Source organism: Acomys russatus, chromosome 22 (genome assembly GCF_903995435.1).
Source record: "Acomys russatus chromosome 22, mAcoRus1.1, whole genome shotgun sequence".
Lineage (NCBI taxonomy): Eukaryota > Metazoa > Chordata > Mammalia > Rodentia > Muridae > Acomys > Acomys russatus.
Genome location: NC_067158.1, coordinates 43,079,315 through 43,151,242, shown reverse-complemented (window position 1 = coordinate 43,151,242; position 71,928 = coordinate 43,079,315). Strand labels below are relative to the sequence as shown.

Sequence of the window (71,928 nt, the reverse complement as noted above, 5' to 3'; positions counted from 1 at the left end):
TGATGGTCTGGGATACTTCAACCCACTGTGAGTGGTCCATGCCTGGGCAGGTGGTCCTACATTGCAAAAGAAAGGTAGTTGAGCAAGCCAGGGAAAGTAAGCCAATAAGGAGATTTTTCTCAACAGATTGTAAACTGTTATCGTGTTTATCACAGCAATAGAAAGCAAACTAGGGACAGGTGTGGTGGTGGTGCTTGCCTGTACTCCCAGCACTCTGAGAGCAGAGGCAGGCACATCTCTGTGAGTTCGAGGCCAGCCTAGTGTACAAACCTACAAAGCGAGTACAGGACAGTCAAGGCTACACAGAGAAATCCTGTATCAAAAAACCAAAAAAGAAAAGAAGGAAGGAAAAGAAAGAAAGTAAACTAGGGCAGGCCCCAGAATGGACTTTTCCAGTTGCCATATTAAGCTTGTCTCTGAGAGTCTAACACCTTGGAACTTCAAGACCACCTTGACACATGACTTCCTGGTGATCTCAGACCAGGAGCATCATGGCCTAGGTGAAAAGTAGCTTTCCAGAGCAGCCCTAAGAATGTGCTGAGAGGGTGTAACCTGCCTAACCAATTAGCCCTTAATCCTCTCTTGGTCCAGTGGAGTGCATGTATTGGCAGGGGAGGGGTAAGGAAGAGGGGAAGCTGTGGCAGCCAGCAGCTCACATCTGGGATTAACTGTGGAGTCCAAGGGGCACCAAACCACAGCCCTTCTGATAGGAATTCACTTACTCCTTCCTGGCTCAACCTTCCTGGCTTAGTCACAAGGTTCAGAATACAACATTGTTCAACAAAGGAGACACGGGATAGTAAACACAGTGTTCAGAGCCCAAACTGTACCTCTGTCCCTGAAAGGGTCATCAAGAAGGTTCACGTCACCAAACTTCTGCATCTGCAGTATTAAGGAGCGAGCTGGTCTCTTGAGCTCTGTCCTTCTCGGCCTCTCCTCCCATAGATCCCAAGGACACAGGTCACATTGAACTAGCAAGTCACTTCCTCCTGGTGCCAGGAATTCCTTCTCTGCATCTTAAGGGCACCAATTCTGCACAGGCTGGTCCTCCTCCCTGCCTTCCTCCACTGTTTACAGGGGTTGCCTGGATGGGTGAAGCTTGCTTCTTACCTCAGGTGCTGCATGTCCTGTTGCCATCTCTGGGGTCTCTGAAGCCCAGATACTTGGTATGTCCCCAGGTTAGACCTTTGCGTTTAGCTTGGAGATCTCAGTGTCTTGATGCACTGAGGACAAACCATTCAGGCAGGTAGGGACTTGAGCCACTCAGCCTGGGGCTCGAATGCTTCAGGAAGTCCTCAGCGTTCATTTGCCTGACCATTCTGATGGAAGGCGTAGACTGTGTTCTCCCCACCCCCACCCCAACTGGTTGGACCAGGAGACATCAGACCTGAGCTGGACTAATTAGCCCTTTGCCTAGAACTTTGAAACAGTGTTGAAATGTCAGTCTCTCTGTACCTGGACAAGTGAAGAAATCCTCTAGTCTCTTGACATCCTTTTTCTACCCTGTGATGAAGCCAGGCACATGGTGACATATGCCTACAATCTCATCACTTGAGGGTAGAGACAGAATAAACAAGCAAGCCTCGGCTACATATTGAGTTCCAGGCTAGCCTAGCCTACACATCTTATTAGAGTGTGGTGATACATACATGTACTTTTATCACTTGGGAGGAAGAGGCAAGGGGATGGTGAATTGAACATGTTCTAAGGTTACCTATTAATATAGGCCAGCGTGTACTATTTGACAACTTGAGACACTGGCTCAAAAAACAACCCCTCAACACACACACACACACACACACACACACACACACACACACACACAGAGAGAGAGAGAGAGAGACATGGGGGGGTGTCACAGGGTGGGGAGAGGGGGCAGGGAGAAAAAAGAAGCATAAATTCTTATGATGCTCCCTCAGTAAACTCTTACAAGTCTGTTAAATAAGTGACTATTGGCTCACTTAAAGGTTAGTAGGAGGCAGCCAGGCGGTGGTGGCATACACCTTTAATCTCAGCACTCGGAAGGCAGAGGGAGGTAGATCACTGTGAGTTCGAGGCCAGCCTGGTTTACAAAGTGAGTCCAGGACATCCAAGGCTACACAGAGAACCCCTGTCTTGAAAAAAAAAAAAAAAAGACAGTTGGAAATAGAATCAGAGAGGATGAGGCTAAGGCAATAGAGTCTGGGGAGAATTTTCTAGAAAAGGCAAGGCTTACCAGAAGAGTTATCTCAGGAAATGTCTTGGCCAGATCAGTTTCTCTTAACATGTAAATAACTGCCATGCTGTCTGACCTCATCAGGTGAAGCCAAGGAAAAGAAGACAGGGAAAGCAGCCCAGATCTTAGAGAATGAGTGAATAAGTGAGTGAATGAATGAATGAATGAATTAATTAATTCATAATGGTGGTAACAGGGTTTCATACTTCTGTGAACTTAGTAGACTAGCTTTCTTTGTGGAAAAGCTAGTAACTTAGTTCGTTGCGAGAGTCTCACTATATAGTCTTAGCTGTCCTGGGACTATCTGTGTAGATCAGGCCAGACTTGAACTCACAAATATCTGCTTGCCTTAGCCAAGAGTTGGTATGAGACACCATACCTGGCAAATTTTCTCCACAGTGTAGTTACGTGTGTGTGCCTTCACACACTGCTAGATTACTGTCTATATAGAAGAGACTACAAAATGGCACAAAAGCAAGCAATTCATTTTAGTAATTTCTCTTTCCTTTGTTTTAAGACAGGGTTTTAGTTATTCTAGTCTGGCCTTAAACTCATTGTGTAGCCTACATAGCCAAAGAAGACCTTGAAATTCTGACCCACTTTCCTAGTCCTGGGGTTACTGGTTTGTACTCAATAGGGTGCTTAAATACTTGGTGCCTATTTGGTGGAACTGTTTGGGAAGGATTAGGAAGCATGGTCTTGTTGGAGGAGGTATTATCACTGGAGGCAGGTCTTAAGGTTTCAAAAGATGCTCTCTGGTCCCAGTGTTCTCTTTTTGCCTCTTGCTTGTGGATCATGAAATAAGTAAACTCTGAGCCAGGCATGGTGGTGCCCACCTTTAATCCCAGCACCTGCGAGGCACAAACAGGAGGATCTCTGTGAGTTTAAGAATAGCCAGGTCAAGCCGGGCGTGGTGGCGCACGCCTTTAATCCCAGCACTAGGGAGGCAGAGGCAGGTGGATCGCTGTGAGTTCGAGGCCAGCCTGGTCTACAAAGTGAGTCCAGGATGGCCAAGGCTACACAGAGAAACCCTGTCTCGAAAAACCAAAAAAAAAAAAAAAAAAAAAAAAAAAGAATAGCCAGGTCAACATAGCAAGTTCCAGGATAGCCAAGTCTAAATGGAAGACCGTCTGCCTCTAAATCCAAATAAACAAAAAGATGTCAACTCTCAGCTGTTCCTGCCACAATGCCTTTGATCTGCCATCAGGACTCTAACCCTCTGAAACAGTAATCCCAATTAAAAAAAAATTTTTTTTTTTTGAGACAAGGTTTCTTTGTGTAGCCCTGGCTGTCCTAGACTTGCTTTGTAGACCTGGCTGGCCTGGAACTTACAACAATCCACCTGCCTCTGCCTCCCAAGTGCTAGGCTTAAAGGTGTGTGCCACCACACCTGGCTAAATACTTTCTTTCCTAAATTGTCATGCTGTTTTCATAGCAACAGAAAAGTAACTAAGACACCAAGCTTTATTTGGTGCTAGGAACTGAACTCAGAGCTTCATACATGCTACCCAGACACACACTGCACCAACTAAACCACATCTCCAGCCCTCGTTTAAATAAATGTCTTTGTTATTGCTGTTGTTTGTTTATTTCTTTTTTAAAAAGATTTACAAGTTGAATGTGGTGGCCCATCCTTGTGAGTTTGAGGCCAGCCTGATCTACAAAGTGAGTCCAGGGTACCCATATACATATGGGTGTTTTGTCAGCATGTATTATAATGCCCAAGTCATGAAACCCCCAAAGACCACCAGGAATCAGCCAGATGCAAATCATACAGGGTCTCATTTATTAGTCAAGTGCAAAGCCTGGACTGTCAGCCCCCTCGTGAGGAGGGAAGATTGCGGGTGACCCATACCTCTAATTGGTTGGCCCTGGGTGTTTGTGGCTCTCCTTGGAAACTCGGGGGGCAGGGGAAGGTCAGGTGCTCAGGCTCTGAACACAAAATGGCGTTGGTTTGGTGTCTATAGTATACTTGCATACCAGAAAGGGGCATTGAATTCCATGGGACTGCAGTTAGAGTCTGTTCTGAGGCACTGTGTGGGTGGAAATTGGAATCAGAACCTCTGGAAGAACAGCTAGTATTCCTAACTGGTGAGTCATCTCTCCAGCCCCTGGTTGTTGTTGTTGTTGCTGTTGTTTCCTTTTGTTTTGTTGTTTGAGACAGGGTTTCTCTGTGTAGCCTTGGCTGTCCTAGACTCGCTTTGTAGACTAGGCTGGCCTCAAACTCACTGTCTATGCCTCCTTATGTGCTAGGATTACCGGCGTGCTCCACCACACCCGGCTCAGCCTGCGTGTTGAAACAAGGCCGCCCTAGAACTCCCTATGTAGATGAGGCTGGCCTCAAACTCATAGAGATCTACCTGCCTTTGCCTCTGGAGTGCTAGAATTAAAGGTGTTCATCTCCACACCCAGATCCATATTAATAAACTTCTAACTCTATGGTCTAGTTCTTTAAAAAAAAAAGCATGTGACTCGCTGGCTGTGGTAGTGCAGACCTTTAATCCCAGCCCTTGTGAGGCAGAGACAGGTGGTTCTCTGTGAGTTTGAGGCCAGTCTAGTCTACAAAGTGAGTCCAGAACAGCCAGGACTACAAGAGAAACCCTGTCTCAGGAAAAAAAAAAAGTTTAAGACATAATGGAAGATTCATACACAGTTCATTTTTATGTTCACTCACTTTGTTTGTTTTTCTTTTTTGGTTTTTCAAGAAAAGTTTTCTCTGTGTAGCATTGGCTGTCCTGGATTTGCTTTGTAGACCAGGCTGGCCTCAAACCCATAGAGATCTTCCTGCCTCTGCCTCCCCAAGTGCTGGGATTACAGAAATGCACCACCAAGCCTGGCCTGCCCTTAATTCTCACCCCTTGCTCTGTAAGCAAGCCTAACAACTCATTGGCTGACCTAGAATGAACTTTGGTGGAATCACCTTGTCACTGGGACCTTGGGGTGGTGGTGGGGAGGGGGCACAGCTAGACATTGTCTGTGTCTCCTCCAGGGAAGGAATTTTAGTAACAGAGGTGCTTGAGTAAATATGACTTACACTAATCCTCTTTTTAAAACAATATATTTTATTAATTTATTCATATTACATCTCAATTATTATCCCATCCCTTGTATCCTCCCATTCCTCCCTCCCTCCCATTTCCCCCTTACTCCTATCCCCTAAGACTGTGACTGAGGGGGACCTCCTCCCCTGTATATGCTTATAGGATATCAAGTCTCTTCTTCCTCTGAGTGCCACCAGGCCTCCCCATCCAGGGACGTGGTAAAATATGACTAACCCTCTTTTTTTCTGCCTTTTTTTTTTTTTTTTTTTTTTTTTTTTGCTTTTCGAGAAAGGGTTTCTCTGTGTAGTCCTGGCCATCCTGGACTCACTTTGTAGACCAGGCTGGCCTCGAACTCACATCAATCTGCCTGCCTCTGCCTCCCGAGTGCTGGGATTAAAGGCGTGCGCCACCACGCCTGGCCTTTTTCTGCCTTTTCTGTGTATGCTTGTTTGTGTGTGTATAAGTACACTTTGCTCACTTTTTCTTTCAACAAAGGTATACAATGCCATAAGTCAGGCATGGATGCTGAGAACCTAAGGAAATAAGAGAGATGGCATTTAACATCCTGGATGAGGAAGAGACCACAGGCAAGGAAATATTTAAACAAGCAATATAATTCTAAGCCCTAGTAAATGTTGTTATATGTACGAACATACATCAGAATGCTGGGCTAAGCAGTGTGTGGGCTGGGGATGGATGACAGCAGGTGCTCATGGGAAGAAGATGCAAATAAAGTCAGTCCCCACCCCATTTCCCGCATTTCTGTCCCACCTTCCCAGACCTCAGAGCCTTCCCAGATGAAGAGTTCTTGCCTCAGAGGTCATTGGCAACTTTTCCCTAAACTGGGGAGAAAGAAACCGAACAAACACATTCTCCTGTTAGGGGCTATTGGAGAGGACTCCCAGTTTTTAGGAGTTATAGTGATGCCTAGTAGCTAGTCAGAAAGCTGATCTATAGGACCGGAAGACTGTCAGCTGTGGAGTTAAGACTCCCGGTGGATAAAATGGCTTCCTTCTCTTTGCTTAGCAATCAAGGGCTCTGCCCTGAAGATTAGAACACTGATTATCACTAACTCGCTGGAAGATTTGGAGCTGTTTCAGTCCCAACGGGCACAACTCTCTGTCATCCTAAAGTGACTTTCATTGGAGACTTTCCGTGGTCTGACTCAGACATGAAGCTATGTGACAAGAAGCTTCTTGCTGTTGCTCTAGTGACAGCAACTGCCCTACTGTGACACTGCTTATACCGTCTGAACTGCTGATGTCCTTGCAGGGTTAATTTCTGTGCATTTAGCACCTGCCATCTTTGCCTAAAGGTTGCTTATAAAACTTTTGCCTAGCCTTTCATAGTGGGCGGTGGCGCATACCTGTAATCCCAGCACTCTGGCAGGTGGATCTCTATGAGTTGGAGGCCAGCCTGGTCTACAAAGGGTACCCAAGGCTACACAGAGAACCCTGTCTCAAACAAACAAAAAACAAAAAGAAAAAACAAAACAAAAAACAGCTTTCACATACTTCCAGCAAGTAATCTTGGGGCAGAATCCCATTTAAAATGATATTTAGCTGGGAATGTTGATGCACGCCTGGAATCCCAACACTCGGGAGGTAGAGGCAGCGGATTTCTGTGAGTTAGAGACCAGCCTGGTCTACAGAGAGAGTCTAAGGACAGCCAGGGTACACAGCAAAACACTGTCTCAAACCCCATCCCACCCCAAAACCAGGCGGTGGTGGCGCACGCCTTTAATCCCAGCACTCAGGAGGCAGAGGCAGACAGATCTCTGTGAGTTCGAGGCCAGCCTGGTCTACAAAGTTAGTCCAGGACAGTCAAGTCTACACAGAAGAAACCTTGTCTCAGAAAATAAAAGAACAACCCCCCCCCCAAAAACACCGAAAAACCCAGCCCCTCCCCCAAAAAGGATGATGCTTGGTTGAGGTTTTAGAGTCCATGTCATTCCATCATTCTTCCTCCAAGGACAAGACCCACCGTAAAATGGAAATGTTTCTGTGGATGTGTCTGAGTGTGCACACACGCACATGTAAGAACTCCAGGTCAACATTAGTGTCTCTCTCAGCAACTCTTCATCTTTTTTTGGTTTTTTGTTTTTGTTTTCTTTGAGACAGGGTCTCTCTGTTTAACCTTGGCTCTCCTGGACTCTCTTTGTAGACCAGGCAGGCCTCGAACTCACAACAATCCACCTGCCTCTGCCTCCAGAGTGCTGGGATTAAAGGTGTGAGCCACCACTGCCCAGCAACCCTTCTCCCTTTTGAGACAGGGTCCCTTACTGAACATGGAGAATGTTGAGCCTTGAAATCACACACACACACAATATGGACTGGTGTGTGTGTGTGTGTGTGTGTGTACATATATGGGTAACAACAATGAAAGCAAAAAAGCTAAGACTCTGAGAGCTAGGGGGATACATGGGAGGGGTTAGAAGGAGGAAATGAAAGAGGAAAATTACATGGATTTATATATTATATATAAGTATATAATATATATTGTTTGGTTTTTTGTTTTTGTTTTTGTTTTTTTGAGAAAGGACTTCTCTGTGTAGCCTGGCTATCTTGGAATTCACTCTGTAGACCAGGCTGGCCTCGATCTCAGATCCACCTGCCTCTGCCTCCCAATTTCTAGCATTAAGGTTTGTGCCACTACCACCTGGATGCCTCATATTTTAATTTCAAAATGGAAAGAAAGAAAAGAGTAATAGCAGCAGCTGAGGATATAGCAGAACGTTTGCCTAATGGGCACACGTCCCTAGCTTCATTCCTAATACTGGGGAGAGAGAAGGGAAGGAGAGAGAGAGGGGGCAGGGGGAGGGAAGGAGAGGGGAGGGAGAGAGATTTTCTCATACAAGACACTCCTTAGGCCAGCTCAGGTCTCTCAAACTTCTGAGGACATACGTTCCAGGAGATAGGTGGCCTGTGACAAGAGCAATGTCCAAAAAACAAAAAAGAGAGAGAGGAGCAGTGACATTCAGGGCTTGTTGTATAATTTATCATTCAGTGTTCTACCTTGCACCTAGCAGGGCTCAAAACCCGAATTCACTAAGCAATTAACCTGTATGACAAGTGTGTCACTATAGCATTTAACAGATCACTAGAATCTGTGTGATTGGGGGCTGGGGCTAAGGGTCAGGGTCTATGGGAGATCTCTTGTCTAGAATGGGTTCCATGCCCAGAAATGTAAGAGAGAGAAAGAAAAAGAAAATAAACTTCTCTGTCTCTCTGTCTCTCTGTCTCTCTCTCTCTCTCTCTGATTTTTCTTTTTTTTTTTTTTTTTAACAATTTTTTTAAGATTTATTTATTTATTATGTATCGAGCATTCTGCCTGCAGGCCGAAAGAGATGGTTGTGAGCCACCATATGGTTGCTGGGAATTGAACTCATGACCTTTGGAAGAGCAGTCAGTGCTCTTAACCTCTGAGCCATCTCTCCAGCCCCCTCTCTCTGATTTTTCGAGACAGGGTTTCACATTTCTCTGTGTAGCCTTGGCTGTTCTGGACTCGTTTTATAGACCAGGCTGGCCTCAAACTCACAGCGATCCGCCTGCCTCTGCCTCCTGAGTGCTGGGATTAAAGGCATGCGCCACCATACCCAGCTGTTTCTTTTTGTTGTTGTTGTTTTGTTTTTGAGACAGGGTTTCTCTGTGTAGCCTTGGCTGTCCTGGACTCAATTTATAGACCAGGCTGGCCTTGAACTCAGAGACCCACCTGGGATAAGAGGCTTGCACCACCACACCTAGTTAAGGAAAGTTTCTTTTGATGCTCCTGTGCCAACTGCTACAGCAGCAGCTCACATTGAGCCCAACACGGAGGGGGAGAAAAAGGACTTTGCTGTGAGGCTGGTGCTGGACAACTGGAAAACCGGTGTGTATTTCACCAAAGAATTCCCCCTGCTAAATTCTATCCCAGCTATTGCCCCCGGAGAGCCCCCTGTGTGGTTTGGCATATATAAATATTTAAATGGGTTCACGACATTACTGCTGGGGTGGAACTAAAGGGTCTATAAAGTGTGAAATGAGAACGGGACATGGGTCAGCTTCATGATAATGACTGCCCAGGTGAGTGGCTGGGCTTCCAGACTTCCAGCTCCCAGATCGGCATGTGACCAGTGACTATTTTAAGGCCACATTATGAAGCCTGTCTCTAATGCTTCCTAAATAAAGAAAATGTTACAGGCTATACAAAGCTTCCCACTTGCTAATCATTTCAAGGGCTTTGTGTGTACAAGGTGACTTTGAAGCAATTAAGCCAACAAATTCTTAAACCTTTTTGGGGGGGGGCGGCGAGGGGTCTGGCTATGTAGCTCTGGCTGACCTTGGACTCTACATAGACCAGGCTGGTCTTCAACTCACAAAGATATGTCTGCCTTTGTCTCCTGAGTCCTGTGTGCTACCATGCCAGACTAGAGAGAACTTTAAACCACTATCTCCCTATCCCACATTGTGCAGTCTCTCTTGTCTCAGAGGCAGAAAGCCCAGTCTATTCACTTTACCTGTAAGTTTTCAGCTTCTGCTGAAAATGGTGGTTCTTTTTGTGCTTTGTCCTAGAGTCTGATGATGGGGTGGAGCTGGGCTGGGGCCAGGAACTGTGAGTGTCTCTGTTGATTTACAAAATTAACAGTAACATACATAATGTTTCCTTTAACCTGGCCTTCAGAGGGTTGGGGTGTGGCTCAGTTGGTAGAGTACTGGCCTAGTGTAGAGAAAGCCCGGCAGTCAGTCCCTAGCCATGCATAAAGCCCCATGTTCTTGTATGTGTCTGTAATCTCACCACTAAAGGTAGGAAGAACAGGAGTTCAATGTCATCCTCGGCTGTATAGCATGTTCAAGGCCACCCTTAACTACATGAGACCCAGTCTCAAAAAAACAAGAATACACAAGCTTGCCAGATGGCTCGGAGGGTAATTGTTCCTGCCATACAAACCTAATAAACAGTTCGATTCCAAGAATTGATTAGTTTGTTTTTCGAGACAGGGTTTCTCTGTGTAGCCTTGGCTGTCCTAGACTCACTCTGTAGGCCAGGCTGGCCTTGAACTCACAGAGATCTGCCTGCCTCTGCCTCCCAAGTGCCTGGATTACAGGTGTGTGCCACCAGGCCCAGCTGATAAGAACTGATTTATAAAAACCAAAAACAAAAAAGAAAAAATAGCCAGCCAGGCATGGTGATGCAAAAACAAACAAACAAAAATGGAAGGTAGAGACAGGAGAATCATCTAGAATCTGAGCCAAGGCTGAAACAAGAAAGACTGTGCCTCCCTAAGGTAGAAGAAGAGAATCAACAACTGACAGATGCCCTCATCCTCTGGCCCTAAGAAGGTCATCACAGCCTCGCATACTTCCCCCACCCTAAGCTGCAATGTGAGTTCTAGGGTAGTCTAGGCTATAGTGTGATGCTGACCTCATTTATATGAGCCCTGGCTTTGGTCCCCAGTATCAGCTGGGTGTGGTGGTACATGCCTGGGGAGGTGAATTTTGGACAGTCACAGTCACGATCACTTTGTAGTGAGTTTGATGTCAGAACTTTCTCAAAGGCCAAACAAAGCCTGGTGGTGGTGGAGCACGCCTTTAATCCCAGCACTCCGGTGGCAGAAGCTGGTGGAGCGCTGTGAGTTCAAGGCCAGCCTGGTGTACAAAGTGAGTCCGGGACAGCTAAGACTACACAGAGAAACCCTGTCTGGGGGGGGGGGGCGGAAGCCAGACAAAAGCAACAATAATGAGAGGGCAGGGTAAAGGAAGGAAGAAGAGAAGGAGAAAGAGGAGCGGGAGGAGGAAGAAGATAAACAGGAGGAGGAGGAAAAGGAGGAGGAGGGAAAGTAAGAGGAGAAAAGTGGCCCCAAGCACTCCTACTCAGGGAAAGGGAACTGTGGAAAGGCACAATGGCTCCGGGGTAAAGGCACTTGCCACCAGGTCTAGTGACGTGAGTTCGGTCCCTGGGCAGAGCACAGGTGGTAGTAAGAGAGAACCAACTTCTGTGGATTGTTCTCTGACCTCTGGAAGCTGGAAGCTGAGCACACCATGCTGTGAGCTGAGCCAGAGAAGCAAAGGACAGGGCATTCTCCCCAAGGCTTTGTCTGCAAGGACCCTCCTCTGTGCCCACCTGTTTTCCCAGCCTGAATGGCTAGACAGCCAACAATGAATTCCCTTTCTACCTATTAATCTGAACCAATTGCACAATGGCAACATGCCTGTGGTCTTGGGTAGAGGCAGAAGGAACAGGAGTTCAAGGTTATCCCCGGACTGCTGATCAAGTTCAAACCTGGCCTGCAGTACCTGAGACCTTATCTCAACCAAACCAATGCAAAACTGATTTCCGAGCTAAGGGTTAGCCCAGCCCTCGGGCAGCTAAGACAGGAGGGCCATGACTATCAGCAGTAAAATAAAGCCAGAAATAAATAAATAAATCTCATTTGTGGCAGACTCTTCCTTTCTTGCCCCTGCATGGACCAAGTGTGACTGAGCCATAGATAGCATCAGTGGCTTCCAGATCCAACCAGTGACACCCTAGGCCCACCTGTAATGCATGATTGTCCTCTGACCTGCTAGGACATCGCTATTGGTTCTCCACCCTTCTTTCCTTCTGCCTTTCAACCTGGAAGTAAGACTTTAAAACTCACACCCTGTGTGTCTTTCCAGTGTGTAATCAGTGCCGAAGCCCTTTGCCTCTTCTGAGACTGGGCACGGGGTCTACAGCCAGACAGCTGGGTGTTGGTTAGAGGCTTTGTTTCATTTCTTCCTCCTTCCTGTCTGTCTTCCTTTCTGGTTTTTTGTTTGTTTGTTGTTGTTTGAGAGAGAGAGAGAGAGAGAGAGAGAGAGAGAGAGAGAGAGTTTTCTGTGTAGCCCTGGTTGTCCTGGAGTTTATTCTGTAGACCAGGCTGGCCTTAAATCAGAGATCTGCTTGCCTCTGTCTCTCCACTGTCTCTCCAGCACTGGGATTAAAAGCATGCACCACTACTCATCTCTCTCTCTCACTCCTTACCTCTTCCCTCCCTCATCCTCTCTCTTCCGCTCCTCCTCTGTCTCCGTCTCTGTCTCTGTCTCTCTGGAGTACCCTTCCCTCTTTCCCTTTTCTTCCCATGCTCATTTAATAAATTTCTCCATATAATAATAATAATAATAATAATAATAATAATAATAATAATAATAATAATAATAATAATAAGCGTGCACTACCATCAGCCAGCTTTTGTTTGTTTTCATATTGATTTAGAGACAGCGTGTCACTGTGTAGCCAAGGCTGGTCTCCGTCATCCTGTCTTTGCATCCAGAGTGTCAGAGTTACAGGCCTGAGCCACATGTCTAGATAGACAGCTGAGTGGCGCACGCCTTTAATCCCAACCCTCGGGAGGCAGAGGCAGGTGGATCACTGTGAGTTCAAGGCCAACGTGGTCTACAAAGGGAGTCCAGGACAGTCAAGGCTACACAGAGAAACCCTGTCTCAATAAAAAAAAGAAAGAAAGAAAGAAAGAAAAATGGTTTCCTGAGCTGAGTGTGGTGGCTCCTGCCTGTAGCTCCCCTGCATTTTTGGGAGGGATACTGAGAGTTCCAAGTTACCCTGAGCTGCTCTGACCCCATTTCAATCTACTGAGCACACTGAGCACCCTTCTAGGCCCCACTCTGATGAAGGGCCTGAGAAACAAAAGCACAGTTGTGTTTGCTCTTCTCTTCTAGGTTATTTCTGTGTTGTTTTAGTTTTCATAAGAGCCCGGTTAGGAAGGTTTATTCTTGCCACCATCTCAGGACAGAGCGGTAAAAGGCACCTGTCACACTGCAGTAAGCGGTGAAGCCATAGAAAGTGTCCTGAGAGAGCCAGAGTCTTTCATCACCATGGTACTGCCTTCCCTGAGTGTAGTCAGTCCACTGTGACCCTGGCTGTCTTCCTAAGCCATCTGTCCCAATCCTGTGCTGTCTTGGAGAACAGCCAACTAAATTCCATCATATTTTTCATCAGGAGACACTCCAGCCAACCCCGCCCTGCAACAGAAACCGGGACTGTGGTGAGTTCGAGTCAGCCTGGGCTAGACAGGTCTTCAAAGGACCATAAACAAGACAAAAAGTAGGAGAGGAGAAACACGTGGTGTCACTGGGTAGCACCAAACTGTTGCCTGTTTCCTTGTTAGAAGTCCTGAGATGTGCCAGGTGTGGTGGCGCACGCCTTTAATCCCAGCACTCGGGAGGCAGAGGCAGGCGGATCGCTGTGAGTTCGAGGCCAGCCTGGTCTACAAAAGCAAGTCCAGGACAGCCAAGGAAGGCTACACAGAGAAACCCTGTCTTGAAAAAACAAAGCAAAGCAAAACAAACAAACAAACAAACAAAAGAGGTCCCAGACAAGAGGTACAGCTGACATACTTGTGTTTCCCATTTACCACTGGGATGCCCTCCCTCCCTCCCAAAGACTTGTTATCTTTTATGTTAATGTTGTTTCCTCAGTCCTATTGTGTAGAACCACGTCTGTCTGCACTCTAATTTTCATGCCTTATGAAGCCTGGCACAGACCATGCCATGATTTTCCACATACCCTTCCACTGTTTGTTTCAACATTTTTGTCACTTTCATTTATTTATTTTGAAGATTAGCTTGGGTTTGTTTTTGAGATGGAATCTCTTGTAGCCTCAAATTCACTATATATAGTTGTCACTGAACTTCAGATATCCCTGCCTCTAACTCCAAGGGCTGGGATTACAAACAGGCACTGATACACCCAGTCTGCGTGGTGCTGAGATTTGAATCCAGGCTTCTGAGCATGCCATGTGAGCTACACAGCCAGGCCCTCTGTGTTTGTTTGTACAGGATCTCAGTCTTGGCAAAGAACTTTCTGCCTCTGTTTCCAAAGTGAAAGGACTGTACCTGGCCCAACACTTCCTCTTTTATATTTGTTAATAGTGATAGTGGCCACCTCGGTTTATTCTTTGGTGGGGGAGGGGATTTCAAGACAGGGTTTCTCTGTGTAGCCCTGGCTGTCCTAGACTTGCTTTGTAGACCAGGCTGGCCTCAAACTCAGAGATCCACCTACCTCTCCAGTGCTAGGATTAAAGGCGTTCGCCATCCACACCCGGCCAGACAGGGTTTTTTGTTTGTTGTTTGGTGTGTGTGTGTGTGTGTGTGTGTGTGTGTGTGTGTGTGTGTGTGTGTGTGTGTGTGTGTGTGTTTAGCTTTTGCTGTCCTGGAATGCCCTCTGTAGTCCAGGCGGCCCTGAAATTCAGAGGTCCACCTGCTTCTGCCTCCTGAGGGCTGGGATTAAAGACACATACCACCACCACCTGGCTTCAATTTATTCTTTTAAACTGGTATTTCATGTATGAACATATGTGTAGGTAAATCATAATTTACTCTCCTGTTAATGTAATGGCTTTTATAAAAAAAATAGGATCTCTTCTTCTTCTTCTTCTTCTTCTTCTTCTTCTTCTTCTTCTTCTTCATTTATTTATTTATTCTGGATACAGTATTCTTCCACCAGTTCTCATTATAGATGAGCCACCATTTGGTTTCTGGGAATTGAATTCAGGACCTTTAGAACAACAGCCAGTGCTCTTAACCTCTGAGCCATCTCTCCAGCCACTGGATCTTTTCTTTTAATTTAATGTAGTGTGTGTGTGTGTGTGTGTGTGTGTGTGTGTGTGTGTGTGTGTGTGTGTGTGTGTTTTGAGACAAGGTTTCTCTATGTAGTCTTGGCTGTCCTGGAACTCACTCTGTAGACCAGGCTGGCCTCGAACTCAAAGATTGCCCTGCCTTTGCCTCCGGAGTGCTGGGATTAAAGGTGTGAGCCACCACCCACCAAGTCTGAATCTGAGTTTAGTAATACAGCTAGACTGGTTGGCCGGCAGCTTCTGGAGTCCTCCTGTGTGTACCTCCTTGGCACTGGGACGACATGCAGTTACAGGTGCACTGAGCCTGGTTTTGTGTGTGTCCGTCAAGGATTTAAGTCATATCTTCCTGCTTTCACCACAAGCAGCTTACCTTCTGTTTTGGTTTGGTTTGGTTTGGTTTTAGTTTTTTCGAAACAGGGTTTCTCTATGTAGCCTTGGCTGTCCTGGACTCATTTTGTAGACCAGGCTGGGCTCGAACTCACAGCAGTCTGCCTGCTTCTGCCTCCTGAGTGCTGGGATTAAAGGCATGCACCACCACTGCCAGGCTGGGGGTGACATTTCATCTGTTCTCAGGTCAGGCAAGTAAAATGTGTAGCCATGTGCAGTGCAGAGCTACAACAGGGTTCATGCCTTAGGTGCCTAGGCATTCCCACCTCTGTCTTTTTTTTTTTTTTTTTTTAAGTAGAAACTTTTATTAAGAAGAATAGGGCAGCAGCTGTCCATGCAAGCCTATTTTGGTGACAGAACACAACAAAGCCAACTGAGGCTTTAGCAACCAAGTGGTCTGCCGACTGGTCCGATGGAAATGTCAAGCACACACTGTTATAATGGAGCTATGTCACAGGCAGCAAATAAAGCCAATGGGGCCACGTCAGGCTCCGGCAAGGGAATCATTGCTTCAGTTATTGCAATTCTCACTTCTGAGGCATGAGACAAATGACTTGGCACGGGGAGAAGCAACACTGCAAGCACTCAGCCAGTAGAATGGGACTGTGCATTTGAATAGACACCCACCTCTGTCTTAAAGCAGTGCCCCGTGACTCGCGCGCGTCACAGCAGCATTGAGTGGCCACTGCAGAGTCCTCAAGCTGGATACCTACCACTGAGGCTGTTTCCAGCAATGCCCCATGCCGGCATCATCAGGTTCTCTACCAGGAAGTGAAAATCCCCTTGAAAGGGTGACTGGTTTCCTGTTACAGCCACACCTGTCCCGGTGCTGGGAAAATCCTGGTGGGCCCCGGGCCCTTGTGGAAATGGTCTGTTAACCTCTGCCAGGAATTCCAGATAAAATATGTAGCTTACATGAGACAATTTGGGGGAATTTATCAACCACTAAGGCTTAGCGCTAGTTACTCTGTCACTCGCAGTTACTGAATCACTGAAAGTAGAGATGCTTCTGTTACGGTTCAGTTCCAGTCCGCAGAGCTTCCCCCCAGATGCTCTGGATGTGGCTCTGCAGTGAAGGACGCACACACTGTAGCTCTGCCACCTTCTAAATGTGTGGCTTGCACAAAGCCTCTCTGGCTGCACTTTGAATCTAAATGAGGACTTAAAAGACAACTGGGAGAGGGGCTGGAGAGATGGCTCAGAGATTAAGGACACTGACTGCTCTTCCAGAGGTTCTGAGTTCAATTCCCAGCAACCACATGGGGCCTCACAACCATCTATAATGACATCTGGTGCCCTCTTCTGGCCTGCAGGTGTACATGCAGGCAGAACACTGTAAACGTTATAAATAAATAAATCTTAAAAAAAAAAAAAAAAAAAAAAAGACAACTAGGAGGCGGATCTCTGTGGGTTCGAGGCCAGCCTGGCCTATAGAGAGTGTTCCAGCATAGAGAAATGTTGTCTTGAAAAAAAAAAAAAAAACAAAGCAGACGAGTGGGAGGGCTCCAGCAGGTAGGAAGCCCATGCTTCAGTCTCCAGGACCACATAAACTGTGATCCCAGCGCTCAGGAGATGGAAACAGGAGGATCAGAATTCATCCTCAGCTCCAGAGTGAGCTCTAAGCTAACATAAGCTACCTACGATCTTATCTTAGGGGGAAGGGAAAAAAAAAAAAAATTGGCTGAGACATTGTGGTGAAAGCCTTTAATCCAAGTACTTGGGAAGCAGAAGCAGGAGGATCTTTGAGAGTTCTAGATACATACTGACTGAACACCGGAAGACAGACAGACAGACACACACACACACACACACAGAGGGGGGGAGGGAGACCTTGTCTCAATAAACAGACAAACAAACAAACAAATATGATGAACAAGTAAGGGCTTGGAGCCACACTAGAATGTAGAAATAGGCTGTGCCACTGGGCAGGGCAGCACTTGGGAGGCAGAGGCAGGTGGATCTCTATGAGTTTGAGGCCAGCCTGGTCTACAAAGTGAGTCCAGGACAGGCAAGGCTACACAGAGAAACCCTGTCAGGAAAAACCAAAAAGAAAAAAGAAAGAAAGAAATAAGTTGTCCCAATTTGTCTGGAGAGGTTTTTGTTTGTTTGTTTTTTTGTTTTATTTGTGTGTGTGTGTGTGTGTTTGTTTTCAGTTGGTTAGTTGGTTTGTTCATAGGCATGTACCACTATTCCCAGGGAACACATAGGCTTTCTGAAAAAGTTAATTATTGAAAAATATTTTTGGTACTAGTGATTGAAGCAGGAGCCTAAAGCAGGCCAGGCAAGTACGTGCTCTCCCACTGAGGTCGGCTGAGCTACACCCGGAGCCGCGTGCCATATCACAATGGTATAATCCTGAACAACTTAATTAACTTTGCTTGCTTCAAGTCCTTCAATATAAAATGGAAGTAATTATAGCACACCCTTCTCCAGGAGTTATATAGACAGTAAATTAACTGGGCAAAAATGGAGAAAAACCACTCGTGGTGTACTATAGGCCCTCAATGGATGTTAGCGATTCAGCTCACTTCCTGATTACATGAATGCTAGTGCATGGTCAACAGTGATTAATGATTATCTACTATGTTGTTACAGCTAGACATCCGGAGACCAGTGTACACCAGTGCACAGGGCTGACCCGAGCTAGGCAGCATGCTCATCTCCTCAAAACCATGGTGCACTGTGGACCTTTATTGTTCCTGTTTTAGTCACAGGGAACTGAGACTTAGAAAGCAGGTGTTGCCTTAGCTAGATTTACAAGCTGGCATCAGGAAAGCAGGGATAAAAATCTGTACTTAGAACTCTGCTTCCATGAACCCATTCTCCCTCTTCAAAGCCTTGCCTCTACCCTGTGTGGCGGCACAATGCCAGCACTCAGGAGAATCAGCCAGAGATGCACAGCAAGACCCTCTGTTTTTTTGTTTTGTTTTTGTTTTTTGAGACAGGGTTTGTCTGTGTAGCCTTGACTGTCCTGGACTTACTTTGTAGACCAGGCTGGCCTCGAACTCACAGCGATCCAACTGCCTCTGCTGGGATTAAAGGCATGTACCACCATCACCCAGCGTAAGACCCTCTTTTTAAAATAAAATGGGACTAGTAGCTATTTGGGAGGCTGAGGCAGGAGTCTCACAGGTTCAAAGCCTGCCTGGACTGCAGTGTGAGTTCAAGGTCAGCCTGGAGAAGTTAGTAAGGCCCTGGGGCAGGCTAGAGCAACAGTGCAATGGCTAAGAGCTCTCACTGCTCTTGTAGAGGACCTGAATTAGGTTCTGAGCATCCACCTGGCAGCTCCATCATCCCTCACTCTAGTCCCAGGGCATCTGACCTCCATAGGCACGAAGCATTCATGTAGTACATATACATTTATGCAAGGGAAGCACTCATACACACAAAATAAAACTAAATAAATCTTTAAAGGAAGGGGAATCTGGGATATAGTTTAGGGGTAGCTCACCTAGTGTGTGCAAGCCTCTGGGTTCACTTCTCAGTGCTGAATAAAACAAAATAAAAGCAGGGCATTCAGTTTCCTTTGTCACCATATCCGCCCCATACCTTCTCAGAAGAAATGGACAACTTGTCACAGTGGTTGCACAGGTCCGAGTCTGTACAAACGAACCCTACTGGAATAAGCTCTCTTCGTCGCTTAGGTTTGTGTCCATCAGCCCTTCCAGAACCTGCCTCTTCTAGAGAAAATCACAAACCCCTCTGTTGATCTTGTCACCGCTCCACAAGCTTATCATTTCTAGATAGAACCTCTGTAGTCTCAAGACTGAGCACTTGGGATGGGCTTTTGTTTCCTTTTCTGTGAGATTCCCATTTATACATAAAAGTTAAAATATATAGGGTGAGCTAGCCGGGCATGGTGGCGCATGCCTTTAATCCCAGCACTCGGGAGGCAGAGGCAGGCGTGTCTCTGTGAGTTCAAGGCCAGCCTGGTCTACAAAGTGAGTCCAGGACAGCCAAGGCTACACAGAGAAACCTTGTCTGGATAAAACAAAACAAAAATCCAGTGTATTCAAGAGCTTGAGATAGGAAGATTTCTTGAATTCCACTTCAGGAGTTCAAGACCAATCTGAGCAACATCAGACTCCATCTTAACAACAAGTTAAAATGTCAATTTTAAAAAGTTGTTACTATTCGGGATGTACCTATATTATACACCTGTAATGCCAGCCCTTGGAAGGCAGAGGCAGGCAGATCTCTGTTAGTTCAAGGCCAGCATGGTCTACAAAATGAGTCCAGGACAGCCAAGGCTACACAGAGAAACCCCGTCTTGAAAAAACAAACAAGCAAGCAAACAAGCAAACAAATAAAGTTGCTATTACATTTTACAGATTTGTATGATTTGGGGCGCAGGTCACATGTATGTCATAGCTGGCATGTAGAGGTCTTAGGATGACTTGTGAGAGTCATTTCTCTCCTATCATTTGGGTCTTGGGGATCACACCGAGGTTATCAGGCTTGTAAGCAGGCACCTGGGCCCACTGGGCCATCTTACCAGCCTGAGCCGTCTCAGTCTCCAAGCCCCACAGACCCTGCCTGAATAAAGCTTTATCGAGATACCCGCTTCTTCTACTTAGGGGAGAGAAGCTTTGAGATGACTCTCACTCCGTTGCCCAGATTGGCCTGGAATTTACAATGTAGCCTAGGTCGACCTGGAACTCACAGCAATCCTCCTGCCTCAGCCTCCCCAGTGCTGGGATGACAGGCACGAGCCAGCACATAACTCAACTTTGCCTTTTAACCCAGCTTCCACACACGATGGCCAAGACAAATGGGCCATCTTCTGCTCACAAGACCAGGCCTATGATGGCCCCGTTGAGGCCAGCCCTGCTGCCTACTTGCAGAGCCTGCAGATCAACCAGCAACCATCAGGGTCCCAGGGATGCCTGTTGTTGTTGTTGTTTTCAGACAGTGTTTCTCTGTGTAGCCCTGGCTGTCCTGGAACTCACTCTAAAGATCTGGCTAACCTTGAACTCAGAGATCCACCAGCCTTCCAAGTACTGGGGATTAAAAACACGGCGCACCAGCACCCAGCACAAGAAATGTCGTTTTTTTTTTCCATCCTCTCCTCAAAGTTCACAAGTGCTGTGGCACTCTGTCTCTCTCACCTTCTGCCCACCCTCCCCCATAAGATGCCATTTGCTTCAAGTCTTCCTCAGAGGCCCTCTTCCTATCCTCTTCTGCCTCGCCTATGCTCTGCTGCCCCTCATACTCACCCTAACTGAATACAAACTGCACTGCACTCCCTTACCCCCAGTCTCCCGTCCCTGAATGGAGAATTGGAGCAACCTGAATTCCAAGGGGGTGCCTTTGCACACTCACTGCCTGGCACACAACAGTGGAGTTGAATCATTTCTGTGACAAAGGCATGGATGAACAGGCAGCTGACACTAATTTATACCCTGGTGTTCCAGGTTGCCATCACCTGCCTCCTCTCAGCAAATTGCTATTTTTATCAGATCACGTGAGCTAGGTGCCTAGAGCCTGGGCACTGGCTCGGTTTCTAAGTCAAGACCATGTACCCTCACATTTCTCAGAAGGTGCTCTCTTTATTTATGCCAGATCTTATATATAGCTGTTTGGCTTATGTGATTGAGTTCCAGGAAAAAAAAAAATCTTTCCATGTTCGAGTTCTGCGTTCCCAGTTTCCAGCTGGGGTGTGCGTCATCCATGTACACTGGTGCAAGGAAGAGGAGAAACCAGTTCGCTCACTCACATGAGGTGTGTTCATGAGAAACTGATTCCGCAGGCAGAAAGAAACAGGCTCTGCCTGTTCTTCCAGGTCCTGAAACTCTCTTGTAAGCTGCTCATGCAAAGCCTCCTACCAGCTGAGCTACCCAGCCCTGTTTTTTTGTTTTTTTGAGACAGTATCTTACGTAGCTGAGGCTAGCCTTAAACTCATTAAATAGTTAAGGCTGGCCTTGAGTGTCTGATAATTGCACCTCCACCTCCATGTGCTGGGATTTCAGGAGTGCATCTCCATGTGCAGTTTAACTTCTAGCTTGAGATACAGAACTGCTCTGACTGGGACAAGGCTCCCTGGTATGTGCCCACCTCACAGGCACATTGAGTTAAAAGTTAAAAGGCAAAGTACAAATAAGGGCGCCTTAATTGTCTAGAAAGCTCTGTGTGCGTCACTATGGAAATGACACCAACAGCCTCGGAGGACCAGGCAATTTTAGATTCAGGATTCAGGCAAGCCAAAATCTTAAGCAGAAATCTAGGTGGCATGTAGGTGCATTGTAGTCTGAGACCATACTAAGATGCAAATTAGGACTCGATGAGCCTCAAAGGGGACCCAAGAATCAACATTTTCACCAATACTTTGGGGTCAAGATGTGCCTGAATCCGCCCCCCCCCCCTACACACAGGTTTTTCTCTGTGTAGCCTTGACTGACCTGGACTCATTTTGTAGACCAGGCTGGCCTTGAATGTACAAAGATCTGCCTGCTTCTGCCTCCCAAGTGCTGGGATTAGAGGCATGCGCCACCACCGCCCAGTTATTCCTGAATCTTAACAGCAACTCCTTGGAGGCTGCTAAGAGTATTCATTACTCTTCCAGGGGACCCGGTTTCATTCTCAACACCAACATGGTGGCTCACAAGTGTCTGTAACTCTAGTTCCAGGGGATCCAATGCCCTCTGTGGGTACGAGACATGCATGTGACTGCATGCAGACACACATGCAGGCAAAATAATTGTACATATAAAATAAAAATAAGTAAATCTAGAAGAGTAACTCTTAGTAGCAGCATTGCACGCTGGGAGCACAGGAGAGGATGCACAATCCCATGCCAGGATGATGGAATCATATCAGCAGAGTCCAGGCAAGGGAGGTTAAAGAGGATCCCAGTGGCTGGAGGAACGGCCCAGTGGTTAAGAGAACCGGCTGCTCTTCCAGAGGACCCGTACACTAATACCCAGAATCTACATGGAACTTCACAACTCTCTGTAAACCCAGTCCCAGGTGATCTGATGGCCGTTTCCAAACTCCACTGGAACTTCACACACACGGTAAATAGACATATATGCAAGCAAAACATCCATACACATTTTTTTTTTAAAGAAAAAGCTGGGCATGGTGGTGCATGCCTTTAATCCTAGTACTCAAGAGGTGGAGAGGCTAGCAGATCTCTGAGTTTGAGACCAGCCTGGTCTGCAGAGTGAGTTCTAGGACAGTCAAGAATATTCCAAGCTCATCAAGTATTCAGGAAATGGGGATATGTCTGGGAGCACTCATGATCATTACTATTGTAAATGTATTTATTTCTTATTTTGTTTTGGTTCATGTGTGCGTGGTATTTGCACGTGTGTGGGGCACAGATGTGTGAGGGTGCAAGGGTGTGCAAGAGCACATGAATGCATGTGTGCAAGTATATGTGAGGGTTAGACGCTGATGTAACCTGTCCAACTCAATGGCTCTCCACTATTTTTTTTTTTTTAACTGAAGTGGAGTCTCTTATTGCTTCAGCTCACTGGTCCTGCAATTCTAGCCAGCCAGTATGCTCAGGGATCCCCAGTCCCTCCAAGCACTAAGATTACAAATGGGCTACCAAGCCCACCTGGCTGTTAGGTCCATTTGAGGTAATCCAAACTCCAGCTAGCACACAGCTGACTCCCTAGCTCCTATTTATTTTTGCTTACTTGGTTTTTTGTACAAGGTCTCACTTGGTAGCCCAGGCTGGCCTGGAACTTACTATATAACCCAGGCCAGCCTGAAATTTGTTGCAATTGTGTCACCTCTGCATCCCCAGTGCTGACATTACAGGCATGAGCCAGGTGCCTGATTATTTATTTACTTATTTGTTGGTTTGTATTTGTGTTTGGAGAGAGGGTCATGCTATGTAACCCAGCTAGCTTCTAACTCTTAATCCTCCTGCTTCTGCTGTTGAGTGCTGGCAACACTGCCAAATGACACCACACCCACCAAGGCCCGCACCTTTTTACAACCCTAATCTTGACTCTGCCCCTCAGGACTGCACCAGTGGCATGTGCCGAGTGACTCTTCCTCTGGACCTTCTAATTAGTGTGTAAGAACAGTTCTTTGTAGGCCCAGCTAAAAGGCCACTTGCTGTCACCGTGATGATGATTAGAGTTATCCCATCTGTAAAATGGACGGAAATGAGGCAGTTTGTTTACAGAGCTGCGGAAATGAAAAGCTTGCTGTGGGCCAGGCCCAGGAGAGCCTTAGGGAACAGCCCAGCTAAATGGCCTCTGCCCTGGTACTGAGATAAACCAACTGCTCTCTGCTCACCTGAGGGCAGGTGCTTGTACCCGGATGGACCAACGAAGAAGAGAAAGGAGAGTGAGCTGGGCAGAGCTGAGGTGGGCTGTCTGTCAGGAAGAGAAAGAAAGGGGGAGCCGGGCAGTGGTGGCGCACGCCTTTAATCCCAGCACTTGGGAGGCAGAGGTAGGTGGATTGTTGTGAGTTCAAGGCCAGCCTGGTCTACAAAGAGAGTCCAGGACAGCCAAGGCTACACAGAGAAACCCTGTCTCAAAAAACAAAACAAAAAGAAAGAAAGAAAAGAGAGAGAGAGAGAGAAAGAAAGGGGGTGGGCCCGGAATAACACCAGAGGGGGAAGGGAGTAGAGAACCCTGTGCGTGCGTGCGTGCGTGCGTGCGTGTGTGTGTGTGTGTGTGTGTGTGTGTGTGTGTGTGTGTGTGTGTGTGTTAGAGGGAGAAGGAGAGAGGAGAAGCAGGAGACAGAGAGAGATCAAATTCTCCAAAGTCTCAGCCTTAAAAGGTCAGGAAGAAACCAGGAGCTCCCCTCCCAAGTTCTTCAAGCCCCCTTAATCCCAAAATGGAATCAGCTGTCACTCAGGTCACATGATCTTTGGCCAGCACCACGCTAGGACCCCTCCAGGTTCCAGATGCCAGAACTAAAAAGGGAGGAAGGAGAGGATCGGGCCAGTGGCGACAGGACCTTGAAGGACTCTTGGGCACAGTTTCTTACCAGCTGTCACTTGGAGGAAAGGAAGCATGCGAATGCAGCTTGCAAATGTTCCCTAGCCACGTTGAAGAAGTTGGGGAGAGGAGGTGTCCCTAAGTGTCAGCACAGCATACTCACAACATGAGCCTGAAGGAAGACATAATGGCTTTATAGCTTTGGCAGGTGCCTTCTGGATGAACAGTAAAGTGGGTTCAGTGACCAGTAGCTGCCTGATGGGGATGCTGTGAGGACCCCAGAGTTCCTGTGAGTACAGTGTTTGGGGCTCTGACACATGGCCAGAGCACAGAAGCCCTGCCTATAAAAAGCTGATGTCCCCTAGGCAAACGTGCTGGGGCAAGGCCTGGTATTTCCACATGTTTCTTCATGGAACCTTCTTCTAGTTCTTTTTTCTTGCTTGCTTGTTTGTTTGCTTGTTTGAGAAAGGGTCTCACTATGTACTCCCTGCTACATAGAGTGGGCCAGCCAAACCTTGACTTTAAGCAACCTTCCTGATTCTACCTTCTGAGTACTGGGATTGTTTGTTTGTCTTTTGTTTTATTGAGACAGGATCTCTGTGTTGCCCTGGCTGACCTGAAACTTACTCTGCAGGCTAGGCTGACCTTGAACTCACAGAGATCCACCTGCCTTTGCCTCCTGAGTGCTGGGATTAAAGGCATGAGCCACCACTCCTGGGCCTCTGTGAGTTTGAGACAGGACAGCCAAGGCTACACAGAGAAACCTTGTCTCAAAAAAGAAAAAGAAGAAGAAGGAAAAAGGAAAAAAAAGGAAGTGGGGGCCATCAATAGAGGATTCTGTTCTCCAGGTATGAAAGAGATATGTGATACATAAAGCATGCTCCCTACACGCTTCCAATAAGCAGCAAGATGTTGTTTATTTTTGCTGTTTTAAGACAGGGTCTAACTGTAGCCCTAGCTGGCCTAGACTCACTGTGTCAATCACACTGACCTCCATCTCACAGAGATCTACCTGCCTCTGTCTCCCAGGCCAGGCAGGCAGCCTCTGTTCAAATGTTCCAGCCTCTTTCCTCAGAAAACCCCTCTGTGGATGGCATCTTTCTGTGTCTCTTCGTTTCTCGCAGACAACTTGACAATTTCAATTAATACCCATGATAGCCAGGACCTGTGCCGTGTGCAGACTGATGGTGTGCCATGTGCAGACTGATAGTCTCAATCTTCATGATCCTTTGGACTCCCCGCCCTCCTCTCTGATGCTCAGAGAGCTCCCTGCCCAGCACACAACACAGTCAGAACCCAAACCCAAGCCTGACGGAGAGCCAGCCTCAGACTGCCCGGTCACACAGCAACCAATAGGAGTGGCAGATGCTCCATGGAGCATCGTGTCCATGGAAAGAGAATCAGAAAAAGAAAGAGAAAGGAGGAAAGGCTATGGCTGCACAGTAAAGAGCTACTTCGAAATGGTAGCTTGGTCTCAGAAATTAAACATAGGAACAAGTTGGATTAGAATGACCAGAGACCGTGGCCAGGCAGGCTCAGAGCCAGGGTGCAAAGTGTCCGTTAATCTCTCTGGTGTCTTGCTCTTCTTCATGAACCTTGGGATTTCTGTAGCTTTCCAAAGAAGTCAAACATACTGCAAGAAGATTAAAAGCTAAACCAAACTGCTACGCCTGGAGACAGAGGCGCTGCCAAAGCCAAGGGATTAAATGAAGCCTCCTGGAGCAAAGTTTGATTATGACAGCCTGTTTGCACGGGGCTGGCATGCAGGCAGCCTGGAGTCCAAGGGCTGTAAGGCCTTGTACCTCTGTGGACTGGTGGTCATGAGTTGATCTTGTTGCCAAGAGCCTTCTAATCGTGACAGAGGAGTGTCACCAGAACAGAAAGGGTAGCAGCAGCGACCGGCATGTGAACCCTGACTCGGGGGGTCCAGAGGAAAAAGGATTTTCTGGGATTAAAAGTCCTGTCTTGCTGTGACAGAGGCAACAGGATCCAATGTGGGCCTGGGACCAAGGATATACTCTTCTGGTCACCATGACCCAAATGCAGGCAGTCCCTCCTTCTGCCACCTCTCCGGTCAGGGAAGAGTGGCCTTGGAGTCTGCAAACCAAAGGAAGGCAAGAAGACTACAAGGCATTCCATTTAGAAACGAAGTCATCAGGTCTGGTGGCACACACCTGTAATCCTAGCTCTTGGGAAGCAGAATCAGGTGGATCTCTGTGAGTTTGAGGCCAGCCTGGTCTACAAAGTGAGTCCAGGACAGCCAGGGCTACACAGAGAAACCCTGTCTTGGGAGGGGGGGCGATGAGAGGGGTGGGAGGGGTGGGGGGGAAGTATCCTACCAACTAAGCTATATCCCTAACAAGATTTTGCGGGGTGTGTGTGTGTGTGTGTGTGTGTGTGTGTGTGTGTGTGTGTGTGTGTGTGTATGTGTGTGTTACTGTGGGTCAAGCCCAGGAACTCTTGTATGTTAGGTAAGTGCCCTACCACCAAGCTACATCCTCAACCACCTACAGCTCTTTAACTAGAAATAACTGCTCCTCCACACCCTTTATCAGAGCCTCTTGATTATACTGCTGAGGAAACTAAGGCTACAGACACCTGCTTACAGGGGACTGCTAAATCTCAAGCCAGGACAGAGATGGTGCCAAGTACTGGGGAGGGAACAGTTAATGTTGCCCCACATCAGTGAGGACTGGGTTATGAGACAAATCAAAGAATCCCTCCACTGAATACACCCGAGAGCAACACAGAGAACGACAGACACATCAGAGGCCACAGGGTACAGTGAATCAATGTAATAACAGGAAGGGCTTGGTGGGATTCAACCTTAGAGCACTTGCCAAGCATACAAAACACTCTAGGGGCGCTGGAGAGGTGGCTCAGAGGTTAAGAGCACTGGCTGCTCTTCCAGAGGTCCTGAGTTCAATTCCCAACCACCACATGGTGGCTCACAACCATCTATAATGTGATCTGATTCCCCCTTCATGCAGGCAAAGCACTGTGTACATAATAACAAATAGATCTTTTTTGTTTAATTTTTTTTTTTGAGACAGGGTCTCTCTGTGCTAGCCTTGTCTGTCCTGGACACGCATTGTAGACCAGGCTGGCCTCGAACTCACAGAGTTCCACCTGCCTCTGCCTCCTGAATGCTGGGATTAAAGGCGTGCGCCACTACACTCTGCCATTAATTAAAAAAAAAAAAAAAAAGCACTCAATCTCTCATTCCACGTTTAATTTATTACACTTAGGTTTTTTGTACGTGGGGGATGGGTACATGGGTGTGTGGGTATATGTGTAGTTTGGTCTGAGGGTAACCTGCGGGAGTTGATTTTCTTCTTCTGCCTGGTCTGGTCATTAGGCTTGGTGGCAAGCTTCTTTACCCACTGAGCCACCTCACCACTCCTTTCCTAAAAAACTTTTATAGCAGGAAAACATAAAAACATAGAGTTAGCCACAAAGAACAAGGCGGCCTGGGCAGCTGGGACCACATGAGACAGGTGGGGTGGAGGAGGCAGTGAGACCATGGAGGTATTTCAGTAGGAGGAGGCGTGAACTGTCTGATTTTACCTGGAGTGAGCTAGATAAAGTGAGAAACTGTAAAACCTAAACTTCTGACCCCAGAGGCTTCTCCCAGTTCTTGGAACTGCTAACCTCAAGAGTTCCACCTAATTCCCAGAAGTTCCCCCAGGCCAGATGTCCTAATGTCCATATGGATTCCAGTGATAAGCAACCCCACCTGCTTTTTTGCCTTTAAAACTAGCCTGTAACAGCTACTCGGGGTCCTTCGCCTCCCGAGTGCTTAGGGACCCTGACACATCAACAATTGGGACTTCTGGTGTGTCAGTAATAAATTTTACCTATACCTCTCAGCTGGTGTGACTTGAGTGGTTTCTCGCGGCGACCCCCTTCCCGAATTGGACTCCCAGGATCCAACATTTTGGGCCAGGGTCCAACAAAAGCAATAAAGAGATACGGTTGACTTATATTGTGAAAGCGTTGTCTGCGAGAACAGGTTAGTTCTTCCAACTTGTCAGGCCACCTTCCAGGGTGAGACTGGAGCCCAATGCTAGGTCAGTGGTGAGCATACATAGGAGGCTCTCTGTAAGTTTGAAGCCAGCCTAGTGAACATGGTGAGACCCTGTCTCATAAACCAACAAACAAACAAAAGATAAAGGCTATCTATCACAAAGTAGGCTTTATCTTTGAAGAGCTGCTGAGCGAGCAGATTTGAAGACCCATCAGGATTTCAAGCCCTGTGGAAGCACAAGGGAAGACTTTGCTGTTAGGATCCTGTGTCATTGCCTGACACTGGGGGCGGGCAGAGGAAAGGGGGAGGAGGCATGGCCCTGCCCAAGGCTATATAAGAGTCCTAGAAACCTACAAAAAGAACACTATAATGGGCAGATCTGGGCCCAGAGGTCCTGTTCAAACTATGGCACCAGCCAAGGACAATACATGCAGTAAACTTCAAACCCCTACCCAGATCTAGCCAATGGACAGGACATTCTCCACAGTTGAGTGGAGAGTGGGGTCTGACTTTCACAGGAACTCTGGTGCCCCATATTGACCACATCCCCCGAATGGGGAGGCCTGGTGGCACTCAGAGGAAGGATAGCAGGCTACCAAGAAGAGACTTGATACCCTGTGAACATATATAAGGGGAGGAGGTCCCCCTCTGTCACAGTCATAGGGGAGGGGAGTAAGGGGAAATGGGAGGGAGGGAGGAATGGGAGGATACAAGGGATGGGATGACAATTGAGATGTAATATGAATAAATTAATAAAAAATATTTTTAAAAAACAAAAAGGATAGACCCTCCTCATGGCTCTCTCTTTCTTTCTTCTTACCGCTTTCTCTGTCTCTGTCTCTTGCCTGGTATCTTTTTTTTGGGGGGGGGGGTTTCAAGACAAGGTTTCTCTGTGTAGTCCTGGCTGGCTTTGTAGACCAGTCTGGCCTCAAAATCACAATGATCCATCAGCCTCTGCCTCCTTAATGCTGGGATTAAAGGCATGCACCACCACGCCTGGATTTATCTTATCATCTTATATCTTTAAAAAAAAGATTTATGTATTTATTATGTATACAATGTTCTTTCTGTACTTCAGAAAAGAGCACCAGATCTCAGTACAAATGATTGGGAGCCACCATGTGGTTGCTGGGAATTGAACTCAGGACTTTTGGCAGAGCAGCCAGTGCTCTTAACCTCTGAGCCATCTCTCCAGCCCTCTTATTTTTACTTATAAAACTTACCATTTAGCGAGGAGCTGTGAACCTGAACCCATGGTGATGAAAGCATATGTAAGCACAGGTTTGTTTGTTCCCAAATGTGATCCCACTGTTTGGGATATAGAGGCAGGAGGCTCCGGAGTTCAAGGCCATCCTTAGCTAGGTGAGACCCTTTCAGAAAGAGTGATGATTGGAGGGGGACGGTCCGGGTTGCACTCAGCCAAAGATCACTTATAGAAGGAGAGTCAGGGCAGAGAATTAGTGATCAGAAAAATTAAGAGAAGCAAAGGAGACCAGGAGTGGCCAGTGAGGCAGAAGGCAAAGCCAGCCCCAGACACTCTACGCCGTTGTTCTGCACACGTTTTCACTGAGGACCACACAGTGAACATTTTCACCTTCACGGGCCACAAGCCCCTTGCTGCCATCGCTTCATTCCTCCATTACTGACCCAAAGCAGCCACAGACGCGTGTGAGCAAGCAGATGTAGCAGTGTTCCAGTAAAGTCCAGGAGAACCTGTGTAGGCTGATGACTGACCTGTGGCTGTAACGTGCCAAACCCTGCTAGAAACAAATGTGGCCCCAGGAGTTGCGCAACGCCGACAGAGAGCTGGGAGAGCTGGGGTTCTGGCAGCCAAGTTGGCAGAGCGTTGTAAGGAAAAGCGATAAGTGGACTCAGACACTGCTGACAGCAAGAGCGGGTGAAAGAGAATCAGCCAGTGACAATGGGAACACAGAGGACACCAGTGGCCCCGGCTGGCACATCTTGCTACAATGACTGGGCAGGGCTGATCAGGAGGAGTGGCAAAGAGTGCAGATTCTTTTAAAGAATTCTGGTTCCTGGGAAAGGAGGAGGTGGGTGAAGCAAGGGGAGAAGTTCAGAGAATAGCTATTCTTTTTGGCCAACGAACCAGGGACACGATTGCTATTCACACAGAACCCAATTGCTATCAAAGCAGGGGAGTGGCTGAGGTTCTTTTAGGCAGCCAGGCATTGCTGTGTTGGTTCAAGGAGCACACAAGATTTGGATTCACAGGAACAGAAACTTGGGCTCTCCAGTGCTGAGTTAGAAGCCACTGAGAGATGCTTTCAGTATGATGGCATTCCCCTTAGGGCATCATTCAATGGCAAAGAAGCTGAGAGTGGTACAGGCCTGTAATCTCAACACTCAGGAGGATGAGCACAAGGATGCCAGCCTGAGCAGCTACTTAGTTTGGGGCCAGTCTGGGCTATGTGAAGGGCCAAATGCGCGCGCGCGCGCACACACACACACACACACACACACAAAGGCCAGGCATAATGATCCATGCCTGTAATCCCGGTGCCCAGAGGCAGAGACAGGTGACCCAGGGATACATTAAGAGATTTTGGCACAAGCCAGGCCTGGTGGTGCACGCCTTTAGTCCCAGCACTTGGGAGGCAGAGGCAGGCAGATCGCTGTCAGTTCAAGGCCAGCCTGGTCTACAAAGTGAGTCCAAGACTGCCAAGATAACATAGAGAAACTGTCTTGAAAAAAAAAAAAACAAAAATAAATAAATAAATAAATAATTTAGAAAAAGAGATTTTGGTACAGAGAGAAAAATGTAAAAGAAAGAAGGAGGTGACAGGGAGGGAGGGGAGGAAATCATGATTTTATTCTACCCTGAGCTCCAACATGCAATGCCACCATCTACACAGCCAAGGGAGTTTCTCATTAACTGCTCTGAGTTATTAGCATGGGGGTCCAGCCAGTGATGGAGCCTAAATTTATGTCATACTTTGGTTCCCGGGGAGTCCAAACTGTTTCAGATCAATTACCTCATCGATCTCCCAAGCTCTCCTGTGAGATTTAGAATTATTATTTCTTTTTCATTTCAACAGCCCTCCTGTTATCAACAGAATGGTGATAAATACTATATCCCAAGGTTTATGGTGTGGGACCCATGACCATTTGGTTGGTGGCTTTTGCCTCTGAGTGGAGCCCTAAAGGGAAGCAAGGAGTTGGAGAGGTTTGGTCTAACAGACTGGTCCCTCTGCGTGTCCCCTATCGATGGCAATTGACCTGACTGGGAAAGGTCCCACCCTGGAAGCACTCTATCAGCCAGCTGCCCAGTGTGTCCTTTCCTATGTCAGTCAGATCATGGTGCACCAGGAAGAGCTTGGCCCTCCCCCATAACCCCCTCCTCCCTGACACAACACATACACAGTTTCAAACCCAGGGCCTGGAATATATTAAGCCAGGAATGTACCACCGAGCAACATCCTTAGCCCCCACTGCTGATCTGTCTTGGCAAAGTGTCCCCATCTGACCCAGCGTGAGGGAGGGTTGGATGGAGGGTGCAGTCCTGAAGATTCAGGAACGTCTACAAGCAAAAAATCAAAACAAAACAAAAACAAACAAACAAACAAAAGATGTGCTGGGCATGGTGGTGCACGCCTTTAATCACAGTATTCCGGAGGCAGAGGTGGGCAGATTACTGAATTCGAGGCCAGCCTGGTCTACAAAGTGAGTCCAGGACAGCCAGGGCTATTACACAGAGAAACCCCATTGGAGGGGGGCGGGGGGTGGGGGCACGGAGGGGAAGGGGAGGGAGAGGCTCCTGTGATGTCTTGATATTGTCCTTTCTTTCTTTCTTTTTTGTTTTGTTTTTCAAGACAGAGTTTCTCTGTGTAGCCTTGACTGTCCTGGACTCACTTTGTAGACCAGGCTGGCCTCGAACTCACAGAGATCCCGCCTGCCTCTGTCTCCCCAAGTGCTGGCACGGACCACCAAGCTCGGCTAATCCCAGTGTTTTTAACAGAACTGCAAGTGGCAGGCAGATCGCTGTGAATTTGAGGCCATCCTGGTCTACAAATCAAATCCAGGACAGCCAAGGCTACACAGAGAAATGCTGTCTTGAAAAGCCTAAAAAAAGAATTGCATTGTTGAGGACAGACCTAGCATATACCTGGCAGGGTTCTGGGGTAACCAGGAGACACTATCCGGGTATTTTTCTCTTAGCTACACAATATGAAGTCAGAAGTAGAATCTGGAGCTGTTTCACACACAGGGCTCTCCAACTCTCATTTCCATGTGCTGAGGCACAGGCTTCAGAGAAGGTAAGCTCCTCTTTCATGCATAAACCCTTGGCTCTCCTTCCTGCATTGCCTACTTCAAGGATAAATCCTAGCCTGAAAATCCTGAAGGCCATCCACTCTTTGATCTCAGCCCAGAACTGATACTCAGCCACACCACACACAGTTATAAAGCCATAAAACAATCAGCAGTAATTGTACCACCAAACAATAATTCCCACAGGAGTGCCAACATGTACCCAAGTGCCCAGTTTACACAGCGAGAGAGCTGCAAAGCCTACAGTGTTGTGAAAGCTCTTACAAGGCGGTTTTCTGGGGAAAAAAAAAAAAAAAAACAACTGGAGGTGCCTTCTTCCATGTCATCAGGAAGCAGCCTCAAGCAGCTGAAACCCAGTTTCCTTAAAGGATACTACGTGGTGGCGCTGCCTTTAATCCCAGCACTCAGGATGTATAGGCAGGCAGATCTCTGTGAGTTCGAGACCAGCCTGGTCTACAAAGTGAGTCCAGGACAGCCAGGGCTATTACACAGAGAAACCCTATCTCAAAGGAGAAAAAACAAGGACACTATAGCTACCTGATTCTCACCAGGGTCAAAAGTTTTCTGGGAAGGTGGAAGTGAGGAATACTAATTGGGTAGATAAAAATGTATGAAGAAACAAACAAACAAAAGGGAGAAGCTGAAGAGATGGCTCAGCGGTTAAGAGCACTGACTGCTCTTCCAAAGGACCCGAGTTCAATTCCCAGCACCCACATGGCAGCTCACAACTGTCTGTACCTCCAAGATCTGACGCCTTCACACAGACACACATGCAAGCAAAACACCAATGAACATAAAATAAAAACAATATTTTTTTAAGTGTGTAAACCTAGGAGACCAGCAGCCGTGAAGACTGTTGTGAGTGGGACCTCCAGCCAAGGCCCATGGCAAAAGAAAGCCAACACATCTTGGAACCAGCTTTGGAAGTTTGCCAGTTGATCAGCCAGTTTCTCTGCTAATCTAGCACGTCAGGTCATCAGGAGCACTGTCAGAGTGGCCCTCTCCCACACCGGTAGCAGGTCCTTCAGGGCACTCTCACCACTGCTTTCGTTAAGTTGGTACACCAAAGATGAGGCTTCACTTCACGTTCCCCAAGTGTAATTATTTGAATTGAGCCTGAAGAGAAAAAAAGATGTTGGGGTGGTTGAGCAAGGAGTTACGGGTCATGGTTCTGTTTAACTTCTTAGAGGGAACAGCTCTTCAGTTCGGGAAGCAAATAACATCTGTTTGTAACGTTTTTTCTTACACAAGCTCTCCAGACCATTCGTCTTTAAGAACAGGGCCTGGTGATAAGTTAAGTGGCTTCTGTTTACTGTAACTCAAGAACTTAAAGTTCAACTCGGCCCCAGCACTCAGGAGGCTGAGAGTCAGGAAGATCAATCTGAGTTGGAGGCCAGCCTGGTCTACAAAGTGAGTTCTGGATAGCCAAGGCTACATAGAGAAACCCTGTCTAGAAAAACCAAAAACCAAAAACCAAAAATCAAAAACCAAAAACCAAAAAAAAAAAAAAAAAGCTCAACTCAGAAGGCAAGGTGGTGAGTGTAAAATGGAACACTTCCACTTTGCTAGAGGGTGGGTGTGGCCTGCAGGAGCCACCTTTAGAGGCGTATTCTGAGCTGGAAAGGTTTCCATAACTCCAAGCACATTCTGTAATTACTCTTATGAGACCGTATTGCAAGGCCAAATTAAAAGACACGTGTACAAATCTGTGTTTCCATCCAATAAATAGTGTCCCGTGGTTCATCTGCTCTCATATTGCTTTGTTTGCTTGTTCATTTGTCAGTGTTAACAATCAAACTCAGGCTGGGTTTTGGTGATGCACACTTTTAATCCTAGCACCTGGGAGGTAGAAGCAGCTGAATCGCTGAGTTTGAGGCTAACCTGGCCTACAGAGAAAGTTCCAGAACAGCAGGGGATTACACAGAAAAATAAATAAGTCAAACTCAAGGCCTCTTGCCTGGTAGGCAAGTGCTTGTCCTGCCACTTTCTTATATTCCAACTTCTATACTCTATTACTTCCAGAAATGACTGTCTTTGTTTATTTTTTAAAATTATTTATGTATTTATTTATTACATACACAGTGCTCTGCCTGCATGTATACCTATATGCCAGAAAAGGGCATCAGATCGTATTATAGATGGTTGTGAGCCACCATGTGGTTGCTGGGAATAGAACTCAGGTCCTCTGGAAGAGCAGTCAGTGTTCTTAACCGCTGAGCCATCTCTCCAGCCCTCGCTGTCTTTGTTCATAAACATCAAATTCTTGAGAAGATTGAAATTTGGAGCCGGTGGATGAGATGGGTCAGTGGGTAAAGGTGCTTGTCACCAAGTTTGACAATCTGAGTTTAATGCCAGAAACCCAACACCATGAATGTGGAAGAAGAAAACCTAGTCCTGCAAGTATTCTTGGACCTCTATGTGTTCAGTGCTGCATGCACGTGCATACCCAAGCACATGCCCTACCCTTGTTTACATATTTAAATATGCAATTAAAAAGAGAGGTTCAAATCTGCCACAGCCAAAAACATATGGGGGAAATGTCTTGCAGACTTTGAAATGAATGTTCTAGAATAGCTACTAAAATATAAACAGTAAAAATGATGTGTGAGCAGAAAACTTTCCAAGGGGGTGACTTTATTTTTTGTTTGTTTTTCTGAGACAGGGTTTCTCTGTGTAGCCTTGGATGTCCTGGACTCACTTTGTAGACCAAGCTAGCCTTGAGCTCACAGAGATCCACCTGCCTCTGCCTCCGCAGAGTGCTGGAATTACAGGTGTGAGCCACTGTGCCCAGCTAAGGAGGTGACTTCCAAGGCCACATGTCTCATCCTTATGCACCAAATCATTAAGTGCCAAACCTGAAGAGGCTGTGGACATAGAATGGGGCCGTGAGGGACAGGGCTGGGAGAGTGAGGAGCTTTTCATACTGTATACAGGCACCTCACACCCCTGGTGCCAGGCCCAGCTCAGCATCACCCCTCACACCCCTGGTGCCAGGCCCAGCTCAGTATCACCCCTCACACCCCTGGTGCCAGGCCCAGCTCAGCATCACCCCTGGTATCAGGCCCATAGCAGCAACAGCAGCAGCACACAGACCTGAAAACTACCTTTCTCAGACACTTTGTTAAAAGTACCAGATTTGGGCCTGGGGAGATAGCTCATCAGTTAAGAGCACTGACTGCTCTTCCAGATGGTCCATGTTCAATTCCCAGCACCAACAGTGCAAGCTTACAACTGTAACTCCAAGATCTGGCATCCTCACACAGACATACTTGCAGGCAAAATACTAATGCACATAAAATAAAAATAAAAATTTTAAAAATTGCCAGTCATACTTCCAGACATTCAGAAAATGTAGTTCTAATTTTGTATTTTTTTAAAGATTTATTTATTATGTATATAGTGTTTGCCTACATGTAACACCTGCATGCCAGAAGAGGGCACCAGATCTCACTATAGATAGTTGTGAGACATGGTTTCTGGGAATTGAACTCAAGACCTGTGGAAGAGCAGCCAGTGCTCTTAACCTCTGAGCCCCCCTTTATTTTTCTGTCTTTAAAATAGGTTTTTTGTTTTGTTTTGGTTTGTTTTGGTTTGGTTTGGTTTTTCGAGTCTCTGTGTAGCCTTGGCTGTCCTGGACTAACTTTGTAGACCAGCCTGGCCTCACAATGATCCGCCTGCCTCTGCCTCCCGAGTGCTGGGATTAAAGGTGTGCGGCACCACACCCGGCTTGAAATAGGGTTTTAAAAGGCCCAGATTGGTCTCAAACTCTCTATTTAGCCAAGGATGACCTTGAACTCCTGATTTTCCTGCCTCCATCTTCTAAGTGGGATTACAGGTGTGTGCTACGATACCTGGCTTTATGTGGTGGTGGGGACTGAACCTAGAACCTCATGCACGCTAAGCTAGCTCTCTTCCGACTAAGCTACATATCCAGGACCATGATGCAGTTCTAATTAGTTACAGTAAGAACTGAAAAAGCTAGACAACTTGCCTGCCAGTGTTGGGCATATGCCTCCCATCACCTAGAAAAAACACTCCATAATACCAGGTGGCCTAGAGAATGCAAATCACCTCAGCACTCAAGAGGCTCAGGCCCACTGGGCATGGTTGGCACACACCTTTAATCCCAGCATTTGGGAGGCAGAGGCAGGTAGATCTCTGTGAGCTCTAGGCCAGCCTGGTCTTGAGTGCCAGGTCAGACAGACAAGGCTACACACAAAGAAACCCTGTCTCAACAAAGCAAAACAAAACCACAAACAAACAAACAAGAGGCCGAGGCCCAGAGGAAGAATGAGAAGTTCAAGGTCAGCCTCTACATATTGTCTCAGAACACCATGGTAGTAGATGCAGCCAAATGGTAGACCATTAGCCTAGCATACATAAAGCCCTATGTCCCACCCCGAATACCAAGACGGCAGTCTCAGTGATGCTGACAAAATGAATTGGCTTTGTTTAGTTTAGTTGTTGTTGGTTTTCTCTGTGTAGCCTTGGCTATCTTGGACTCACTTTGTAGACCAGGCTGGCCTTGAACTCACAGCAATCTGCCTCCCTGAGTGCTGGGATTAAGGGACAAAATGAACTGGATTCAAGCTATGATACTAAGAACATTTTCTGATTTCTTTGGGAAAATAGGCTGGCCTCCAACTAATGATCTTCTGCCTCAGCCTTCCAAGTGCACAGAGCACAGGTGTGTGGCACTGTGGTGTGACACTTTCTGGAGAGACGTGAAGAAATACCTACTCTGGATAATGAACTGATGACAGGCCAAAGTAACAATACCACCAAAATACAACTTGGTGAACCATTGAGTTGATTGGTTTACTTACAGGAATATGTGTGAGCATGGATAATTCAAAAACATCTAAATCAGGCTGGAGAGATGGCTCAGAGGTTAAGAGCAATGGCTGCTTTTCCAAAGGTCCGGAGTTCAATTCCCAGCAACCACATGGTGGCTCACTACCGCCTATAATGAGATCTGGTGCCTTCTTGTGGAGAGTGTGTGCATATGCAGGCAGAATACTGTATAAATAATAAATAAATCTTAAAACAAACAAACAACAACAACAAAAACAGCTAAATCCCTAAAAGTCCACCACAGCAATGGGTGATGATTCACAAAAGCTAGAAGCCTGGAGCTTTATGCATGACTTGCAGACAGCTCAATGGGTTGGCAGGTCAAAGGGTCTTTTTTTTTTTTTTTTTTAAGACATATGGCCAACTCAGACTGGCCTCAAACTCATGGCAATCCCCCTGCTTCAACCTAGGAGCAATGAGTTGACAGACATAAGACACTATACTTGGCTCTTGAGAGATGCCATCTAGCCAGGCGTGGTGGCACATGCCTTTAATCCCAGCATTCAGGAAGCAGGGGCAGACAGATGTCTATGAGTTGGAGGCCAGCCTGGCCTACAAAGTAAGTCCAGGACAGCCAGGACTACACAGAGAAACCCTGTCTCAAGAAAGAAAAAGAAAAGAAAAGAAAGAAAGGAAGAAAGAGAGAAAGAAATCTGTACCATTACTACAGTCATTTGTAGAGTCACCACAGGCTCCACTGTTTAACACGGCAGGCTGTCATGGAGTGATAAATGCTATGCTCCTATTTTGCTAAATTCTTGGTTTATCTTTAAACATAAACTGATACTATCATTGATTTGCCTGCAACCGCACCTGCTATCGAGAAACTGTAGAACCTAAACTTCTGACCCCAGAGGCTTCTCCCAGTTCTTGGAACTGCTAACCTCAAGAATTCCACCTAATTCCCAGAATAGTTACATACAAATTTACAGATATCAGATGTCCTCACAAGAAGTTCCCCCAGGCCAGATGTCCTAATATCCATATGGATTCCAGTGATAAGCAACCCCACCTGCCTTGTGGTTTTTGCCTTTAAAACTAGCCTGTAACAGCTACTCGGGGTCCTTCGCCTCCTGAGGGCTGAGGGACCCTGACACATCAACAATTGGGACTTCTGGTGTGTCAGCAATAAATTTTACCTATACCTCTCAGCTGGTGTGACTTGAGTGGTTTCTCGCGGCGACCCCCTTCCCGAATTGGACTCCCAGGATCCAACATTTTGGGCCAGGGTCCAACACTATCAGGGTGCCCTACTCTGTGGATAACCATTAAAGGTCAGGCCTGGCCAAATTAGAGAGAGGAGGCTGAGAAAGCAGGTCCAGGAAGGATTGGGAGTAGATGTTAGAAGGATCTGAGTGACCGAAAGCAAAGTTGCTTCACCCTAGAAGAGTCAGAAGGACTTTCTACAAAATGAGGTACATGGACAGACTGTTGCAGAAAAAAAGCAGTGCACTCTTGTCCCGTGATAGCTGTGGGAGAGGGGGGGTAGGATGGGGGAATGGGAGTGGGGAAGGGGATGGGGGGGTCTCAGCCTTCTGTGGCATTGATTAGAAGAGGAGGAACATCATAAAACAAAGACCATGTGTGTGTTTCTAGCTTATTTTTTTAAAAATGAAATTACATTTTTCTGTATGTTGGGGAGAGGGCATCCACGTACCACTGTGCATCTGTGCAGGTCGGAGGCAACTTTTGGTGTCAGTTTTCTCTACCCTATGCATTCTGGGGATAGAACTAAGGTTTGATGGCAAACATCTTCACCACTGAGGAATATTACCAGTCTTACTTGTGTGTGTGTGTGTGTGTGTGTGTGCTCAAGCATCTTTCAGGGATAGACCTGAGGTCATTAGGCCTGTGCAGCCCTTTGACCTACTAATCCATCTCAGCAACTCAAGGTCCACACTTCTTTTTCCCCCTGAGACAGGGTCTCTCTCTGTGTAGCCTTGGCTGTCCTGGACTCGCTGGACCAGGCTGCCTCGAACTCACAGCAATCCGTCTGTCTCTGCCTCCCAAGTGCTGGCATTAAAGGCATGCGCCACCACGCCTGGCGATCCACACATTTTTTTGATGAGAACATTATTCTCAGCTCTTTCCTGATTTCAAGTGAGATTTCTTTGCCTCCGTTTAAACTCAAAGCTCAAACGCTCTCACCGCCAAGAGTCTTTCTGGTTCGGGGTGGGGGAAGGGGGACGGTGCTGACCTTTTGCTCATTTCCCAGCTCCATGGAAGTCTTTGCCTTTCCGTCAGGGATTTGGAACAGCAGTAAACCAGGATAAGGAAGGGCTCTGTGTCTGGGTAAATCTTCTGGAATGTTCTGACAAGCCTAGGGTGTGCAAACGAGGAAACTGGGATTCAAAGGGATCTGGTGACTGCTCGGAGCCTCAGAGCTTGGAAGATAGCGTTTCTTCTAGCCTGGCCAGAAGTACAGGTTCTTTCCTTTACGACAGGAGTACTTTGTGCTCCTCATGTGCACTGGAAAGTTTACACACCCACACACACCTCATTCTTCTTTTAACAGGGACTCGGGCTTGCTATAAACCCGAGGATAACCTTGAACTTCTGAGCCTCTTGGAAGACCAAGGGACTCTGACGCTTCCTGCAAAAGCCCCTCTAACTCCATTCTCTTCTGGGACAGAGGCATCCTTCAAGTGCTGGGAATGCCTTGTAATGTGCTGTGCTGTGCGAGGAATTAAACTCAGGGTTCCCTGCCTTCCAGGCAAGCACTCTACAGACCGAGTTAACATCTCCAATGTCCCCGTGGGTCTCTTCTTTCCTTCTCACCATTTTTCTATAGCCCCGGTTGGTCTGGCTCTTGAGGCAATCCTCCTGGCAGTCTCCCCAGTGCTGAGATTACAGATATGAGCCACCCCATCCAGCTGTTCACTTTCTTTTTTTCTTTTTCTTTTTTTTTTTTAGTTTTTCAAGACAGGGTTTCTCTGTGTTATCTTGGCAGTTCTAGGCTCGCTTTGTAGACTAGGCTGGCCTCGAACTCACAGCAATTCACCTGCCTCTGCCTCCTGAGTGCTAGGATTAAAGGCATGCGCCACCACACCCGGCTCTTTTCTTTCTTTCTTTCTTTCTTTCTTTCTTTCTTTCTTTCTTTCTTTCTTTTTTAAAGATTTATTTATTATGTATACAGTGCACATTAGATCACATTATAGATGGTGGTGAGCCATCATGTGGTTGCTGGGAATTAAACTCAGGACCTCTGGAAGAGCAGTCAGTGCTCTTACAGCTGAGCCATCTCCCCAACCCCAGCTGTTCACTTTCTACGGACTGTGTCAATGTTGGACCCTGGCCCAAAATGTTGGATCCTGGGAGTCCAATTCGGGAAGGGGGTCACCGCGAGAAACTACTCAAGTCACACCAGCTGAGAGGTATAGGTAAAATTTATTACTGACACACCAGAAGTCCCAATTGTTGATGTGTCAGGGTCCCTCAGCCCTCAGGAGGCGAAGGACCCCGAGTAGCTGTTACAGGCTAGTTTTAAAGGCAAAAACCACAAGGCAGGTGGGGTTGCTTATCACTCACTGGAATCCATATGGATATTAGGACATCTGGCCTAGGGGAACTTCTTGTGAGGACATCTGATATCTGTAAATTTGTATGTAACTATTCTGGGAATTAGGTGGAATTCTTGAGGTTAGCAGTTCCAAGAACTGGGAGAAGCCTCTGGGGTCAGAAGTTTAGGTTTACAGTTTCTCATTTCCACCTCTTGCTGCAAAGAGTCTCCATCTTGAGACTCCTGAGTTTTAAGCACTTCGGTCAGGATTAAGGCCTGAGTGACATTAAGTCAATCTCTGAAAAAGGCCATTAGGTGGTTTAAGAGGCAAGGGCCGAAGGTCAGTATGAGCATGAGTAGAATCAAGGGTCCAGTGATAGACGATATCAGGGTGGAAAACCAAGGGGACTGACTGTACCATTTTTCGAACCATCTCTGGTGGGCCTCCCATTCTCGTCTCGGAGCTTGGTCATGGAATCTCTAATTACCCCAGAATGATCTACATAAAAACACTCTTCTTTTAAAGCTGTGCATAAACCTCCTTTTTTTTTTTTTTTTTTTTTTGAGAAACACCAATTTTAGCCCTCTGTTTTGCAGGATTACCTCAGATAGTGACGTGAGGGACTCTTGATTTAGTGATGGACTGTTCTATGGCATGGAGGTCCTCGTCTATAGCTATCCTAAGCTCGGTGAACTGTTGGGTTCCTCGAATTAAAGCTGCCGTCCCTGTCCCTATTCTTGTCGCAACTCCTAAGCCTAGCATGACAGCCAGAGTCAGAGTGAATGGCTCTCTCTGAATGCGGGAGGGGCGTGTGACCTCAAAGTTGGCCTCGAAAGCCTGGGCAGTCTGGTAGTAAATTTTAGGGATGAGCTGGACTAGCACACAAGGGGTGAGTCCAGTGTTGCAGGCCCACCAGGTATTGGGGAGGGACTTTTTGGGATACCGACCAGACCATATCCCCCATTTGGGATTGGACCTACCATGTGAGCTGTACAGGCTGATGGGGATTGGGGTCAGCCGTCATTTTTGGGGCCAACATAAGAAAAGCACAGTCAAGGACCAGATCTGGTAAGTCTTATTTTTAGAGGATCCTAGGAACGGTGGAGCTGCCATTTGGTGCGGTGGTCAGAGTCGGAGGGAGCGGCCTTGGCGTGGGAGGCGTGTATCCAGGCTGCAATTTCGTCTACCTTGAGAGCGGTGGGCGTGGTCAGGAGTATGGTGTAAGGTCCCTTCCACCTGGGTTCAAGTCCTTGAGAGCAGTGTCTCCTGATGTAGACTGAGTCACCAATGTGGAAAGGGTGCCCCGTCTGGTTGTGGCCAGGCTTGTAGATCTCGGCAAGAGGGGCCCAAACTTGGGCCTGCACCACTTGTAGCCCTTTTAGGCAAGCCTGTAAATCAGTTTTGGAAGCAAAAGGATGATAAGAATTAAGCATTGTAGACAGGGGTGGTGGGCCTCCGTAAAGGATCTTATAGGGGGTTAGAACAAAACAAGAGGACAGAGTTAAAGGTAGGAGGCATCTCCAGTCTTTTAAGCCAGTCTCAATGGTCAATTTAGCCAGGGTCTCTTTTAGATGTATTTATCTTTACCTGTCCTGAACTTTGGGGTCTATAAGCACAACGTAATTTTTAATTAGTCCCCAGGATCTTGGCCAATCCCTGACTTACCTGAAAGACAAAGGCCAGCCGTTATCTGACCCAATTACCTTGGGGAGTCCGAAGCAAGGGAAGGGTCTGGGATGGTGGTTTTACTATGTGGCCATGGCCACAGTTCTGTCAAAAGGCAATTTATGTGGATGTCAACTGAAGTTGTTTAGCTCCATGCGATTGGCAGCTGGGCTCTGGGCCGGACTTGGGTAGAGAGCTCGGGTCTGGTCTGGTTGCGTTCTACGGTGATGGCTTCCTTGGGTGGCGTCTGAGGTGGCAGCGACGGCGACAGGACGATAGAGGACTGACGGACCGACTGCGTGGGCAACGCAAAGACCGCTTAAGGCAGCGAGGGTGTGTCAGCGAGGGTGTGAGTGTGTGTGCCGGGGCACTGACCCCGGGTGGAAGGAGCTGCCGCTTTGTCTTACTGCTGTTTTTCACGTTGAAATTGCCCGCTTTACAGTCCGGCAGAGGTCGATGGAGTGTTGTGGCAGTTGGCTGAGCTGGCTGTCAGGACCTCTTGTTGCTGGTCAGGTTTGCACGCAGCGCGGGGGGGCTGTGGGTCCAGAGTGCGGCGTGCTGTTTTGGAGTGTGTTTAGCCAGAGCAGCAGCCGCAGAGGTGGCGGCAGCAGCAGTAGGAGCAGCCACCTCAGCTTCCATCCCTCCACGAGTCACTGTGGCGGAGAGGGAGGGAGGCGAGTAGCAGGGTTGAGGGTGGCCAGGAAATTGAAGGTGATGTGTTTAGAGTTTTAGTCATTATTTTTGTCCAGCACCAGGACTGACTGAAACCTTTTACCGGTCTTCGGGTCGTTTAGGGCAGCCTCGGACCCAATGGCCTCTCTCCTTGCAGTAGGTACATTGGTCTTTTTTTTTTTTTTTTTTTTTTTTTTTTACCTTGGGCCGCCTTCGGTCTCCACTCTCTTTATCCTGTCCTCTAGGCCTAGGTTTATCTGCTACCACTGCGGCCAAGATCCTAGTCAATTCCTTATCTCTTCGCTTTTCTCGGCGGTTCTCACGTTTTTCCTGATCTCTAGCTATCCTAGCTTCTTTTTTCTCGGGTGTCTCTCTCTTGTTATACACCTTCTCTGCCTCTTTAACTAAGTCCTGAATGTTAAAAGTCGGATGCCATCTAATCACTGTAATTTTCCTTTAATATCGGGAGCTGCCTGATCCGTGAAGGACATGACCACTGTTGCCTTGTGTTCAGCTGCTGTGGGGTCAAACGAAGTATACATACAGAAACCATCTAGCAATCTCTCCAAAAAGGCTACAGGGCTCTCGTCCTTTCCCTGAGTTATGGTTCTTACCTTGGCCAAATTGGTAGGGCGCCCTCTGGCTCCCTTGAGACCCGCCAACAGAGCCTGGTGATAGACAGGGAGATTCTCCTTACCTATAGGGGTTTCATAATTCCAGTCTGGGTGTGTGAGGGGGAAATCAGAATCTTGCATCTATCTCTTAGGGAAGATGGGGTAAGGAGGAAGAGGATCCAGGAGAAGGTCCTGGGCAGAATCCGGGGGCAGGATGGGCTTCTGATTTTGTCAGGAGTCAGGGTCCCCAGTAGTCGGAGTCTGGTCCTGGGTGGTTGATGAGGTCACCGGGAGAAGTGTAGATTCAGGTCTCATCGGCGGCTTAGGTGGCAGGAAAGGGCGGACCCAAGGAGGAGGATCAGAGACCAGGTTCTCTCATGTCAGAACGTAGGGTACCTGGTCGGGATGGCCATGTGGGCCTGGGCTAAAAACTTTGGAGATGATGAGAGGGTTAAGGTCCCCTCAGGTAAATGGGAGGGAGGGAAGAATGGGAGGATACAAGGGATGGGATAACCATTGAGATGTAACAAGAATAAATTAATTTAAAAAAAAGAATGGATTTGTACAGAAAAAAAAAAAGGTCCCCTCGGGTGGCCAGCCCACATGGCAAGTCGGCCATTCTGAGGCGCAAAAGCCAGGGTCCTTTTTTAACTTTCACTGATAGATTATGTCCTCTTGCCCTAACGTCCGTCCAATGGTCCAAAGTCAAAGATAAAGGGGTCGTCACAGTCTGTCCCATTTCAAAAAATAAGAAGCAGAAAAACAATATAAGCACACAAGACACTATCACATCCAAGCACACTTGTCCGCGTCTGGACTTGTACAACCAACCGAACGCAAGTTCCGATGGGGTAGGCTTCCTCACCTTCCCCTTAAGAAGGAACACTCCGTCTCCTTCATCCCGAAAAGAGGCAGTCAGGCTGTTCTGACTCCCCTTCACCCTTAGGGCATCCCCCAGGGTTGCAGCCTGCGGCTCTAGCACATTTGCTTCCGCAGCCGCTGGGTCCGTACGGCCCACAGTGGCAGCTGCCAGAAACTGAAACCAAGGCACGAAATCATCAGCACTTCACTCAGACACACAAAACTCACACAGACCTACCTCCAAGGGGTCATTGGGGGTCTTGGGTGCTCACGCAAATTCCCGGCCCATGCACCATCCCACATTGAAGGTGGGCCACTCTGAGGATCAGAAAGTCTGCCAGTGTCCTTTGCGGATGCCCACAGAAAGCTCGGCCTCGCACATCTTTGAAATGGTCAAGGGTTAGAGTCAAGGGGGTGGTCACAGTCAGTACCATGTCAGTGTTGGTCATCTCACTCAACACAAAAAGGTCAATAACACACACAAACAGAATTAGCAGACAAGAAGACACAAGCCAAGTGGCAAAGGATCGACGCCAAACTGAAAGTACAGATACCGATTCGGATGGCAAAAGCTCTCTCTGCCACAGAGGCTTTGCCTACTAACAATACAGATTCTGATGGTGGTGCGAACACGCGGTCACCTACGGAGTTGAGGAGATTGACGGTATCATCAGAAGTCTTCCAGACTACCACCGGAGCATCCTCCAGGGCAAAATCAGACCACCTGGAGCATCCCCCAGGGTGAAAGGGAGAAAGTGCTGGACACATCTGTCCCCCTTCTCATCCCAATACAGATTGCGCACTACCGAGAGACAGAAACACAGACAAATACAAAACGAAAGTAACTCACGTCTCCGTCGTTTGTCAGTGGCCAGGGCCAAAAAGGGCCTTCAGCAAGGTGAGTTGGTGGTCCCAGAATGACCCAGATCCCGGACGAGCCCCCAAATGTTGGACCGTGGCCCAAAATGTTGGGGAGTGCAATTCGGGAAAGGGGTCGCTGTGAGAAACCACTCAAGTCACACCAGCTGAGAGGTATAGGTAAAATTTATTACTGACACACCAGAAGTCCCAATTGTTGATGTGTCAGGGTCCCTCAGCCCTCAGGAGGCGAAGGACCCCGAGTAGCTGTTACAGGCTAGTTTTAAAGGCAAAAACCACAAAGCAGGTGGGGTTGCTTATCGCTGGAATCCATATGGATATTAGGACATCTGGCCTGAGGAAACTTCTTGTGAGGACATCTGATATCTATAAATTTGTATGTAACTATTCTTGAGGTTAGCAGTTCCAAGAACGGGGAGAAGCCTCTGGGGTCAGAAGTTTAGGTTTTACAGTTTCTCATCAACATTTCCTGTGACACAAACAGTAACAGCAACTGAGCTCCTGTGACTGAGGCCAGAAGCCATGAGACGGGTAGGTTTCGGTTTCATTTTGTAGCTCCAACTGTCCTAGAACTTCTTATGTAGTAAGGACTGGCCTTAAACTCACAGAGATCTACCTGTGTCTGTCTCCTGAGTCCTAGGATTAAAGTCATATGCTGCTATGCCTGGTTTTATTTTGTTTTGCTTTTGTTTTTGTTGTTGTTTTAAATATTTATTTATTATGTACACACTGTTCTACCTGCACATAGGTCTGCAGGCCAGAAGAAGGTACCAGATCTCATTATAGATGCTTTTGAGCCAGCATGTGGTTGCTGGGAACTGAATTCAGGACCTTTGAAAGAGGAGTCAGTGCTCTTAATCTCTGAGCCATCTCTCCAGCCCCTTTCTTTTCATTTTTGATACTAATCTCTTAGTCCATGCTGCAGGCAATACACATTTTTAAAAGATCTATTATAACCCTAGGGATGCCAGCACCCATCACATATGAATCCCTTGCTGACTATAATGTCATTACATAGTATAGAACACTTCACCTGACTTTGTTCTTCCTGTTAAAGAACCAGGACCCTTGTCCTTGATGCTCCAATGAGATAAGAGATAGGTAGAAGCTATAGCCCCATTTTTCCCTTCAGGACCAAAGCTCAGGACCTCGCATGGGAACAGCAGAGGAGCTGGTCCCCAACTACCATTTACCCACAAAGCCACTGGCTTAACGGGCAGAGCCATTCTTATCTTTCTTTCACTGGCTGAGTGAAGATGCCCAGTGACTGGCTGCACACGGGCATGCATGTATCAGTGAGGTGCATGCTGCGCCAATAGCAGCAAACCTCACAGCACAAAGGAAACATGCCCCCGTGGGGCTCACGTCTTCCTCAGGAAGATGCCATGAAGGAATTAGAATGCCAGCTGACTAAGCACAGTCAGGGACTGGTTAATGTTTTAAGAATAGAGACAAACTGGTTACATTAAGGAGAGAAACCTCCACACTAAGGGCTTTACAAGAGTTCTCTGTGTTCACGCCCAGGGGAAGGAACTTGTACAGTTGACACATTTTATAAATCTAATCCTACTTTCCCACCACATTAAATAATATCTTAATATATAAACCCTTTAAGGCCCTAGGTTTAATTCCCAGTACTGCCAATATACTAGAAACAAATAAGTAGTATTCAACTAAAACCTGACCATAATTCTCTCTCTGTCTATTCTGACACTGCTAAGAGTCCTACTGTAGCAATCAAGGTGCTATGTAAAGCTAATTGCCTCTTCTTGCATGAAGAACCGAGAGTTTTTACTTTTTGCCACAGAACCTTCTAGAAATGCCCTGAAGTCACCTCCTGAAGCCACACGCTGGAGGACACAGCTTATCCTCTGGGGCTCTCTTCCTGGAAGTATTCACTCTGAGTCTACTCAGATACACACAGTCTGAGGGACTCATGGGAGACCACCGGTCTAGACATGCAGAATCTTTTTTTTTTTTTTTTCCTTTCAGGACAAGGATTCTCTGTGTATCCTTGGCTGTCCTGGAACTTGCTCTATAGATGAGGCTGGCCTCGAACTCAGAGATCTGCCTGCCTCTGCCTCCCAAGTAGTAGGATTAAAGTCATGCTTTGCCACCTCCCAGCAACACTCAGGATCTTTGTTGTCAGAGACATAAGTAATTCAGAGGCAGAAAGAGTAAAGGAGGCTAAAAAGACAAGACAATAAAGTTCAGTGCCCAATTCCTTACTGGATTCCAAACAGCCATAAAAGACATCCCTGGGACTCTTGGAGAAACATAGTTATGGACTCTTAAGTTGGATAACAGCTCTGCCCATGAGTTCAAGGCCAGCCTTGTCCACTTAGTGAGTTTCAGGCCAGCCAAGACCTACATAATGAGAGCCTGTTTCAAACAAACAAACAAACAAACAAACAAAAGCTAACAGCTCTCTACCAACATACATTTTACCACATCCGACAACAGGTGGATCTACCGGGATGTGGAAAGTGGAAACATAGCTCTGTAGTCATAAAGTGCTTGCTGGAAGATCTGGGGATGCTCATGTCCATGGTGAAAGGACCAGACAAACTCCATTTTGAAAAAGAAACTCCGTTTTGTGTTAAGCCTACCAAGGGCTGAACCCACATTCCAGAAAAACCACAAACTAGTCTAAACAGAAAAACATTCCCTAGAAACACAATCAGCTCACCTTGGGAAAGTCCAAATATACTCTCTGCTGGTCAAGTTGACCAGCAGGTGGTCTGGCACATAGCAACAACCAATCAGGAGCAACCAGGCCAAAGTTCCTAATGCCCCCATGACCTCTTCAATCAGTCTTCTCTATAGACCAACTTGCCCCTACACCTATTACCCAACCACAAAACACCAAGGCTTGTAACTCCCTGCTTGCAGCTTTTCTGCCCAAATGTCATCCAATTATATACTATAAAACCCATTTCTTTGTCTAAAACCTATAAAAAAAAAACCCCTCTCAATAAAGACTTGAGGCCACTTCCCTGTACCTGCTGAGTCAGTGCATCGGAGGGGTGGCTCAGGGTTCAAACCTGCAATAAAGACTTTCTTGCCATTGCATTTGGATTCGGCTCTTGGGTGGTCTGTTCAGGGAGTCTCCTCCACAGAAACAGCCTCTTGTCTTCTGTGCCTGATGGCCAGACTGCCTTTGCCCATGATACCAGTTAGCCACAGGCGCCTGAGTGAGACAAATGTCTAGGTGGTGGACTGGCTATGTTTTGGGCATAACACATAGCTGCCCAGTGGTGCATCAGAAAGAAACCAGAATAAGGAAATAAATATGTATATGAATGGATGTGAACAGAGCAGCTAGAAAAAGTAATATTAAATGGTGAGTCCAGGGAAGGGGTGGAGGACATTGCCCTAGTTTAATTTATTGAATTTTTAATTTATTTGTTTTATTATTATATTATGATTGTTATTATTATTATTATTATTTTGCTGATTCTTGTTTTGTTTTTTGAGACAGGGTTTCTCTTTGTAGGCCTGGCTGTCCTTGACTCGCTTTGTAGACCAGGCTGGCCTCAAATGCCTGGAGATCTGCCTGCCTTTGCCTCCCAAGTGCTGGGATTAAAGGCACGCACCACCATATCCGGCATGGGTTTGTTTTGTTTTGTTTTGTGTGAGACAGGATAGTCCTGTACAGATTAATCTGGCCTCAAATTCTCAAAGCTTCTGCCTTAGGTTTGTGTGCACTACTATACCTACTCTTTGGACTAGGTTTTTGTGTGTGTGTGTGTGTGTGTGGTTTTTTTTGTGTTTTTTTTTTTTGTTGTTGTTTGTTTTTTTGTTTTTTTTTTTGTTTTTTTTTTGGTTTTTTGAGACAGGGTTTCTCTATGTAGCCTTGGCTGTCCTGGACTCGCTTTGTAGACCAGGCTGGCCTCGAACTCACAGCGATCTGCCTGCCTCTGCTTCCCAAGTGCTGGGATTAAAGGCGTGCGCCACCACGCCCGGCTGTGGACTAGTTTTTATAGTTGAGAGATGGGAATTCTTTGAACAAGCCTCCCCACTGCCTATAATTCCTAGCAGTGCTTTCTGCCACTGTGAGACCCTATTGTGGCCTGAGACCCTTTGTGGAATAAAGTACACAGCGTGTAAATGGCTTTACACTGCAACTTCTTCCTAGGTGTATTTTACTACAGTGAGCAGAAACATGATTAAAGCAAATGGAAAATACACAAATCACAGTTGCTGTTTCACTTGAAAGTTAAAAAAGTCAGCCAGGCAGTGGTGGAATATACCTTTAATCCCAGCACTCAAGAGGCAGAGGCAGGTGGATCTCTGAGTCAAGGCCAGGCTGGTCTACAAAGCAAGTCCAGGAGAGCCAAGGCTACACAGAGAAACCCTGTCTCAAAAAACCAAAAAATAAATAAAAAATAAAAAGTCTACATTTAAATGATTCAGTTAATCTGGGCATGATACACAGCCTCACTCAGCCAGGAGGATCAGGAATTATGAATGGGAGTTCAAAGCTATCTTGGGCTACATAACAAACCCAATGCTAGCCTCATAAATACAAAAACAAAACAGACACAGTTCCAGATGTGTAGCTCAATGGTAGAGTGACTGCCTGCCATGCACCACGAATTCCATCCCCAGCTCTACCGCAGAGCAGTGGTAGGGACCAGGCGTGCAGTACACACCTGAAATCTTAGCACTTGGAATGCAGAGGTGGGGTGATCCGAAGTTCACGGCCAGCCTTTGCTACACAAGTCCAGAGGCTAGCCTGCACTACATGAGACCCCATCTCTAAGAAACAAACAAATGGCTTAGCTAGAAAAGGGCTTGTCACCCAAGCTCGAGAAGAGGGGTTCAAGCCCAGCACCCACATAGGAACTAGGTGTGAAAATAGCGCTTTGCCTCCTTTCCCTATTTTTAAGATAATTTTTTATGTGTTGGTGTTGTGACTGCACATATGTATCTATACCACATGCAGGAAGTACCTGTGGAGGCCAGAAAATGGAGTTTTATCCCTGGGATTGGAGTTACAGAAGGTTGTAAGCTGTGGTGTGCGGGTGCTAGGAATCAAATCTGGGTCCTCTGTAAGAGCATCCAGTGCTCTTAGTTGCTGAGCCATCTCTCCAGCACTGTCTCCTTTCTTACACACACTTGGTAAACAGTTACTAAGGCTGAATAGAAAGGGAGAAAAGACAAAGTGAGGTGAGCACCAGTTTGCCTTCGTCCCCCACCCCCACCCCAGTGCCTTCTCTCTCTCTCTCTCCCTTTCATGACCAGCTTCTCCTGCCATGAGGGCCTGTATCCTCAAAACCATGGGGCAAAATATACCTTTGTTCTTTAAACTGCTTGTGGTGGTTTGAGTCAGACAATCCCCACAGTCTTGGGCATTTAAATAATTTTTAAAAAGATGTTATTTATTTTACATATGCGTGTTCTATCTGTATGCCACAAGAGGGCACCAGATCTCATCATGGGTGGTTGTAAGCCACTATGTGATTGCTGGGAATTGAACTCAGGACCTCTGGAAGAGCAGACAGTGCTCTTAACTGCTGAGCCATCGCTCCAGCCCCTGCATTTGAATATTTTGTTCCCAGTTGGTAGCACGGATTGCATAGCTTTAGGAAGCATGCCCTTGCTGGAAGAAGTATGTCAGTGTGTTTTAAGGTTTCAAAAGCCGCACATCATTTTCTGCGTCCTCTCTCTTTCTCTCTGTTTTCTCTTGTGGGTCAAGGCATGTGCTCCCGACCATCAGCGCCTAGCTGCCATGCTTACCACCTGTTGCCATGCTGTCCCCTACATCACAGACCCCTAACCTTCTGAAACTGTAAGCCCAAAATCAACTCTTTTTTTTTCCCCCTCCTATATGTTGCCTTGCTCATGGTATTTTATCACAGCAATAGAAAAGTAACCAATTTACTGCTTTTCCCAGGAATTTTGTTACATCCACAAGAAAGGTGACTCACCTTATCCCAAGCGTGGCCTGAAGCCACCGGGGCAGCACTGGTGTACATGGCACAGGGGTCAATGCGCACAGCCTGATCACAGCGTGAACACTGCACAGAATCACTGGGTCTTGGGGCAAAGGAGCTCAGGGGCTCCCTCTGACAACCTCTCTTAAGTGAGCAGCCTGAGGTGTAGGAAATGGCAGGCTCGTGGGCAGGTCACATAGCAAGCAACTGTTTAATCAATCACTTTCACCCCAGGAATGTGATATGTGATACTTCTTAGGAGTTCACAAAGGGCTCTTCACACTCTGTTGGGAAAGACAAGAGTTGGAGTGTCGGAGCTGGAAGCACTTAGCTCCCGGCTCAATTCTCCAACTTGGAAGATGGTTTCATGTAACGTTTGGAGTGCACCTGCATTCTGTGACCATCACATGAGGACAGATGGGCTAGTTTTTGTTGTATCTATCATATTGGCAGTCAAGAAAGTTTTAGATTTTGAGCTTGCTCCATTTTGATTTTTACACTTGGGGTGCTCAACTCAAATGTAAATGAAGGCCCCTGGGGTGATCAGAAAGATCATTTACAAGCCCATATCTTCACTGGGGCCGTGGTGGCGCACGCCTTTAATCCCAGCACTTGGGAGGCAGAGGCAGGCGGATCGCTGTGAGTTCGAGGCCAGCCTGGTCTACAAAGGGAGTCCAGGACAGCCAAGGCTACACAAAGAAACCATCCCCCCCCCAAAAAAAACAAAAAACAAACCCATATCATCATTTGCAACCTCTTTTTTTTGACTAATAGGCATTGTCACTTTTAAAGCAGGTTGGATTCAGGCGGCCCCAAGCACATTCTGGTAAATAACTCAACATCAATGCCTTTGTTCAAACCTGGAGCCGCTGGTGCCTCGCTGCAGGAGTGGTGAGACAAAATGGATTCTCTGCTTTCTTTGAGGCTGTGACCTTCATGGACAAAGATGCAGCATGCAGCTCCATGTCCCTCACCAGGCTCTGCAGAGCAGCTTAGCAGCTGGGCCGGTAGCATCACCGTGTAGACTAGGAAAGCCAGCATTATCCTTGCAAATCTAGGAAACAAAGAGCCAGCATCTGGCATGGTGGCTTGGGATCCAGTTTCTAGGTAGTGTTTCCAGGACCTTGAGAGGAAAGCATCACACAGAACCTGACGCTAGGCTTGGGGTCTTGAGGCTTCAGTCTTGTGTCTTCAAGGAAGTCAATTTCTTCATAGCTACATGTACTTTGCCACCTATAAACAGAGATGGCAGGCTGGGAATGCAGGTTAGTGGTAGGTTTTGATGAACAGGACAAAATGACATCAATCAGCCCAAGAGGAAATGGCACAATCAATAGGTGCAGCAAATAAGAGTGTGTGAGGCTCTGACCAGGGTTGGCATGCTGCCTCATAGCAGCTTTTGATGAAAACAGCTATATATGATAAAATAATAGCTAAAAGGCCAAGTATGCTTCTGAAACCGGCACTTACAGAACTTGAGAGGCTCTAACAAGGGGTCATGAGTTCGAGGACTGTTTAGGTAACATAGGAAGACCCTTTCTCAAAAGAAAAATAAAAGTGTGCCAGAGTATAGCTTCAGGGCAGAGGACATGCTTTTTGTTTGCTTGCTTCTTTCTTTGTTTTGTTTTGTTTTTCAAGACATGGTTTCTCTGTGTAGCCTTGGCGGTCCTGGACTCACTTTGTAGACCAGGCTGGCCTCAAACTCATAGAGACCCACCTGCCTCTGCCTCCCAGGTGCTGGAATTAAAGGCGTGGGCCACCACGCTCAGCTCTAGGGGGCACATTTAACATGTATGAGGAAGCCCTGGCTTCAACCTCTAGTTTCCCCTCAACAAAGAAGATAGTATATAACAGCAAATAGTATACAGCAAATGCCAGTATCAAATACGAATGTTTTCCGTGATATTATTTTTGGAAACAGTCTCACTCTGTAGCCTTGGCTAGCTTGGAACTCACTAGGCAAGCAAGTCTGGCTTAAAGTTCACTGAGATCTGCCTGTCTCTACCTCCCAAGTGTCGCAATAAAAGGCATGAGTGCCAGTACACCGGGTCCTACCTGTCATAAACAAACAAACTATAAACTAAGTTTTTCTTTCTTTTTTTCTTTTTCTTTCTTTCTTCTTCTTCTTCTCTCTCTCTCTCTCTTTTTTTTTTTTTTTTTTTTGTTTTTGTTTTTGTTTTTTTTGTTTGTTTGGTTGGTTGGTTGGTTTTTTTTTTGGTTTTTTTGGGTTTTTTTTTTTTTGTTTTTCAAGACAGGGTTTCTCTGTTTAGCCTTGGCTGTCCTGACTCACAGTATAGACCAGGCTGGCCTCGAATTCACAATGATCCTCCTGCCTCTGCCTCCCGAGTGCTGGGATTAAAGGCATGCGCCACCACGCCCGGCTTTCATTGTTATTAAGTAAATAGTTTTAGCAAACAAACAAAAATTACAATGGCCGGAAGTCAGGGCAATATTGCTATAGATCCAGTTAGGCCTGTACTAGTGGCTCTCTCTTCTGTTCTCCTCACTCACTCATGTGCCACCTCTTCTGGTCGAGAAGGCAAGGAAGGAGTTGGCTGGGGGCACAACCCATCTCCTCCCCGAAACCACTCTGACTTTTTCAACTCTAGCTGTTTCTGAGGCCATTGCCCAAGCCCCGGAAAAGGACAGGGTGTCTCTCTCACACCCTAAACTAGAAAAGAGAAGAAGCTCCTCCTAGATTTTACTGGTTCAACAGGCAAGTGATAACCATGTGTGCAGAACCAAGAAGCAAGCATCAGGCCCTTTAAGCACAGGGGCTCTGACAGCCGGAAACCCTGATTGCTTCTCTGGCCCTTGAAGATCATTCTGGACTTTACCATCAACTACCTCCTCCAGGAAATGGTGGAGGACCCTTGGGCTCCTGGACAGAGAGGAAAGCGGTTGGCTAATCTGGGTCCACCAGCTTGAAAACATTTACAAATGGCTCACCCCTGAATACTTCAGGAAGGCCTCAGTCATGAGGGCTCTGTCTCAAAAAAAAAAAAAGCCTCAGCCAATGGTTTTATTTGTCCAAGGAGAAAAGCACACGTACATCATCTTAGTCCAACTTGGACCTGGGCCAGTTAGGTTAGGGGAGTGGTTTGGGAGCTGGAAGGTGCCCTTCAAAGGCCACAGAGACCCTCTGTCTGACTTCAGCGGACCCAGGAACCTTGCAACCCTCTCACCTCGCAGCCAGAGCTGGGCTGAGATGCAGCTCACTGGGAGGCCTATTGCCCAGTACCTGCCGCATTACTCAGCCTCCTAAAGGAAAACCAGAAAGAACTTTTCTTCTATAAAGCGCTCCAGCCCTTGTGCCAGCCAGTGCCAGCCAAAACCAGAATTCCCGGTCTCTCAGGTTTAGCTTTCCACATTCTGTTTTTGTTTCCCTTCTACCCAGGACTCTAAACACAGCTCCAGCCGAGCTGCCTAAGGTGCCCTAGGTGGATGCCTGGAGGCTCAGACTCTTGTTTTGGGTGGTAAATCAACCTCTCTCTCTCTCTCTCTCTCTCTCTCTCTCTCTCTCTCTCTCTCTCTCTCTCTCTCTCTCTCTCCCTTTTTTCCCCTTTTTCCTTTTTTGGAGACAGGGTCTCTCTATGGGGGAAATGCTTTTCAAGCATTGTCTCTTGCACACCTCACAAGCTTGAGCTTTGACATGTGGATTTATTTATTTTCCTCTGTCTTACAAATGAGGAAACAGTTCTCACAGAGCTTAAGCAATTTGCCATAAACCGTGAAGTATTTAAAAGAAAAGATTGTATCTCAAGGCAAGACTGTGTCCTCCAAACTCCTTTGTGCTGCTGGACCAGATGTAATCTTTGGGAGTAGAATGGGGGGTGGGCAGAGATAGTAGGGATGTGTGTGCCACCTCAGCCCCAGGGCCATTGGCCAGACCCTCCACCACACATTAGCCAGGAACTAAGCTAAGGTACCTAAGCAAATTTGCATTTCAGAAACCCAAGGAATATTTTGGTTTGATTTTGTGTGTGTGTGTGTGTGTGTCTTTTTGTTGTTGCTTTGGTTTGGTTTGGGTTTTTTTTTGTTTTTGTTTTGGCTTATTAAGATAGGGTTTCTATGTGTAGCCCTAGCTGTCCTGGAATTTGTTTTGTAGTCCAGACTGGCCTCTGCTTCCCCAGGGTGGGTATTTAAGATATGGGTCACCACCCGTTGATTGTGGGCCAGAAGAAGGCACCAGATCTTAATATAGATGGTTGTGAGCCACCATGAGGTTGCTAGGAACTGAACTCAGGACCTGTGGAAGAACAAACAGTGCTTTTAACCTCTGAGCCATCTTGCCAGCCCCTCAAGAAATAATATGTGTGTGTGTGTGTGTGTGTGTGTGTGTATAAATACTTATACACATATATGTGTGTATGTATATATGTATATATCATACTACATGTATGTGTGTGTGTGTGTGTGTGTGTGTGTGTGTATTGTGTGTGTGTGTAATTAACTGATGGGCTAGTAAAGAACTAGGGCTATAGAGATTGCTGGTTAAGAGTATTACTAGCTGATCTTGAAGAGAACTAGGATTCAGTTCAGGATACCCATAGGATGGTTTACAATCCCTTGTAGCTCCAGTTTCAGGGGATCCAATGCCCTCTTCTGGCCTCCACAGGTACTGCATGCTTGTGGTGCACATACATACCAGAAAACACTCATACACATAAAAATAAATGCCTTTTTTCCCTAGAAAAGACAACTTACTAAAATTACATAACCTCAGCTCTTTGATCTCTCAAGGAACAAACCAAGTAAGCGTAAAGCCCTGGGACTCCCATGTTCTGTCTAGGCGCTTGCTCTGTGCTCTAAGCTGTACCTTCTGGCCAATTTTAAATCTTACTGAAAGCCAAGAAGACTGGAATTTGTGCTCCCTTCTTCCTTTCCACAGCACTATTTTATCTTCCTACACCCAGGAAGAAAAAAGGCTTTGTCCACACAGAGTGGCAGGGCTAAAATACAGACACTCACAGGCAGAAACAAAACAAAAAGAAAAGCAACAAAACCTCCTTCAAAGTCACAGGAATGGGGGCTACAGAAAGGCCCACTGGGATCAGGGCGTGGTGGCACACATCTTTAATCCCAGAACTCAGGAGGCAGGGGCAGGCAGATCGCTGTGAGTTCGAGGGCAGCCTGGTCTACAAAGCGAGTCCAGGACAGTCAAGGTTACACAGAGAAACCCTGTCTCGGAAAACCAAACCAAACCCACCAAACAAACAAAACAGAAAGGCCCACTGGCTGTGGGTGTGGTTTAATGCTACCTGATCTTGGACCTTGTCCTCATGTTCTTTTACAACCCAGTCGCTATTCACATTTGATAGCAGAGGGTTTTTTGTTTGTTTGTTTGGGTTTTTTTTTGTTGTTGTTGGGTTTTGTTGTTGGGTTTTTTTTTTTTTTTATGGTTCTTCAAAACAGGGTTTCTCTGTGTAGCCTTGACTGTCCTGGACTCACAGTGATCCTCCTGCCTCTGCCTCTCGAGTGCTGGGATTAAAGGCGTGTGCCATCACCACCCAACTAAGGCACTTCTTGATTACAGCGGGGTTAACTCATGTTGGGTGTGCCCAGCCTCAAGTGCAGGTAGTCTGTCTTGCCAGATAATGTCAAAATGCTACTCCAAGTGCTTATCTCTTCTTTGAGGGTCTCAGACCCTGAATCCTTGTGGACACTTAGTTTTATCAGAATCGTTCTTTCTGCCATGTTGGGAAAAGAAAAAGCGTGTCTCTTCTCAGCTTTGTTTCTAACAGCAAGTGAAGTTGGACACTCTTTCATAAGATGCGATTCTGAGATTCTTTCTATGTTATCATTCTCTTTGGGCACTCAGCCTTCTGGGCTTTAAATTTTTCTTTTGTCTTTGCTTAGCATGTATAAATTATATTTATGTCCTATTCCAACACATGTGTATACAGTGTGAAATGATGAAGTCCAACTTCCCCCACTCCTTCCCAACTTCATTTCCCTCCTCCTGTCTCCTCCCCCCACCCCCACAGACAGGGTTTCTCTGTGTAGCCTTGGCTGTCCTGAACTCTCTTTGTAGACCAGGCTGACTTGACTGACTCTGCCTCCTGAGTGCTGGGATTAAAGGTGTGTGCCACTAGTGCCCGGCATATTGACAATTTTTGTTTGTTTGTTTTGTTTTCTGAGACAGAGTCTCTCTATGTAGCCTTGGCTGTCCTGGACTTGCTTTGTAGACCAGGCTGGCCTCGAACTCACAGAGATCCACCTGCCTCTGCCTCCCAGTGCTGGGATTAAAGGCATGTGCCACCAGCACCCGGCATATTGACAATTTTTAAGGATGAGAGAGGGTTGCTGGAGATCAAACCCACAGCCTTATGCATGCTAAATAAGCACTCTACCTCTAATTGTCATAATCAGAAATCAATCAATCAATCAATCAATCAATTACAGAGTCTTTATATGTATAGCCCAGGCTGTCCTCACACTTATAACCTCCTGAATGCTGGGGTGACAGGCATATTGAAGTCCCCTTGCCTGACCGCCAAAAAAAAAAAAAAAAAAATTTATTTAAGCTCTGGAATGAATGGCATTTTGTCTTCACACTTCCCTTTCTAAATTAAGTCATCTTGGTCAGGCATTAGAAATGGAACTAGCGGTCGACCGTGAACACACCTGTTGGCTGTTTCCTGTGCTGGTCACTGTGCAAAGGAATGAATGGAAATTTACTGTTGGAAATAACAATCCCTGGTCAGGACAGCTAGTCTCTTACCCAGAGCTCTGTCCAATTAGCTTAGTCAATACCAGTGCGGAAGCAGGAGAGATTGGATTTCTCTGCCAGGAAGTGAGAATATGGATGGAGCTGCCGCCCGCCCGCCCCCCCCGCCCCCCCCCGCCCTCGCCCGCCCCGGAGGGGTGGGGCAGGGGCGGGGCCAGGACATAGGCAGGAGACTGGATTCCATCTCTGTTACATACACATCCTGCCATATTGTAGGAGGGCAGCTCAAGTGCTCGGCATTTTGCTTGTACTATTTTCCTTGCACAGGGTGATACAGAGTAGAGAAAGAGTTAGATTTGGCTTACTGTACTGCGAGCAGAACCTAGTACCTTAGGCTGCCAGGCAAACGTTTTATAACTGACCTACATGCCCAGTAAAAACAACTGTTTAGGGAGTGTTTGTTTGTTTGGTTGGTTTTTTTCTTTTCAAGGCAGGGTTTCTCTGTGTAGCCTTGGCTGTCCTGGACTCGCTGTGTAGACCCTGCCTCTACCTTTAGAAGCTTGCGGCACCATGTCCCACCCTCATTTGTTTGCTTTTGAGAGAGCATCTGAAGTATCCTGGACCAGCCTGGAACTTACCGTGTAGCAAAGGATGGCTTTGAACTTCCGACCTTCTTCTTTCCATCTCCCAAGTGTCACCAAGCTTGATGTAGGTAGTGTTTGTTTGGGATCCAACCCAGGGCTTTCTGCATGCTAAGCTACTTCCCCAGACCCAAAGAAGGGTTACACGAGGAGGGAGGCCCATCCAAACAAGGGCGTTTCACGGGATGGGACCCTGGACTGAGTAAAAAGAGAGTGAGAGGCCAGCAAGGTGGCTCAGCAGGTGAAAGGGCTTGACGGCAAGGCTGACAACCCGAGTTCGGTTGCTGAAGTTGAGAAACTGTAAAACCTAAACTTCTGACCCCAGAGGCTTCTCCCAGTTCTTGGAACTGCTAACCTCAAGAGTTCCACCCTAATTCCCAGAAGTTCCCCCAGGCCAGATGTCCTAATATCCATATGGATTCCAGTGATAAGCAACCCCACCTGCTTTGTGGTTTTTGCCTTTAAAACTAGCCTGTAACAGCTACTCGGGGTCCTTCGCCTCCCGAGGGCTGAGGGACGCTGACACATCAACAATTGGGACTTCTGGTGTGTCAGTAATAAATTTTACCTATACCTCTCAGCTGGTGTGACTTGAGTGGTTTCTCGCAGTGACCTCCTTCCCGAATTGGACTCTCAGGGTCCAACATTTTGGGCCAGGGTCCAACAAAGTCTACATCAAAAAGCTGGCTGCCTGATGTGCATCTGTGGAACCCACACTCCTAAGGCAAGATGGGGAACCGAGATAGCAGGACCACAAGGAAGCTTAAGGGCCAACTAGCCAACAGTACATACTGAGAAACTATAGGAAAGCCTACCTCAACAAGGCTTGAGGAGACAAGTGACTCTTAAAAGCTGCAGGTGGTATGACAATGCACCTGGACACACACACACACACACACACACACACACACACACACACACACACGGGAGGCGGGCGGCAGCATTCATCTATCTCTGCTTCCTACTGGAGGGTACAAAGCAACCAGGTGCCTCAAGCTCCTGCCTCTACGCCTTTCCCTCCATGATAAATTGTATACTCAAACCATTACACAAAATAAACTCACCCTTCCTTAGATTGCTTTTTAAGATTTGTTTTTGTTTTTGTTTTTTGAGACAGGGTCTCTCTGTGTAGCCTTGATTGTCCTGGACTTGCTTTGTAGACCAAGCTGGCCTCGAACTCAGAGATCCACCTGCCTCTGCCTCCCAAGTGCTGGGATTAAAGGCATGCTCCACCACTGCCTGGCTTGCTTTTTAAGAATTTTACATCAGCCGCAGGCCTTAAAGGCCAGAACTTGGGAGGCAGAGGCAGGTGGATCTCTGTGAGTTCCAGGGCAGCCTGGTCTACAAAGTGAGTTCCGGGACAATGAGGGCCATTACACAGAGAAACCCTGTCTCAAAAAACCAAAAATAGATGAATAAATAAATAAATAAATAAATAAATAAAAGAATTTTAGGGAATGCAGGAATGGCTCAGTGGTTAAGAGCACTGTCTGCTCTTCCAAAGGTCAGGTCCTGAGTTCAATTCCCAGCAACCACATGGCGGCTTCTAACCATCTATAATGTGATCTGGTGCCCTCTTCTGGCACGCAGGCATACATGCAGACAGAACAGTATACATAAGAACATCTTTAAAAAAAAAAAAAGAATTTTACATCTATGTATGTATTTGTCACTGGCACATGTGCATGTACAACTTTCAGGAGTCAATTCTCTTTCCACAGTGTGTCCAGGGAACCAGGATTGAGCTCAGGTCATCAGGCGTGGAGGTGAGTACCCTTAACCCACTAGCCACCAGCACCCCCAACCTTACCCACTGGTCACCCGCACCCCCAACCTTACCCACTGGTCACCCCCAACCCCCAGTTCTCCTTAACCGGTCTTTGTCAGTCATTTAGTCACAAAACAAGAAAAGTAACACAAAGCAATCTTACAGAGATCTTACAACCATCTCATTAGGACGCGCAGTAACAAATGGGACAAAATGCCTTAAAACGAAACAAAAGAGAAGTGAGTACAACAGTTAAGGGAGAGGGAGGGGAGGATTTAAATTAAATTCAACTGGCGCTTCTAGACATAAAACAATAGTTATTTAAATTAAAATTTCAATAAACACGTTATACGACACACAAGTCAGAAGGCAGAATAAGTAGAGGAACGAGGAGATCATTCTGAATTCAGCTCACAGAGGAGAGAACCACAGAATCTGCAGTCAGTCTTTAATAGGAGTCCCGCAGCGGGACAGAGATTGCAGCCGAGCAGTCTAGCCAAGCCATTATGCAGAGAGAGTAGAATATATTTTAGATATAAAAGTCTTTGAATTTTATTGCTAACATCACCTTACTAAACAAAATACTAAATGTAATTTCCCCCCCTTTTATCAAGAAAGAAAGAAAACCAACAAAAACAGAAGGAAGGCGTGGGAGGAAAATAGCAAAGAGTGGACTGAGAAGTTAGTGAGGGGCTGGTGTGGTGGCTCAGTGGGAAGAGAAGTTTGCCGCCAAGCCTGAAGAGCTGAGTTCAATCCCCAGATCCCACAGAGTGGAAGCTGTCCTCTGTGTCCTTTGTGTGCATCTCCACACGCAAACATATAGATGCACACAAAAGAAATAAGTGTAAGTAAGAAATAAGAAACTGCTGAAGGGCTGGTGAGGTGGTTCAATGGGCTAAGAGCACTGTCTGCTCTTCCAGAGGTTCTGAGTTCAATTCCCAGCAATCACATGATGGCTCACAACCATCTACAATAAGATCTGGTGCCCTCTTCTGGAGGGCAGGAGTACATGCAGGCAAAATACTGTATATGTAATAAATAAATAAATCTTAAAAAAAAAAAAAAAAAAAAAAAAAAACCTAAATAAATGAAAAAGAAAAGAAAAGAAATGAGTGAAAAAGTAAACAATATTGGCCCGGAAATTATAACAGCTACAATAATGAAGGACCAACTGAGAGCTTTCTTTTTTGGAAGATAACAAAACTATCACCCAACAACAAAGACAGGAGAGTGTTAGGAGAACATTGTCCTTGAACAGCATTGGGAATAACGAGGTCAATGATCACATCAACACCTTTATTCATACATGCTAACAATTAGCCACCAAATGAATAGACATTGAATATTTAACTTCTAAGCCGAGAGGGGAGAAGAAGAGATCGGCAGAGAAGCAATCATAAACCATAGTAAATAAAGGCATTCATAAGCCAAAAGGAATAACCGTCCCAGACATATCAGGAAAAAAACAAACAAACACCCAACCATACGGACTTCTCTTGCACATCCCCCAGAGAAAGCCTGTGCCCGACACCCATCTTAATATGTTAAATCTGAATTTACCTAAGTAAACACGTTGTGGTTTGTTCATAATTTGAGATTCTCTAATGAGATAAATAAGTGAAACTGAATTGCACATATAGTAATTTATTTTTTAGGCTGGAGTTTTGGGTAACCTAGGCTGCGCTTGGACTCACTGTATAGCCAAGGTTGACTGTGAACTCCTCGTTTCTCTGCCTCTGCCTCCCAAGTGTTAGGGTTTATAAGAGCATGCTGTCTATCATACCCAGCCATGAGCTTGATTTATATATTAACATTAATAGGTCCCAAAATTATAGGTGGAAAAGCAAAATTGCAGAATGTGCTATACAGTACAGTGACCTTTACTTAAATTGTTTAAACAAACAATGTTTCATATCACTTATGAATAAAGTCTGGAAGCAGTAGTGGGGCCAGGTGTGCTGGTGCATGCCTGTGATCCCAGCCCTTAGGGAGTGGAGGCAGGAGAACCAGGAGCTGAGGTCATCCTAGGCAGCATGGGGAATTCAGTGCCAGCCTGGACTACTAGAAACCACATCTCCAATTAAAGCATGAGCTGGAAGCTGCACATGAAAAGAGAAACTCCAGCCAGGTGATGATGGTGCACACCTTTAATCCCAGCACATGGCAGGCAGAGGGAAGCGGATCGCTGTGAGTTCGAAGCCAGCCTGGTCTACAAAATGAGTCCAGGACAGCCAAGGCTACACAGAGAAACTCTGTCTTGAAAAACAAACAAGGAAGAAAGAAAGAAAGAAAGAAAGAAAGAAAGAAAGAAAGAAAGAAAGAAAGAAAGAAAGAAAGAAAAGAGAAACTCCAATTGTGTTTTTCCCCAGGCGTGGAGGATTGAGGAGTTGGGTCGGAAGAGAAGGAGTGTTGCTGGAGATTAAATCCTAGTCCTCCTGCAGGCTAAACCCTCTTCCTGTTCTGCCATTGGGCTCCCTAGCCACTCAGTTGTATCTTTGGTGTTTTATTCCTTCCTTCTTTCCAATTTTGAATTTTGTTCTCAATTTCATTTTTATGAAGGTGTGTACTATATATACAAGCCAGAAGAGGGAACCAAATCCCCTGGAACTGAAGTTACAAGGGTTGTGAACCAGCATTTGGGTGCTAGGAAGTGAGCCCAGGTTCCTGAAAGAGCAGCCCGTGCTTGGGTGGCAGAGTCAGGAGGATCTCTGTGAGTTCAAGGCCAACCTGGTGTACAAAGTGAGTCCAGGACAGCAAGGCTGTAACACAGAGAAACCCTATCTGGAAAAACCAAACCAAACCAACCAAAGAAACAAGAATAGCCAATGCAGCTGGGCGTGGTGGCGCATGCCTTTAATCCCAGCACTCGGGAGGCAGAGGCAGGTAGATCGCTGTGAGTTCGAGGCCAGCCTGGTCTACAAAGTGAGTCCAGGATGGCCAAGGCTACACAGAGAAACCCTGTCTCAAAAAACCAAAAAAAAAAAAAAAAAAAGAATAGCCAATGCTATTCACTATTTTTAGTCATATCTCCAGCCCCAATGTTTTAATCACACACACACACACACACACACACACACACACACACATACACACACAGAGACAGAGACAGAGACAGAGACAGAGACAGAGACAGAGACAGAGACATGGACAGTCACAGAGCTTCAAGCTCTCTCTCTCTCTCTCTCTCTCTCTCTCTCTCTCTCTCTCTCTCTTGCTCAGATAGCTTGCTTTTCTTTCTTTCTTTCTTCCTTCCTTCCTTCCTTTCTTTCTTTCTTTTAAGACAGAGTCTCTGGCTGACCAGACTGACCTCAAACTCACTACTTCCACCTCCTGAGTGCTGGGGATCAAAGGTATGGGCCACTACAGGTAGCTCTCTTTTCTTCTTTCTTTTAGCTTTTCAAGACAGAGTTTCTCAGTGTAGTCCTGGCTATTCTGTACTCACTTTTGTAGACCAAGCTGGCCTCAAACTCACAGAGATCCGCCTCCTTCTGCCTTTACCTCCCTGAGTGCTATGATTACAGGCATGCACCGCCATGCTCAGCTTCACAGGTAGCTTTCTATTACAGCTAGCTCAGGCCCACCTGCACAGGGATGACATCACCCACAGTAGGCTGGGCCCTCCCGCATCAACTAGCAATTAAAAATAAATAAATAAATAAAATACACACACACACACACACACACACACACACACACACACACACACACACACACACACACACACCTTAGGACATCCACAGGCTAATCTGATGGAGGCAATTCCTTGATTATAAGTAATAATGCTTCTTCCCAGGTGTGCTAAATTGACAACCACAATTAGCCATCACACTTTCTATTTTCTGTTTTCTTCCTTCTGATTTTTAGTTGATTGGTATGGGGGTTGGCATTGGAGATCAAACCCAGGTCCTGATGCTAACCGCCACCATTGAGCTGTACCCCCCAAACCCTTGCTTCTAGGTCTTTTGTTGTTGTTGTTGTTGTTTGTTGTGTTTGTCTGGTTGGTTTTTGGTTTTTCGAGACAGGGTTTCTCTTGTAGTCCTGGCTATCCTTGACTCACTTTGTAGACAAGGCTGTCCTGGAATTCACAGAGATCCGCCTGCCTCTCCATACCCCCCACCCCCACCCCCAGTGCTGGGATTAAAGGTATGTTCCACCTTGCCTGTTGCTTCTCTGTTTTTTAATCCAGCAAATGAGCACTGATGTTATAACATACAAATGTAGATCACGTGTGCAGTGAGCTGGCCGCATTGCTCGCTACCAGAGTCTTAAGTCCAGTTAACTGAGATTTTTCCCAGGTTCTTTTCGAACGATAAGCTCCTGCGGGTGAGAATGACCACTATTGCTTCATATATTTGACCACTTAGTCCCAGTTGGTGGAACTATTGGAAAGGATTAGGAGGTGTGGCCTCAGTGGAGAAAATGTGTCACTGGAGGTGGACTTGGAGGTACCAAAACCCCACCCACCCCAGGCCCAGTCTCACTCCCTCCTTCCACCTGCAACTTGTGGATCAGATGTGAGTTCTCAGCGACTACGCCAGCACCATACCTGCTTGCCCCAGCACTCCCCAACACGGTGGTCATAGACTAACCCTGTGCAGCTGTGAGCGAGCAAGCCCCCAATTAAGTGCTCCCTGCCTTGGTCACAGTGTCTCTTTACAGAGGCAGAACAGTAACTAAGACACCTTATAATGATGATAAGCTTGGTCCAGCCACAGTACATTGGATTTCCCAGCTATTCTAACTCTACACAATGCCTCTCGACATATAAATCTGGGGACATTTACATGAAGAGAGACATTTTCTCGATTTTCTCATTTGCTAAAGTTAAGTGCTGTGAAGGGTTATCTGAATAGCCAGTAATTCACTAGCAATTCCAGCATCAACAGAAACAGCAAAAAAAAAACCCATTATCGAAGCTTCTGGAAGGTTAGAAAAGCAAGCAGTGGCTTCAGGAAGTGAGAGACTTGAAACTTTCACCCTCAGACCACAGAGTTACTGCAAGCCATTAAATTCTTTCCATTTGAGTCTTAATTGGCTTTCTCCCCAGCACAAATCTTCCTGAATCCCCTCTAACTGTCTAATCAAGGGTGAGATGTGAAATATACCAAAACTAAAATTAGCTTGATTTAGTCAGTTCATAAGCGCCATTGGGTCAGCACATTAAAAAAAAAAAAAAAAAAAAAAAAAAAAAAAGTTTTAGGTACAGAAAGATTTGGGGGATGTAAACCCAATTATAGACTCCCAAGAAGCTAGTTGACGCCAGTGCTATACTATGATCCCATGACTGGAAAAGATACCATTCATTCATTCATTCAGTTATATTTTGGGCCCCTACTAAGTATCATTCACTTCCTAGGAGATTAAGGCAGTATTGACTCAGACATGGTTCCTGTCCCATGGAGGGACACAGGGAATAGTTGTCATCCTAGCCTAGGGTACATGGCAGTTTACAGGTGCCTCCCACACTACTGAACATGCTAACAAAGGAGACTGAGGCAGCGGGATCACCAAGAGTTTGAAGCCAGCCTGGACTGTATGGTAAGAGTCAGTCCCAAACAACTACAACAACACCAACAGCAAAGCCAGCAGGATGCTTCCCAGCCACGCGGACTGTTGTAAGTGGTTCTGTAATAAGTGATACTATTTGGGCCAAAGTTCTCAAGTCACTTCAAGTCTCAGTGAAGAAAATTGATGGTACCTTTGCTCTGTCAACCTTCCATCCATACCCTAATTTCCCTAATCCTCCTGAGATTTATATATATCACACTCGAGACTTCCTAGGAAGACCCTGAAACTGATAGAGGGACCCAAGAAGGGGAAATGAGGCCTCCTTTAGTGGGATCTCATAAAAGAAAGCTGCAGGAAGCACCGTGCGTGCCTCTGTGGATGGGCACTCTGTTGACCATCGCCTTGGACCCGGATGCTGTTCATATGAAAAGGGGCAGACTTGCCCCATCAGCACTGATGAAAAAAGGCTCAAGGATGAAGGCTCCCCAAGCACAACAAACTAAAGAGCAGAAACCAGGGCCTCTACACCCTCAACCTACCTGCTCTACCTCATAGGCAGGGAGAACCCCTTGGGTCCAGCCCAGTGTCTCGGAATCAACACAACCACTCTCACCTTTTGGTATGAAGCCAAGGGCAAGTCCAGTGAGGCAGCAAGGCTACTAGTAATTAAGGAATTAATAATTAAGGACCTGGGAACCAAAATGAGCATTGCTTCCTGTGTCTCTTTTTTATCGTGTTCAAGTTTTGTTCCCGTGACAAAGTAATGAGAAAATGAGAAGATCTAAGAGGCGTTGGACTCCTTCGATACCCAGGGAGCCAAAACCTCTTTTCCATCACTGTGTTTGGAAGATAGATTAGGCATTAAATTATGGAGCTCATCTGTTCAGCTATCAGGAATAATGTCGACTTTGATAGAGCTTCACTCACTGTAGAGATTGCTTTCAAAAATCACCTGATCTGACCCAATGAATAATTTAAGGATTGATTTTCTGACAGAGACAATGAAGAATGAAAGACATGACCTCCATCCTTAGGAGGATAAAAATGATAATCCTAGGAGGAAACATTTTCTTCACCGGGAGGCTTATATATCACCTTGGGCTGGAGGGGTCTGGTTTAATGAAGAAATTCCACCATTTGTCCCCATTACTTCCTGATGGATCCAATAGCTGCAGCTAACAAATAAATGTTATTTCTTCTGATGTGCTGATACACATCCCATTCTCTGCCCAGGATACCAAGGTCAGGGAGGACACACACTTGGTCCAGAACTGAGATGCAGGAGTCAACAGTGCATAGTCAGTACCCTGGGCTAACTTACGCTGTGATGGGAAGGCAGCAGATGCAGTGAGAGAAACATCTGGAGACTCAGAGGACATGTACTTCATCCTGGGGTACCATGGACACTACTCAGCAAAGGGATACATCTCAGCTTGGAGAGGACAAGGCCCAGGAGGAAAGAGGCCACCTGGCACCTTTAGGGATCCAGGTTGTTTTGAGGCCCAGTCTATCAGAATCCAAAAGGGAGCAACCAGCTATCTGTATCTTGAGATAGGAACAGTGCAGTATCCACAGAGAGTTCTACTCAGGGATGGTCTGTATGGTTGGTGAGGAGGATATGGCAGGAGCTGTGATTACCAGGAAATGTCATGATTAAGGTAGAAGGACGCGGTGCCTGTGTTCTTTCACTTTTCCATACACAAGGCAGGTTTATACTACATAGCAAGACTCAAAACAGAAGGGGACGAAAAAGCAAAGAGGAGGACTCCAAGGCCAGTGGATAAATCTTGTTCTTTAAAAGCAGAAAAAGCAGTAATGAATGAGTGGCAAGTCAGCGAAGGGTTAGGTAACAACTGAGCAACAACACTCGCCTGTAATTAGCGAGTCTGTCAGAGCTGGTGCCTCCTTTCCCATCCACTGTCAGACTCTCTTCTTTGCTTATAAACAACCATTCGCCAAGGAAGCCTGTCCGTGTACAGGGTTAGGAGTCAAAAAATGATAATTAGGCAAGTTCTGTCCCAGTCTTCTGTGGCATCAAAAACTGTAAAATTTGTAAATCTTGTGATAACCAGTGCAATGTTAAAGACTTCTGAGTGGCTGTGACAACACTAGCCTGGGAAAAGTGTATTTGTGGCCAATATTAATGATGGTCAACTTAAGAAACAGGATTCTAGATTTTTTTTTCTTGTTTTTATGCTTGTGTTTCCAACTTTTTCCTTCAGTGAGCATTCCTAGCTTGTATTGTTTCATTTTCAGTGCTCCTGTGGAGATGTGAGGACGAGTCCACATCTTCCACCTTGCTCGGGGCACAGTCTCTCTCTTGTTTTTTAGCTGTGGACACTAAAGGCTGTTCCCTCAGCCTTCTAGGGTTTCCTGTTCCCACCTCCTGTCTCCCTAGAGGAGCAGCAGTATCATAGATGCCCATGCTGTGCATCTGCCTTTTACCTGAGGTCTGAAATGCAAACTCCACTTAGGTAGCTTTTACTCCTTGAGCCATCTCTGCGGTCCTATGTCTGTTTGAGACACGGTCTCATGTAGCTCACGCTGACCACGAACTTGGCTTGTAACTGAGGATAATCTTGAATACCTTTGTTTTGTTTTGTTTTGTTTTGTTTTGTTTTGTTTTTGAGACAGGGTTTCTCTGTGTAGCCTTGGCTGTCCTGGATTCACTCTGTAGACCAGGCTGGCCTCGAACTCACAGCGATCCGCCTGCCTCTACCTCCCAAGCTCTGGGATTAAAGGTGTGCGCCACCACTGCCTGGCATATCTGGCCTTTTTTACTGGCAGCCACTCCATAGCAAGAGACTTCCTTCTAAGTGCATTTTATTTGTTCGTAAATTTTCTATCACACTTATTTATGCACTTATGTGGTGTGCAATAGACAGCCCTCGGGCGCCGGTTCTCTCCTTCCACCATTGCGTGCTGAGAGTCAAACTGAGGCCATCAGGCTTGGAGCAGGTGCCTTTCCCTCATCTCCCCAGACCTCTAGTGCCGTTTCTTGTCACACCCTGTAGATCCTACGGTACAGAAAAGGAGCGGGAAGTTTCTGCTTCGTGGCCCCTTCCTGGACTGTGCCCTGGTTGGAGGGAGGGTAGCTCTTTGTTCAGTTCTCACAGGTCCGACCAATCATGTGGCATATTTAATGAATGTTTGTGGACAGGTACTCCAAAGCCAGATGATGACTAAAAATATACAAGGATTCACTCTAAAACAGTGGTTCTTAACCCCCCTGATGTTATGGTGACCCCCCCCCCACACACACACACTTCTTTGCTACTTAATAACTGTAATTTCTATAGTGTTATGAATTATAATGTAAACATCTGATATGCAGAATATCTGATATTTGACCCCAGGTTGAGAACCAGTGCTCTAAAGTGTCAGGGGCTTGGCTTCCAGAAGAGACGACAGACCAACTGCTGCTGGTGAAATTGCAGAACTAGTAGGCAGATCAGCATCTGCACGGGTCATTCCTGAGGCTCCCGAGATGAGACACATTTCCTACTGGATGGTAGCCACGATGCCATCAGGTTTCTGCTGTTTTTCAGTTCAGCTTTATTGAGATTCTTGCAAAGCACGGTAGGGCAGGACAGCTCCCAAAGCTAAAGAGGAAGCTCTGCTATTCTCTGAGTTTTCACCGTGGATTTTACAGCTGGATTCTGTCTGATGAAAAGATTCTAACCTGATGCCCAGTTCATCTGACCTAACTCGTCCACCTTAACAAACAAAGCCATGAAACTCAGAGTGTAGAGGGTAGCCACATCTTCCGATTTTCATACTCTTTCCTACCTGCACACTGCAGGAAGCTGGCTGCCTCTGAGGCAGGAAGGACAACCAGCAAGCTCACTTTCAATGGCAGAGTTGTGTAACACAAACCTGCCTCCCCATCCTCTGAAGAGGAGGGGAAATTGGATAACAGGAAAATCATGAGACCTTGCTGTTTCGGGTTTTCCATGCTATTTCCTTTTGTTGTTGTTGTTGTTTGTTTTGTTTTGTTTTGTTTTTCGAGGCAGGGTCTCTCTGTGTTAGCCTTGGCTGTCCTGGAATCACTTTGTAGACCAGGCTCGCCTTGAACTCACAGAGATCCACTTGCCTCTGCCTCTGTCTCCCAAGTGCTGGAATTAAATGTGTGTGCCACCACACCTGGCTTCCATGCTATTTCCAATGATAAGACGGGTACACAAGCCAGGCAGTGGTGGTGCATGCCTTTAATCCCAGCACTCAGGAGGCAGAGGCAGGCAGATCAGTGTGAGTTCAAGGCCAGCCTGGTCTACAAAGTGAGTCCAGGTCAGTCAAGGCTACACAGAGAAACCCTGTCTGGGGGTGGGGGGAAGGGGCGGGAACAGAGGCTGGTGCATAAAACCCAGGATTTCCTGATTCCAGTTCTGTCTTAGTTACTTTTCTATTCCTGTAAAGGACCCCCATGACTAAGGCAACTTAGAAAAGAAAGCGTTTAATTTGGAGGCTCACAGTTCCCCCAGAGTTAGATGGTCCATGACCATCACAGCGGCGAGCATGACAGCAGCGTGCAGGAGCAGGAGCTGAGAGCTTGCCTTAATCCACAAGCACAAGGCAGACGGAACTAACTGCAGAAGTGGAGGGGCTTTTGAAGCCTCAAGCTTACCCCCAGTGACACACCTCCTCTAATAAGGCCACACCTCCTCATCCTTCCCAAACAGTTCTACCTAAGTTCCACAGTCCCACTAAGGACCAAGCATTGCATTTAAACACATGAACCTATGAAAGCCATTCTCACTGAAGCCACAATAATAATAATAATAATAATAATAATAATAATAATAATAATAATAATAATAATAATAATAATAATAACAACAATAATAACAATAATAACAATACATAATAATGTAATACAGATTTTCTCCAGAGCCTAGGAAGAGTGTCTGTGACCACTGAGACCATTTGCACTAATTCTCCCTAAGCAGCCATGTCCTCTGTATCTTTCTATCACATTAAACATTAGCCACTGACTCAGAACCGTGCCCCACCCCCAAAGCCCAACTACACTATAAAAGTCACAAAGAGCTCTGCCATAGGGGATGTTTTCTTTATCTTCTGAAAGTAGCTGAATGAGACAATAGCCCTTTAAGGATTTGCCAACCAGAACAGTAAATTATACCCCTGGTGCCTTTTGGAAGCTTAAGGCAAAACACTCCACAGGGAAACAGTAAGCAAACACTATTTCTTTCTGGCACCTTCCCCCTCTAATAACACATGTTCCTCGGTTTTTGCTTTTTTTTTTTCAGCCTCCAGATTTCCCGTAACACCGTTGCTGTGTGAGACACAGTACCAGCTGAGTTGTGGAGCATGTGCTCGGAGGCAATCATGATGAGGGGCCACAGATGTAAGTCAGGGGTAGAGCAACTGCCTACCATGCCCAAGGCCCTGCCTTCCACCCCCAGCACTCTCATCCCCCAATTAAGCAACGAAAGTGCTGAGACTTGGCGCATGCCAGATGTTCCATCAAATGCCTGTAAGGGGGTCTTGACTCTAATATCCAGGAATGGAAAGGGGTGAATACCTTTACCGTATTCGTCATCATCAGTAAAAGAGGCCGAAGCACAGGTAAGTTCAGTAGCCTAGGACAAACAGCCTGTGAGAAGCAGAGTTAAGAAGCCCGAGTCTATTTTTTTTTTTTTAATGTTTTTTTAATGGTTTTTCAAGACAGTGTCTCTCTGTGTAGCCTTGGCTGTCCCGGACTCACACTGTAGATCAGGCTGGCCTTGAACTCACAGCGATCCGCCTGCCTCTGCCTCCCGAGTGCTGGGATTAAAGGTGTGCGCCACCACCACCCGGCAAGAAGCCTGAGTCTAAAGCCATAGTTTTGACCACAGTAGTCCAGAGTCTCAGTGCTGAGTAAAGTTACAAAGCAGGGTATCTCTGCAGCACC

General features: G+C 46.6%; 1 long non-coding RNA gene across 1 annotated transcript; it reads right to left on the bottom strand.

The window, feature by feature from the left end:
- Nucleotides 1-27,620: 27,620 nt before the first annotated feature.
- On the bottom strand, nucleotides 27,621-59,255 carry LOC127205824 (uncharacterized). The gene is made up of 3 exons (XR_007832688.1): nucleotides 59,183-59,255; nucleotides 38,199-38,312; nucleotides 27,621-27,797 (listed from the first exon to the last, which is right to left on the bottom strand). It is a non-coding gene; the product is annotated as an uncharacterized LOC127205824 (long non-coding RNA).
- Between the last annotated feature and the right edge of the window lie 12,673 nt (nucleotides 59,256-71,928).